Here is a 72,089-nt window from a genome sequence, read left to right as displayed (position 1 = left end):
GCAGGCCAATCCCCCAAACAGCACTCAGTTTAGGAATAGTCTCCTCCTCAGTTTCTCTGGTTCCTCTCCTCAGCAAAGGTTCTTCTTATTTCCCAAAGTGATCTAAAGTTCTTGGGTTTGGGTCCCCTCTTTTATACTCATTTTCTCATTGTTCTCTGAAGGCAGCGAGGCCTTTGCCTAGTCCAAACCAGTTCTGTGCAGTCCTGGAGCACTTTGTTGACAAGACTCCTTATTTCCTTTGACGTGTGGGCCAGGGACATCAGACGCACTACAGGAGGTGCAGCCTGCATTGTGGAAGGCAGGCACAGCCCTATTCAGGTCCCAGGTGCAACTCCTCCCACCCATCTACATGCAGATAGCTCTATTCTGCCCTGTGATGACTCACCCTGTCTCCTGGAATCCCCCAGCCCCTGTCACTCAAACTCCAGACAAGGAATACACAACCTAGCAGAGGCAGGCTTGGATAGTTAGGCAAGAAAATAGCTACTTTCTAAAAGTGGTATTTTCAAGCACATAATGTTAAAACCACCTTCACTAAAAGATGTATTTTATCATTCTGAGTTCAGGCATACTAAACTCAAATGTCTACCTGGTTCCCTGAGTCAGTTAGGATTATAAGATGTTATAATCAAACTGCCCATTTTGGCCTATGGGGAACGGGTAGCTTTGCAATAGTGAAAAACAAAAATGGCTGTACTTCACTATTAGGACATGACACACACATCAGGGCATGTCCTACCTTTTACCTACAAGGCTGCTGCTGTGGGTGGCACAACAAAAACTGCAAGCCCACCCGCAGCATTTGGTTTACAAGCCCTAAGCACACTCAGTGCACTGTACTAGGGTCTGACAAGTAAATCTAACCAGCCAATCATGGAATCACTAATCCATACATAAATTTACCATTGGGACAGCATATGCACTTTAGCACTGATTAGCAGTGGTAAAGTGCCCAGAGTCATAAAACAGCCAACAACAGGTCAGAATAAATACAGGAGGAAGGCAAAAAGTTCAGGAATGATCCTGCAAAAAGGGCCAAGTCCAACAGTTAACATTGGATTCCCTTATTACATTGAATAAGCTGTAACTTTAAATTGGGAATAGATGGACCGGTCAAGTTTGGTGTCTAAAGATTTGTAATTAAAAACCCTCTTTAATCTTTACAATCACAATTCTATAAATGCCACTTTTAAAAAGATAAAAAGCGAAACAAAAGGGGATGATGGACGGAGAGTTTGAGCAAATCAAACACTCACCCCCAGTCAACTGATCTGGGTTTAATCCATCACCATTCTTTAGCTCACTCAGCCACCCCAGTTCAGACATGGCTATATGCAAATCAGTCTGACCCTGTGGCTCATGGGAACAGTCCAGCCCGAACTGCCAAGCCATTTCTTCCCTGGACCGGAAACAAGTATCCTGGGACCGGTTTTGGATTCATAATCCTCATCAGCCAGGCTATCTTGAATCCAGTGGCCAAGTGAGCAAGGGACTCACGTCTGAGTGTACCCTGCCAACTTAGGGCAAACAAAGCGAAACAAAAGGGGATGATGGACGGAGCGTTTGAGCAAATCAAACACTCACCCCAAGTTAACTGATCTGGGTTTAATCCATTACCATTCTTTAGCTCACTCAGCCACCCCAGTTCAGACATGGCCATATGCAAATCAGTCTGACCCTCTGCCCCATGGGAACAGTCCAGCCCGAACTGCCAAGCCATGTCTTCCCTGGACCGGAAACAAGTATCCTGGGACCGGTTTCGGATTCATAATGCTCATCAGCCAGGCTATCTTGAATCCAGTGGCCAAGTGAGCAAGGGACTCACGTCTGAGCATACCCTGCCAACTTAGGGCGAACAAAGTGAAACAAAAGGGGATGATGGACGGAGCATTTGAGCAAATCAAACACTCACCCCCAGTCAACTGATCTGGGTTTAATCCATCACCATTCTTTAGCTCACTCAGCCACCCCAGTTCAGACAAGGCCATATGCAAAGCCCTAAGTTGTCAGGGTATGCTCAGACGTGAGTCCCTTGCAGTGTTTTTCACAAGCATGCTTGTGGCGCCGGTCGCCATCTTGGGGGGGGACTTCTCCATCACGTGCCACTTGCCTGAGCGTTCTAGCGCTCTGCAGGAGTTCAGGTGAGCTCCTATTTAAGGCGAGCATTTCCGCTGCTCTGCCTTTGGTAAGGTGTCTTTGGCTGCATTGTGGCTGTTGGGATCACAGCGCGCTGCGCTAGCATTATTTTAAAAATTTCCCGTTTTTGCATTTTGGTTAGAATTATTTTGTCTTACCTTGTTTTTAACTTCTATTGTGCTCTGGCCCTATACTTGCACTATAATTGTGCCCCCACCGCGTTTTGGACGGATTTCTTCACCTTCTGGTTGCCTGCTTGTGGCACCGGTCGCCATCTTGGGGGGGGACTTCTCCATCACGTGCCACTTGCCTGAGCGTTCTAGCGCTCTGCAGGAGTTCAGGTGAGCTCCTATTTAAAGCTCACCTGACTCGCGCAGCGGTGACGCGCAGCGGTAGCGCCTGACTCGCGCCGGAGTCAAGCCAGAGTCCTGCCCGTCTGCGCCCGTCCGCGTTCCGGAGGCGTTTTGGCGGCGGGTGGGGCCCTGGCTACCGAGACGGAGCTCTCGGGGCGCCTTTTCGATGCGGTACTCCTCCATGGAGCTGCGCTCCTTGCATGTCAGGGAGAGCTGCTGCCGCACTGTCTTTCCGGCCCGCCATAAGGGCAAGTTGCGTTGTCCGGGTTGTGGCTGGCATCCTACCCGGGTTTTGTCATCTACTCCGCCTATTGACATCGCTGGTGCGGAGTACGCCTGTATGCTGTTAAACACCAGGTCGGCTAGCTGCCATGCGCAACACATTTTTGAGCTCCTCGAGACTGAGAGACCACTCTGCCTTATGTTGACGGAGACTTGGTGGGGCGAAGCGTCTAATCCCGATGTGGCCATGGCCATTCCGCCCGATTATGACATCTTCAGGAAGGACAGAGCAAAGGGCAGGGGCGGCGGGGTTGCACTGATGGTAAAGAAGGGCACACCTTGTACCATCTTGCCCACTGAGGACATCCGCGGCTCTGAATCGCTGGCTTTTTCTATCGCGCTAGCGCCGCACCAATCAGTGAAGGGACTGCTAGTTTACCGCCCCCCCGGTCCGCTTGGGACGTTCTTTGCTGACCTTGATTTGGTGGTGGCGGGTCTAGCCCTGAGAGCAGAACATTGCTTAGTGGCTGGGGACTTTAACATCCGGATGGATGATCCATCGGACCCCGCCGCTATTAAGCTCTTGGAGGCTATGACGCCGCTGGGATTGACCCCACACCTACAGGGTCCGACCCACGAGAAGGGGCATACCCTAGATCAGGTTTTCTCGACTTCTCCGCTGGTAGTGAAAGAGATTCTCCCGGTCCTGTGGTCGGATCATTGGCTTGCCAAATTTGTAATCAGTGGCAAGGTTAGGGCGTTGAACCCTGTCCCACAGCAGAGGGGACGAGCCTGTAGAGCATTTAGCAGGGTGACCCCTGAGATGCTAGCCCAGGCTGCTGTGACTCACCCTTGCCCTCGGTCGGGCGTGCTGGAAAGCGACCTGGAGGCCCTGCAAAAGTGGCTGACGGAGAGGCTGAACGACCTGGCCCCTGCTCTGCCCCCCCGCCCGACATCTAAGCGGGTTTCTGCCCCTTGGTTTACCTCGGCTCTGTGGGCTACGCGGCAGCAGTGCAAGGTAGCCGAAAGGGCCTGGCGGGCACATTACGACAGCAAGGACAGGTCTGCCTACAAGGCTGCGGTTAAAGCTTACCACCGCGACATCCGCCTCGAAAAGAAAGCCTACTTCGCGGGGAGAATCGAAGCAGCTTCGAACTCCAGCAAGGAGATTTTTACGATCGTTCGCGAATTCATCTCACCCCGGACCACCGCTTTGGAAGTGGGCCCTGTAGAATCCTGGGCAGCAGATCTGGCGTGCTTCTTTACAGGCAAGATCAAACTCATCCAGGACTCCTTTCCTTCGAGTGGACCGGTTTCGCGGCCGGTGCCAGAGGAGGGTATGCCCCCCTCAGTCATGCAGGGCGCCATATTGGCTGAGTTTCCATCTCTGCCAGCCTCCGCCTCCCTTGCGCTCATGGGCAATTTAAAATCTGGGTCGCCGCTTGACCCCTGCCCAGCTAAGCTTCTGGGTAAATTGGCGGAGGTGGTTAACCCGTTGGCTCACCCTCTTCTCAACCTTTCGTTGAGCTCGGGAGAGGTGCCGCCATCTTGGAAGCAGGCAATGGTGATCCCGTTGCTTAAAAAGCCGGGACTTGATCCGAAAGCCCCTGTTAATTACAGGCCTATTTCGCTGCTGCCGGCTTTTGTAAAAATCTTGGAAAAGCACGTTCAGTCGGTGCTCACCAACTTTTTGGAGTCTCATGAGATCTTGCACGACTCCCAGTCAGGCTTCCGCTCAAACCGCAGCACCGAGACCGCGCTCCTTGAGGTTTCGGAAACCATCAAAGGGGTGCTGGATTCCGGGGGCAAAGTCATGCTGGTGTTGTTGGACCTGTCGGCGGCCTTCGACACCGTCCCCCATGAGGGCCTGCTCGCAAGACTCTTTGAGATTGGCCTGCGGGGGACGGTGCTCAAATGGTTTTCTTCCTTCCTGGCCGGCCGCCGGCAAACGATCTGGACATCATCTGACACCGCTGTAATGCCGCCTTTGGGAGTCGGGGTCCCTCAGGGCTCTATTTTGAGCCCGACCCTTTTTAATATCTATATGACCCCTTTGGCGGCGGTGGCGGAGTCTTTTGGTGCCCGGATCGTGTCGTATGCCGACGACACTCAGCTCCTCTTCTCATGTGAGAGGGGGGCTGACTTTGACGGGGAGAGTATCCAGAATTGCCTTGGGGCTGTGTTCGCATGGTTCCAACTGCACAGCCTCAAGTGCAATTCCGATAAATCGGAGGTTCTCTTCTTCGGGTGCGATTCGGAGCCCAGCTGGCAGGCCTGGTGGCCCATCGACATGTTCCCTCCGTCCGGCTCTTCTCCCTTGGCTAAAAACCTGGGGGTTAAGATGGACAAGGGGTTGACGATGAAAGCCCAGATTCTGGGGGTAACTGGCACTTGCTTTGGCTTGCTAAAAATGTTGCGGAAGTTTCTGCCTCTCTTGTCCGAGGATCACAAGAGGCTGACGGTGCAGGCCCTGATAGGCTCCAGGCTGGATTATGCCAACAGTCTGTACCTGGGCCTACCAGAGTATTTGCTGCAGAGGCTTCAAGTGGCACAGAACGCGGCGGCCAGGGCCATTTTTGGCCTAAGTAGACGCACCAGCGCCTCTGGGTTGTTGGTGAAGCTACACTGGCTACCCATCCGCAAACGGATTGCCTTTAAGGCGCTGACCCTGGCCTATAAAGCTCTCCATGCGGTGGGAGCCAAACATCTTCGAAAGAGACTCACTTTCTACCACCCTACTCGCGCGTTGAGATCAGAATCTTTACTTCTTGCGGCTGTTCCGCGTGTGAAGAGGGCTCGCCTAGGTGGCCGCTCCTTCAGTCTTCTGGCCCCACAGATGTGGAATTCTTTACCGCTCCCTTTGCGGGGGGCGACCAGTCTTCTTGAATTTAGGAAAGGCCTCAAAACCTGGCTGTTCTCTCAATAGGTTTGCCTGCAGCCCTGTTTCTTTTGTGGACTTTTAATCTGTTTTTATCTGTGTTGTGTTATTCTGAAACCAGTTTCACCTTACCTAAAGCGCCGGGATTCTCTTTTTGAGTAACCGTTGCGCTATACTAAATAAAAAAATAACATAACATAACATAACATGTATAACCAAGAGACACGGCATTAGCCATTACTTGGAACTGTAGCAATCTCACGCCAATAATTAACACCACGTAAGCTTCTTAGAGTTCGAGCACAGCACGACAGCACAGTCACAATCCGTTAGAAGAATGTAGTATGTCGGTAAATAGCACTAATGCCGGTAAACGACCGCGCTAAACATTGTGAAACAACGGAGCATCTAGGATAATACATGTTCGGTTTTAATTCACTTCACCACAATGTACGACCTAGTTTCACTTCAAGACACACATTACCCATTACACGGTTCTAAACACCATGAGCAATTCACCACGTTGTAATAATGGCTAGCAGCCTGAAATTGATTGCGTCAAAATCTGTAAACACTATGGAGCACCTAGTTCAATACCCGCCCGGTTGATATACATTTTGCCTCTGTATTCGGTTAGCATTGTTTTAACATAAACGAATTTCACAATGAATGAATAGTCGTATAGAAGGATGGTTCTAGTAATTGATAAAATTCATCCTCGTGTATTGAAATGTGTAGATTTACATTCAGACACATGTTCCCTGATGAAGGCTTATATTAGCCGAAATGCATTGGACCAATTCTTAACATGTTTTTGGACATAAATGTCTTGAAATAAGAGTGATTACCAACTCGAACAAAGAAAGGAATGAAATAAAAGACCACTGAATTAAACTAACTGAGTAGAGGATGATTTAACATAACCTTGGTTGTAACAATCAAGGATTGAAAGATTACAGCCCCTATCAGGGACACAGCAGTGACCAGGGGACGTCCCCCAAATCAGGGGCATGCATAGGATCACTCTTTCAGGATACATCAATACCTGCTTCACAATGAGGAAGGCTCCACTAAGTCAGCAAAGTCCCTTTTCATCAAAGGAAAGATGTGTAATGAAACCTACTGGCTGGGAGTTGGTAACTGATATCTCAGTTCAGAGACAATGAGGTACTAAAAACTGAAATTATTTCTGAGCCACTGTAAACTCAGCTAGAGCGTAACACTAAGGGGCACATGCATCATTGAAAATTGCATTAGCAAAGGGTGCGAATCGCAAAAGTCGCCCGTTTGCGAATATAATTTCATCATTTGGGATGCATCATAATTTTTGTACTTTTCGCAATTTAAGAAATCGCTAAATTGCGATTACTTAAATTGCGATTGCATTTAAGGAATCTCAAATTGAGATTCCTTAAATGCAATGCATCAAACAAAGGAAATTAGCAATTTCGCTAATAGGTGGGGGGTGGGGGGGGGAGGAATTACCATGAAGTTGACCTTCATGGTAATTTGCAAAAACTTTGAAAAATGCACTAAAGTGCATTTTTCAAAGTTCCATTTTACACACACACACTTGCCCTTGAGGCATGTGTGTGTGCAAGATGTACTTATAGTCAGATTTCAGGGGTGCAACAGGGTGTCCTTTTGACACCCTGGCACCCTTGAAATTGCATTCTCAATTTGCGATTCTCTAATGGAGAATCGCAAATTGAGAATGTCTTCCCACTCATTCCTACCGGCCTCTAGGCCCATAGGAATGAATGGAGAGGTATTCCCTAATTACGATTCGCAATTTGCCAGTCGCAATTAAGGAATTTTAAGAAATCGCTATTTTTTTTAGCGATTTCTTCATGCATAGCCTTTTGCAATTCCTTATTAGCGAATCCTTATTTTTCGCTAATAAGGAATCGCAAATGGCATTGTTGATGCATGTGGGCCTATGACACCAGCTCGGACTGGTGAAAAGTTTAGGAAGTGCAAAAGACAACCAATCAAAAGTTATTTTAACAATATAGATAGGAAAATCCAATGTGTATGTTGGTTTTATTTTGTTTGATTATCAAACATACTGAAAACATTATATTTATCCCAGTTATTTCCTAATAGATGAAATATGTTCTTAAGCCAAAAATGTATCAGAAAAACTTTTTCAGTTTTAAGAACGTGTGCATGCAATGAGGAGCTGTCTAGTAGGTTCCAACTGTCTGTAGAGGAAAACATTAGGGGGCCTATTATATCTAGGGGGTACTTTCCCTGTTTGCTCGATAGTGTACCTTCAAATAGGTACACCGTGTGCAAACAGAGAAAGTGTGCCCTATTATGTTGAATGCGCTACCCTAAGGGCAGTCGGGAATTCGTGCTACCCTCTGCAGCACATGCAAGTGAAATACGGAGCAGCTGCTTCCAAGCCGCTCTGTGTTTCATTGCAACCCACCCGCACTTATAAGAGGGGAGAAAGACCCCTTTGCAGGCGGGTGCAGCGAGTGACTGCATCCACTTGCAAGGGGATGTCTGGGGTCAGGACCCCCATGCCCCATCTAGAGGCCTGCCATCAGGGGTACACTGACCATTGCCAACTTGACAATCAGTTTCAGAGCAGGGTGGGCTTCCACCTTTCACCCTTTCCACCACTGCCTCATTCTAGTTGTGAAATCTGTGGTGGAGGACTCGGTTCAGCATTATTTTCAGAGCTGATTTGGGGTTCCATTCTAGCACTGGGTAAGAGCAGCAAACACTGAAGTCACTCAAGCATCTAAAGGCTGCAATGTATACCACTCCAAATCTTGTTATCCTTAAACAGCAGACAAGCACGCTTTGAGGCATGCTTAGACACCATACTTTCTTTATTTGCACAGTGCCTTGTTATTCAAGTGCAGGCATCATTGTGACCAGTATAAGCAGATCACAGCTGGAAGCATCGCCTGGAAAATTAAAGCAAATCATGTGGTCTCCTCTTCAAAGCTATACAAATTGCATGGGTTGCTCAAACTGAAACATCAGTGCACTTTCAAAGTATAAGCAACAACAAAAGCCAAGGAATCCCACGCGACCCCAGCGCAGTACATTTAATAATGAGGTTCAGCTACTCTGAATTTGGTAATTCTTGCCCACTTTTAAGTCTGAGTTCAGACTTATTTGTCTGCAGAAGCTCATGTTGTCAACACATACAAATATAGAGCTCTCTTTCCACCACTGCCTTGTTTAGTGTCTTCTGCATTTTAAGTACCCACCGGAGTGTTATGTATTTATACATTTTGTAGTGGGGATTAGAAAAGGAGGCAATTTTTAGCTTCATCAAGAATGTATGGAGACATGTTACAATGCTATATATCGGTAGAACTCTGATAATTCTCACAATAGTTTAACGCGTGGCAAAATTGAGAACAGAAGCTACACTGACAATGGGGCTCATTACGATCGTGGACGGACGCCCTGAGTAGGAGGGAACGTCTGCATGTGCTGCAGCGTTCCCTCCTGTGCAATTAGGATGTGACCGCCACCCTGGCGGTCACATCCTCTTTATTTAACATTGCGGCGGGTGCGGCTTCAAGCTGCACCCGCCGCAATGTTAAAAAGACATGCATTGCATTTACATATAGAAAGCGGCAGGCACCGTGCGGTGCCTGCCGCTTTCTGCATGTAAATGCAGGGGGTACCATATGTACCCCCCATGTGCACCCCCCCAGCCAACCTTCACCCAGGGGGCCCGCAACGGGCCCCCGAAGTGAAGATCCGTATGATTTTCCACGGCGGAGAATCCGCCGCAGAAAAGGATGTTTTAGAAGCCATCCTAATATGTCTGGCGGTGTCTGAGAGACACCGCCACCATATTAGAGCTTTTCCGCCGAGGTTGTAAGCCGACCACGGCAGAAAAGAGACAGACTGAAACCAAGACCCACCAGCCATCCTAATGTGGCGGTGGGTCTTTGGTGGGTCCACAGCGGTTTTCCCGCATCCTCCAGGCCGGCGGTGGCTTCCGCCGGCCCGGAGGATGCTCCTGCAATTCCCTGAGTCTTAGAGCCTTTTTCGCTTGTACAAGTTTAGAAAAAATTAAACATTTGTTTCCTGTTAAGTGGTTCCATCCATTTGCTCTTGCCGAAAGGTTAAGCCTGCCTACAAAGACGGGTTTCCTTCAGGAGTCTTGGAGAACTTTCCAGGTTGTCATGGGCGCCACGTGCCATACATGATCCCATTGACCCTGAGCCAGTATATGTACCTTGCCCTACCCCGAGTTCCTTGCTTGGCCGATGGTCCCTGTGGACCAAGCTTCCTCCCTACCCCTTCACATGAAGAATCGACCTGTCCTGCATAGCACTCTTCTCCTCTGCAGTTCAAGTTCCTCTGGTGATTTTCTTGTCTCCAGTTCCCTGAAGCATCCTTCGTCTCTGCCTCCTGCTCAGCTATTCTAGTTCTTCTTCGACTTTCTGAGTCAAAACCTCAAGTCCTTCTTTAGACTTAGAACAAGTTAAAGTACTAGGCTAAGTACTTGATATCAAGTTAGTGTGGACTATCCTTTTGCAGGAGTATGCAGGTCAGAGTATCGGCATCATCATGTCTTCAAGTTCCCTCTCTTTAACTTTTCTTCCATTTCTCTTAATTGTCCTTGCTCCGGATTCTTCCTGCAACCCTGAGCATTGAACTGTGTTATTTCAAATACTAGAGACTTGGCTCTGTATTCTCCTGATGAACAATAGTGTCTAGAGAATTCTCAGAGCTCTTGTGTGTTCCTTTTATAAACATCACTGTGCCTAGCATACCTTGGCAGTGTCATACTCCAAACCTCGTGTCTAGTTTTGACCTGGGGAATGTAGTGCTCCAATGTATGTTCCGAGTGTACTTGATAGTGTAATACTCCAATCCTTGTACCTAGAGTGCCTGTAACTCCAGCCCATGTGTCAAGTGTAACCTTGGGAGTGCCAGTAATTCCAATCTATGTATGCACCTACTGCCATATACCCATTTATTTAACCATGTATGGAACCACACACCAACCAATTCATACACATATCTATGTATGTTTGTGAGTGTCAGGGGGTATTATTGTATCCATGCATATGGGTGTCTGAATGTGTGTTTTCAGTTTAGGCACCCATATATCATACAATCACATCAGCCATTTCAACAAAGGGAAACTACACCGATAACAAGCCAGATGTATTGACTTTGCCAAGTCTGTTCAAGTAGTGCCTGGATATCTGAATATGGAATGCTTGATGTTGTACAGCTGTTAAAACAACTATAAATCTAACATTTACATAGAGATCATTGTATTGTATTGGGAACACTTTTATATTGTCAGCATAAATAAGTGAAAAAAGTGAATTTCATTAGGATCAGAAATAAATAGATGTATATCCTGGAATGTAAAGGCAGGGCAGTACGTGAAACCCTGAAGAGACACTGGCACATAGTCAAAAATGCCCCGGTCATAGGTTCTTGTATGAGCATACAACCACAGGTCACATATAGGAAAGCACGCTCACTTAAGGATATTCTAGTTAAAAGCTACATGGGTGTAACAAAGAAACAAACCTGGATACAACAACAAAAAGGCTTTTTTAAATGTGGGAAATGCAAGGCCTGTGGAACAAGTAAGAATGTTAAATCATATTCTCTGCCTACAGGAAAAATAGGAACCATAAAGAAATTTATGAACTGCAATACAGATTTCTGTGTGTATGCGATTTTGTGTCCATGTGCCAAAATGTACATAGGTAGTACAATTTACTACTGCACGACATTGGATGATACCATAACAAAGATGTTAATTGCTTTTCGTTCTTTGGTATTGACAGGGTCCTGGCGAGCCCCAGAGTGGGAGACTGTGAAAAGCAACTGAGAATTCTGGAATCACAGTACATCATCCTCTTAGAGACCATGAGCCCTTTCGGGTTAAACAAAGATGAGGAACTGTTCGTCCATATTGGATGAGTACTCGCCCTAATTTATTCACTTTTTTACTTTCAGTGTGATCCCCAATTTCTCTGTATATGTTGTGGCTTGGTGGAGGGCTCTCTGCCTTGACATAGCATCAGCAGGTTGGAAACTTCACATAAAGCGTAGCCTCCAGTGAACCGCCTCCCCAAAAGTGTGAAGTAACACGAATATCACTGGCATGAGGAGTTATCATTATATTACTTTATATACTAATGTTGAATGTACAAACTCATGGATTCAGATGAGGTGATCACCTAACAGCATTGTGCTCAATATAGGCCCACAATAGACAGTGGGAACTTTCCATAGGGAAAGTACAACCATATAAAGGCAAGGACATATTGATACTTGAAAACATGACTAATTTGTTGTAGCACCAGTGAAACTTGACCAACCCTTGCTCTCCCTTGTTTTCATTTTGATTTTATTTTTGCACCACTCACCCACCCACCAATCACTGTTTTGTAGTGAGGAACCCCCGTATATAACCCCCCTCACTTTTTGAGTTTTTTTTATTGGATTTAGGGTAGCTCTTTTGGTATAAAACATGGGACATCATCGTAGAATCTGAGTAGGCTTGTCCGATGTCACTAAATATCATGGACCACACTTTAATGAAAATCCTAGGAAGCTTTGAATGGCCACATGGCCTTGATTGTATTTATGATAATAATATGCACTCAAATGTATTGCGATATTTATTGATGATTTTGATAATCAATTTTACTTTTTAAACATGAGATGTACAGTAATATTTTTTGTATATGATTAATTAAAATCTTTACAAAAATATAAAACGCCATATAACGTTGTACGTGAGATGTACGTGAGATGTACATGTATGTGCAAGCAACTTATTGTTTTATATAATTTTGACATCATTCTATCTAACTAAGGCAATATGTGTTACAAAATCGTATTATGGGCCACTTGGCCGGAATTGTATATGTATCAGTAATATGCCATCATAAACACCGGTGATTATATATATTTTTATATATTTTTTAATATATGGTTTAAAATACAGCTGATCATATTAGGATGAATTGAAAATCAACTTGATGTATTAGAGTGCGCAAAGGTTTTACAAGCCTGCATACATGAATGTGTTTCACTTATATGATTTACGAAAGTCTGTTTTCTAGCTTCATAGCTGAATGGAGTCATTGTGTTCCTTCTACTATTTTTTGTAAATACACGTTAAAATGGTGGATCTGTAAAATGCAAAATTGGCTTATGAAGAAGACCATCTGGTCGAAACGCGTCGCCAATAACAAACTGCTTAACACGAACCCTGGTGTGCGAGTCTTTTTCTATGCTCAAAATCTTGCCCGTGGGATTTACGAACATTTCCAAGCCGGGTCCCTACACCCCGAACTCGCACCAACCCCGAGAGGAGTGGAGCTGGTTGAGTTACATATATATGGTTTTATGTCAGTAAAATTTCCAGCTAACTATAACTGGTGTGAAACCTATGGTTTTTTCAGTGAATTTAATAGGTTTTTTAAATGCTAATTCCTAACTATAACTGCTGTGAAACCTTTGGTTTTTTCAGTGAATTTCATAGGTTTTTTAAATGCTAATTCCTAACTATATATAGGGCCTCAAACCTATGTTTTTTTCAGTGAATTTCACAGGTTTTTAATAGCAAATTTCTATAGCTATGAAATGTAATATTTTTTATATTGAATCCTATATTGTATATTTATGTAATACTATTTTTTTATGTATATTGTGCATGTTTTTTTTGTTGTTGTTTTTTTTGCCCTGGAGCGCTCCCGGTGTGTGTACCGGTGAGCGAACCGGTAAGCGCGGTCTTGCGGCGCGCCCTGGTGCGCGTACCGGTGAGCGTCCCGTTAGCGCTATTGCCGCGAACGAAAACATCATCGTGACGTATCGCGTAGCCGCGTCCGCGTGATACGCACGGTGTAAGCGCACCCGGAAGCACTCGAGCGCATACGATCGCGCTTACGTAGCGCGTAGCGCGTATATAATATATATATATATATATATATATATATTATCCACCAATTCGTTCACCGGGAGGTGCACACTTTGCACGGTTGGTGCCGGACAGTAGGGATGAACGTCCCCCTACTTTTTAATTGACCACCAAAAGAAATGAATGTCCGCACTCGCTCAGTACATTAATTTGGGTTTATTAAACCAGAGACGCACATGTAGCCCCCTTCACCTACGCGTTTCGACCGCAGGTCTTGTTCACAGTGTGGCGGGGGCTACATGTGAGTCTCTGGTTTAATAAACCCAAATTAATGTACTGAGCGAGTGCGGACATTAATTTCTTTTGGTGGTCAATATATATATATATATATATATATATATAAATATATAAATATATATATATATATATATATATATATATATATATATATATATATATATATATATATATATATATATATATATATATATATATATATATATATATATATATATATATATAAGCAGTTATAGTTAGGACTGAGTTTCCAAAGGAAGAGCATTTTTTGTTTTGCTTATAACTTTGGTGTCGTTTGATGAATATTTATGAAATTTTCAAAACTAATTCTTTGTTCATATCAGCTCCTATGTTGAAAGTTTTTGGGGGTGATTTGTCAAGGGGGGCCGCGAAAAAACGGGGGTCCCAAAACGTGTGTTCTCCATGTTAATTTCCATAGGAAACTTTAGACAAGGCTACAGGTCGAACGGGTGAATGGAATTTCCCCAAATTTGGCAGGGAGAAGGGTCTTGGTCTAGAAGGCACGCTTTTGTTTATTTGGTGTAAATCTGTTTAGTAGTTTTTGAGAAATATCAAAATTTACAGATATTGATATTTGAGAATTCTGACATCTGATTGGCTGAGGAGTTACGATCTTGCTGCTGATTGGCTGGGAGCGGTTGCAACTAGGACGTGTTGGCTGCCATTTTGTGATCCAGTTGAAGCGAGTAAAATTTGGAAAGGAGAATAGGAGCACTGTAACCTCTGTGGGGGAGTGCGAAGGGAAGTAGTCACTCTTACCGGTCTGAAAATGCGGTGTTGCTCAGAGTGACATGGTGCTGAGATGATATGCTGCTACACTCGGGTATGAAACCGAGAGCCTAAACTGTGAGCTCATTGCTGTAAAGTGATATGGTCTGGTCTTTGTAGCATACGTGTGCAAGTAGTGTTAGTAGGCGTTTATACTATACAGGGAGTGGGAAGCGAAGTACTGACCGCTATTGTGCGTTTAAACTATACCGGAAGTGGGAGCGAAGAACTCATGCCTACCAGTGTCAAGACTTGGGGATGAAACCGAGGTAATTGCTGTAAAGGGATGGGCTCTGGGCACTGTATTATACGTGTGCAAGTAGTGTTAGTAGGTGTTTATACCATAAAGGGCTTGGGAAGCGAAGTACTGACGCTACCGTGCGTTTATACTATACCGGAAGTGGGAGCGAAGAACTCACACCTACCAGTGTGAAGAGTTGGGGATCAAACCGAGCTGATTGGTGTAAATTGATGGGCTCTGGGTGTTGTAGGGTACATCATCAGTGATGTCATCAGTGATGTCACTGACCATGTCATGAGAGATGTAATATGTGACATCATCAGCAGTGCATTGCGGGCGCACAAGTTATAGTTAGCTCAACTAACTATGACAGGCAAATTTCTCTGGTTTTATATGAGTCAAATGTTCAACTATAACGTCCTTAAAACCAATGTTTTTTTGTGTGAATTTCTAAGGTTTTTAAATGCTAATTCCTAACAATAACGTGCCTGAAACCTATGTTTTTTTCAGTGAATATATATATATAGATCTAGCACAGACACTTCTGATGTGATTCATGCCCGTGATCAAGGCCAAAAGGTGCCGAAACTAGTTGGGACAGAAAGGAATGCTGTGCTGTAAGCTCGATTAAAGGCTTGTTGTGCACTGAAGTGGGCCTCTTGTGTGGTGCTTCTTTCATGGAACTGCCGGGTTTCTCCGTACCCGGTTTGAAGAGGCCGCCCTGAAGGGTCGGGGGCTCCCCAATCGGAGGTGTTTTTCTTGGATGTTAATGAGGGAGCATGACCCACACGCTGCCGCCAGACCTACGAAGGAAAAACCAATTTGGTAAAAACGACGGCAGCGCTGGAAGGGATTTGGTTGGGGAATATTCCCTTTCCAATCGTTCAGCCCACAGCAGCAAAGAAATCGAACAAGGTGTTTATTCAGCATTGTGCTCTTGATAAGGAATCCTGCCTGATTACCACTGGGACAATATTGATTTTCACCCTCATGAATGCACAAGGGTGCTGAACAGCGTATTTTGCTGACAGACATTACAAGGTATTTGCCATCACTTACCCTAATGGAAAGGTGCATTCTGGAAGCTGTATGCTACAATCAGTCAGGTGACCTGGACCGTTATAAATTTGTAGGCACAGACACTTCTGATGTGATTCATGCCCGTGATCAAGGCCAAAAGGTGCCGAAACTAGTTGGGACAGAAAGGAATGCTGTGCTGTAAGCTCGATTAAAGGCTTGTTGTGCACTGAAGTGGGCCTCTTGTGTGGTGCTTCTTTCATGGAACTGCCGGGTTTCTCCGTACCCGGTTTGAAGAGGCCGCCCTGAAGGGTCGGGGGCTCCCCAATCGGAGGTGTTTTTCTTGGATGTTAATGAGGGAGCATGACCCACACGCTGCCGCCAGACCTACGAAGGAAAAACCAATTTGGTAAAAACGACGGCAGCGCTGGAAGGGATTTGGTTGGGGAATATTCCCTTTCCAATCGTTCAGCCCACAGCAGCAAAGAAATCGAACAAGGTGTTTATTCAGCATTGTGCTCTTGATAAGGAATCCTGCCTGATTACCACTGGGACAATATTGATTTTCACCCTCATGAATGCACAAGGGTGCTGAACAGCGTATTTTGCTGACAGACATTACAAGGTATTTGCCATCACTTACCCTAATGGAAAGGTGCATTCTGGAAGCTGTATGCTACAATCAGTCAGGTGACCTGGACCGTTATAAATTTGTAGGCACAGACACTTCTGATGTGATTCATGCCCGTGATCAAGGCCAAAAGGTGCCGAAACTAGTTGGGACAGAAAGGAATGCTGTGCTGTAAGCTCGATTAAAGGCTTGTTGTGCACTGAAGTGGGCCTCTTGTGTGGTGCTTCTTTCATGGAACTGCCGGGTTTCTCCGTACCCGGTTTGAAGAGGCCGCCCTGAAGGGTCGGGGGCTCCCCAATCGGAGGTGTTTTTCTTGGATGTTAATGAGGGAGCATGACCCACACGCTGCCGCCAGACCTACGAAGGAAAAACCAATTTGGTAAAAACGACGGCAGCGCTGGAAGGGATTTGGTTGGGGAATATTCCCTTTCCAATCGTTCAGCCCACAGCAGCAAAGAAATCGAACAAGGTGTTTATTCAGCATTGTGCTCTTGATAAGGAATCCTGCCTGATTACCACTGGGACAATATTGATTTTCACCCTCATGAATGCACAAGGGTGCTGAACAGCGTATTTTGCTGACAGACATTACAAGGTATTTGCCATCACTTACCCTAATGGAAAGGTGCATTCTGGAAGCTGTATGCTACAATCAGTCAGGTGACCTGGACCGTTATAAATTTGTAGGCACAGACACTTCTGATGTGATTCATGCCCGTGATCAAGGCCAAAAGGTGCCGAAACTAGTTGGGACAGAAAGGAATGCTGTGCTGTAAGCTCGATTAAAGGCTTGTTGTGCACTGAAGTGGGCCTCTTGTGTGGTGCTTCTTTCATGGAACTGCCGGGTTTCTCCGTACCCGGTTTGAAGAGGCCGCCCTGAAGGGTCGGGGGCTCCCCAATCGGAGGTGTTTTTCTTGGATATATATATATATATATATATATATATATATATATATATATATATGCTTACTTCCCACGGCTCTTTCGCGGCGGAACCTCCCACAGTCCGGTGGCGCGTTCACGGCTGGCAGAGCCCCGCCAGTCAATTATTTGCCATAAACTTCCAAGTTAGACGCGCACTCAGAGGTAAAGTGTACACAGTGTCGCTTTATTTGCTGTTACGCGTTTCGGAAGCCAAAACTCCCTTGCTCACACAGCAAGCCATTAGCTTTCCACCAGTTACATACACACAGCGTGATAGCCATAGAAACAGGACTGTACACATTTCATTTTGGCTGACATCTTTGAGTGTACTTGTTTTGCAATGTTCTTGTACACACAGTGTCTCTATTTACACAATCACTTATTCATAAAAGTGATTAAGTACATTTCATCATTACTTCTTATCTCACATTTCATTCGCCACAGTGGCTGATTGTGCAGTGACTGTTTCTAAACCCCTCTTCTTTCGCCTAGTGGCTTAATAAGGGTTCAATGTCTCTGGTTAAAGCTTTATCTTTAAAAACAAAGAAAAAAGTGCAAAAAACGTGAACTATAAGTGAAGAAATTTCTACTTAGTGAAGAAGTCTTCTACTCTATTTTCGTGAATCTTCTGGGTGACAGGCTCAATTCCTCGTGAAGTGCACGTGATCCCTAATATATCATCTTGATTCCGCCTGTTAGAGTAAAACAAAAATTAAAATTACAATCTTATTCTCATTAAAACATATTTCCAGCTTAGATATTCAAACCAACATTCCTTCATTGTGACAAACATGTATGGTTTTACGTTTCATAGGTATAGGATTCTTACTTTCTTTCTTCATGAATCATATAGATGAACTACCAGTTCCTCATGGTCATTGTGCCCATTCGGTTGTCTTGTTTCTAGTTCTAAAATCCATTTAGACTCTTTTTTCCTCAACTGTATCTCTCTGTTACCCCCTCTCTGATTTTGCCTCACCTGTTCGATTGCAAAGTATGTTAACAGATTACAATTCGATCTGTGATTTTGCGCAAAGTGTCTTGCGACTAGGTATTGAGGGTCCTGATTTGTGATTGCCCTAAGATGTTGCATCACCCTATTCTTAGCCATTACTGTTGTGCTGCCCACATATCTTTTTTTACACGGACATTCAAGCACGTATACCACATGTGTAGAGCTGCACGTAAGGAATTGTGTTATTTTTCTTTTGGTCTTACCATGAGGGAGATCGAAGTCTTTTCTCATAGGGCTATACTTACAGGCTTTACAGTGCCCACACGGAAAGAAACCTGCCAAATTATGTTGGTTCCTATCCCTGTAGTCTGTGATGTCTCCCTTCGTGAGTATGTCCCTCAGGCTATGGCTTTTCCTGTAGGTAATAGCTGGTCTAGTGCTTAACTCAGGGCCAATGACAGGATCACTTTTAAGGATGTTCCAATTTTTTGCAATTATTTTTCTTACTTTGTGAGACCCTCTGTTGAATGTTAGGATTACCCTGGTGGTGTCGTTTTCTTGGGCTTCCCTCTCTTTTGTTATTAAAGTGCTTTCCCTTGTCACATTTTCCATCTTTGCCAGGGCTCTATCTAGAACCCATTTGGGGTAACCCCTCTCTCTGAATCTCTGTATCATTATTCCGCTTTCTCGTTTGTACTCCTCTGTGCTAGAACAATTTCTCCTTGCTCTTAGCAGTTCCCCATAGGGAATGCTCCATTTTAAGGTGTCAGGGTGACTGCTAAGAGCATGGAGGACACTATTGCCTGCTGTCTCCTTCCTGAACAACTTTGTTCTTAAACGGTCACCTTCTGCTCTTACTTCTATGTCTAAATATTCAACCTTGTGTCTATCCTTTTGATGAGTAAGTTTTATGTTGTACTCATTGGTATTTAGAAGTTTCACAAATTCATCAGCCTCTGCATCATTCCCACTCCACACTACAAAAAGGTCATCTATGTACCTAAGCCATACTATGACTCTTTCGAATGCCTGTCTGTACTGGGGGTCCTTTTGTATCTCCTCTTCCCATTTGCCCAAGAACAAATTCGCAAAGCTCGGCGCAAAGCTCGTACCCATGCAAGTTCCAGTTGTTTGCTTGTACAGTTCACCATTAAACATAAATACATTATTTTCCAAACATATTCTTATCATTTCCTTTAGCATCCTTGTGTGCTCTAGGTACATTATGTTCCGTTTTCTCAGATAATGCATACATGCCTCTATACCATGTTCATGTTCAATGATTGTATATAATGAATTTACATCCATTGTTATTAACATGTACTCTGCTTTCCAATTTATGATATCAATCTTTTTCAGAAAGTCTTGGGTATCCTTCACATAGGAAGGTAGCTCTTTCACATGTTCCTGGAGGAAGAATTCCACATATTTTGACACATTTTCATACACACTACCTATGGATGACACTATGGGTCTCCCTGGTGGTATAAGTGGGTTCTTGTGTATTTTGGGAAGAAAGTAGATTATTGGCAATTTGGGATAATCTTTTTTCAAGAAAGTAAACTCCTCCCAAGACAGGAGACCTTCCTCCTGCCACTTGCTTAGGTTAGACCACATAGTTAGGATGTTATTTTTGTATATGCTGCCATTACTTTTACAGTAATAGTTTTCATTGTTTAGTTGTCTTGCTGCCTCTGCTATGTATGCCTCCCGATCTTGTATCACCACATTTCCTCCTTTATCTGCTGGGCGTATTATAATGGAGGAATCATTCGCTAGGGATTCAATGGCTTTCTTTTGTTTTACATTTAGGTTGAAACCTTCTCCCTTTCCCCTTGGGCAGTGCTTGTATTCTATTAGCGCCTTGGTAGTTACATCATGAAAAGTGTCTACATTATCGTGTGGGAGATTGGGGAAGAACACAGATTTGGGTTTAAAACTAGTCATGGCAGCTCTATCTGTAGTTAAGTTCAATGATTCTACGCCCACCTCCCGGGTGTATGTTCCTGTATTGTCTCCTTCATATAGTAGGTCCTGCGCTATTTGGATGGCATTAGCGTCTCCCACCTCTAATAAGGGCTGACTCGGGGGTATGGTTCCCTGTGTGTTCCAGTTACTAGTGTTATTCTTGAAAGCATGCCATTTTTTTAGTTTTAATTTTCTTATGAACCGGAAAATATCAATTCTGGTCTCACTGTAGTTGAATATTTCTGTCGGACAGAATGAAAGACCCAAACTCAAAGTTTTCTTTTCAACGTCCGTTAACTCTCTACTCGATAAATTTACTATAGTTTTGTTTACCATTTCATTGTTCTCCATTATTGGTTGCGTTTCTTGTAGCCCCCACGCCTGGTTCCCACTGGCTCGCGTTCCACTTCTTTTCCTCTTCCTTTGTTTCCTTCTTTTCCTGCGTTGTTTGCTTCGTCCGACCCTCTTCCGGCTCCTCTTGCTTTCCCCCGGGGCCTCCCTCTCGTGCCTCTTCCTCTTTGTACTGGAGGGGGTGAGAATAATCCCGACTGCCGCCCCCTCTTCAGCGCTCGGAATTCGTCTAAATACGTCGGTTTAGATGTGATTATGTCCATCTCAGCGATAGTACTTGTACTGTGTATGGAGCCCTCAGTATCTGATCCATCTGCGGTGCCTATGTCTGGTCCCGCTCCTTGGCTCTGGGGAGACTTGTTGGACGATGTAGGTTGTTGCATGTCATACAAGTGGTCATACTTTTTGCTGTATGTTAGAATGCGCCCGGAGTCAAAGTCATTGCAATCTCTATGCAGTTTTCTTTGTTTTCTCAGTTTTATATCTTCTTCATACTGGACCAGTCTGGCTTTCATTTCCTCCTTGTATTTCTTTACACTTGTTTGGTCACTTTCATTACTGAGTTCTTCCTCTAGTTCCAGTATTTCTTTGAGAATTCGCTCTCTATCCTCCCAGGCGTATTTCACCAGTATACACAACATTGTTTTGGAACTGCTTGTTGAGTTTTCAAACCACTCTTCCAGCATGCGTGGGTTGGGAGACTCATGGGAGGGTGTTATGTATATTCTCAGTCCTCTTGGGATCATGTTTTTGTCTACATAATCTTGTAGAGACACTGCCTCCCACCATTTGGATGTTTCATTCTTCTTAAGTTTTTCATATTTTCTTAGTTTCCCTATTAATGAGGTTTCCACTTGCTTCTGGGCTCCCACTTGTTGCCCTTTTCCCGGTGCTCTAGCCAGTAGTGTCTGGGCCACGCGTCTGCGTTGCGCGTTTTCGTCCATTCTTTGTTCTGTCACGAGTGTTTTTAAAGTTTGTCACAACTTCGGTTTATTGGGCTGGAAATTAACGTGATCAGACGCTAGGGTTGCTATCTCCTAGCTTCGTGATCGTGTGCTCACGTTTACAGTCTTTATAGATCTTTTTCTTAAAGCGTTTCTGTGCCACTTAGCCTCCCTCCGTAATCCGGAGTTCCGGATGCCCTTTTTAAAGTTCTGTTGAGACTTTCGCAATTGGTACTTTCTTAACTGCGCGTTGCAAGCGTTTTCTTGTCCTTTCGATCTTTGTGCCGTTTTTAGCCCTCCGGTACCCTTTCGCTCCTCCCGTGCTTTTAACACCCGTCGGCTCCCCCGTCTTCTCGGCTTTTCCTTCAAAGGGCTTCGCGTCTCCACGCTAAGTCTTTGAAGTTCCAGCTTCGAAATCTGGGCTTACCTTCGGGATGTTTAATCAGGCTTTCAAGGGCTTCTCCGCTTGCTGTCTCATACAGGCGTCGCTCACGCTTCTTTCCCGGCGACTCGATTCCCTCAATACGGGCCGGCAGTTCCACCAATTCAGCTGCTTACTTCCCACGGCTCTTTCGCGGCGGAACCTCCCACAGTCCGGTGGCGCGTTCACGGCTGGCAGAGCCCCGCCAGTCAATTATTTGCCATAAACTTCCAAGTTAGACGCGCACTCAGAGGTAAAGTGTACACAGTGTCGCTTTATTTGCTGTTACGCGTTTCGGAAGCCAAAACTCCCTTGCTCACACAGCAAGCCATTAGCTTTCCACCAGTTACATACACACAGCGTGATAGCCATAGAAACAGGACTGTACACATTTCATTTTGGCTGACATCTTTGAGTGTACTTGTTTTGCAATGTTCTTGTACACACAGTGTCTCTATTTACACAATCACTTATTCATAAAAGTGATTAAGTACATTTCATCATTACTTCTTATCTCACATTTCATTCGCTTCTGGAGCATCCACCTTTATTCTTTCATAAGACCATGGGCATGACGCGTTTCGGGGGTTTTTCCTTTCTCAAATGCCCCCCTGGTCTAGGTCGTGTCTTTCGCTTGCAGTCCCAAAGTAAAATTCAGTTTTTCGTCCCACCCTCTAAAGTAGTGTGGGCTGCCTGGTAAACACGGCATGGAATCGCCTCTGCCTTGAAAGTAACTGCATTTCCCAGCATTCAGTATTCCTTGTATGCCGGCAGCGATACCAATTCACCGGCTCAGTTTTTTGTGAAGTCAACAGCCGGTGTGCCATGTTGTCCGGCGGGAACTGTGGCTGTTGTGGGTTCAGGTGATGGCTTCCATACTCCTCTCCCCCTTCCTCGCACTTCAGACTGTCCTTGACAAAGGAAACGCCAATAAAGTAGGGGCGTGGCTCCATGCAGGTATGGACTGTTTTCACAGCATTTATCTGGTGCAGGCTTGATGCGGGGTAGTCCGAGGGTCTACCTTTTAACGACCCCCTTTGGACACTTGCGGGGGGTGCACGCCTTGCGTGTGGTTCAGCACAAGAGCCAAACGCTTGCGACACGCTAAATGTTACCACGATGTCTCCTCCATAGAAAGAAACTGAGGCAGCACACGAGGCTTCTGGAGCATCCACCTTTATTCTTTCATAAGACCATGGGCATGACGCGTTTCGGGGGTTTTTCCTTTCTCAAATGCCCCCCTGGTCTAGGTCGTGTCTTTCGCTTGCAGTCCCAAAGTAAAATTCAGTTTTTCGTCCCACCCTCTAAAGTAGTGTGGGCTGCCTGGTAAACACGGCATGGAATCGCCTCTGCCTTGAAAGTAACTGCATTTCCCAGCATTCAGTATTCCTTGTATGCCGGCAGCGATACCAATTCACCGGCTCAGTTTTTTGTGAAGTCAACAGCCGGTGTGCCATGTTGTCCGGCGGGAACTGTGGCTGTTGTGGGTTCAGGTGATGGCTTCCATACTCCTCTCCCCCTTCCTCGCACTTCAGACTGTCCTTGACAAAGGAAATGCCAATAAAGTAGGGGCGTGGCTCCATGCAGGTATGGACTGTTTTCACAGCATTTATCTGGTGCAGGCTTGATGCAGGGTAGTCCGAGGGTCTACCTTTTAACGACCCCCTTTGGACACTTGCGGGGGGTGCACGCCTTGCGTGTGGTTCAGCACAAGAGCCAAACGCTTGCGACACGCTAAATGTTACCACGATGTCTCCTCCATAGAAAGAAACTGAGGCAGCACACGAGGCTTCTGGAGCATCCACCTTTATTCTTTCATAAGACCATGGGCATGACGCGTTTCGGGGGTTTTTCCTTTCTCAAATGCCCCCCTGGTCTAGGTCGTGTCTTTCGCTTGCAGTCCCAAAGTAAAATTCAGTTTTTCGTCCCACCCTCTAAAGTAGTGTGGGCTGCCTGGTAAACATGGCATGGAATCGCCTCTGCCTTGAAAGTAACTGCATTTCCCAGCATTCAGTATTCCTTGTATGCCGGCAGCGATACCAATTCACCGGCTCAGTTTTTTGTGAAGTCAACAGCCGGTGTGCCATGTTGTCCGGCGGGAACTGTGGCTGTTGTGGGTTCAGGTGATGGCTTCCATACTCCTCTCCCCCTTCCTCGCACTTCAGACTGTCCTTGACAAAGGAAACGCCAATAAAGTAGGGGCGTGGCTCCATGCAGGTATGGACTGTTTTCACAGCATTTATCTGGTGCAGGCTTGATGCGGGGTAGTCCGAGGGTCTACCTTTTAACGACCCCCTTTGGACACTTGCGGGGGGTGCACGCCTTGCGTGTGGTTCAGCACAAGAGCCAAACGCTTGCGACACGCTAAATGTTACCACGATGTCTCCTCCATAGAAAGAAACTGAGGCAGCACACGAGGCTTCTGGAGCATCCACCTTTATTCTTTCATAAGACCATGGGCATGACGCGTTTCGGGGGTTTTTCCTTTCTCAAATGCCCCCCTGGTCTAGGTCGTGTCTTTCGCTTGCAGTCCCAAAGTAAAATTCAGTTTTTCGTCCCACCCTCTAAAGTAGTGTGGGCTGCCTGGTAAACACGGCATGGAATCGCCTCTGCCTTGAAAGTAACTGCATTTCCCAGCATTCAGTATTCCTTGTATGCCGGCAGCGATACCAATTCACCGGCTCAGTTTTTTGTGAAGTCAACAGCCGGTGTGCCATGTTGTCCGGCGGGAACTGTGGCTGTTGTGGGTTCAGGTGATGGCTTCCATACTCCTCTCCCCCTTCCTCGCACTTCAGACTGTCCTTGACAAAGGAAACGCCAATAAAGTAGGGGCGTGGCTCCATGCAGGTATGGACTGTTTTCACAGCATTTATCTGGTGCAGGCTTGATGCGGGGTAGTCCGAGGGTCTACCTTTTAACGACCCCCTTTGGACACTTGCGGGGGGTGCACGCCTTGCGTGTGGTTCAGCACAAGAGCCAAACGCTTGCGACACGCTAAATGTTACCACGATGTCTCCTCCATAGAAAGAAACTGAGGCAGCACACGAGGCTTCTGGAGCATCCACCTTTATTCTTTCATAAGACCATGGGCATGACGCGTTTCGGGGGTTTTTCCTTTCTCAAATGCCCCCCTGGTCTAGGTCGTGTCTTTCGCTTGCAGCCCCAAAGTAAAATTCAGTTTTTCGTCCCACCCTCTAAAGTAGTGTGGGCTGCCTGGTAAACACGGCATGGAATCGCCTCTGCCTTTAAAGTAACTGCATTTCCCAGCATTCAGTATTCCTTGTATGCTTTCTAGGAGTCTATGGGAGTAGCCTTGCCGTGCTTTGGACTGCATGGGCTATTACTAAATATGGATATGATTCTTATGCCTTTATAAGGATATTATTTATTATAACCACATAAGGGCATGAATCGGGAATATCAAATTAGGGTCCTAGATAGAAATACAACACCCACTCCACATATTAATGTCCATCATTACTAAAAGATGAGCAATATTAAACATACGATGCATGTGTGTTTTCCAACCCACCCCAAAATGCATAATTGCATTTGAAATGGTGTATGGTTTATACACGAAAATGTGTATTGGTACTGTTCGTTTTTTTAGCAGGGTTATCATTCAGTTAAATGCATATATTTCAGCTGAACGAATTGCGAAAATTACACATGAAATGGCTCTGTACACAGAAAAAAAGGCTGAGATCATTCCATCACATATCTTATACGATACTGTACATGTGCTAGAGGATGAGGAAAAATATTGTCTCTGATGTCTCTAAAAATAGAAGCTCTGTTCTCTAAGAATAGTTCTTCTTTAAGCAAAGTACCATGTGCCTGAAAAAATGGTAAATATTTTTGATTTGAAAGAAAAAATAATTTTGTTTTCATGGGAAAAATAGTTCCAAATGTTTTCAGTTTGCTTTGTTTAACAGAACTGAAGGCCAAATTTAGAGTTCAGGGAACGCTGTGTGCATGTTGTTTTTAAAAGTTATTCCCGTTGTTCAGGGGAGAACATCATATCAGATAGGCTTGCAAAAAATTGGTCCACAACATCAGGTGAAAGTTCGACCAAGTTCGAAAAATGCTGAAACTGTGCAGTTCTGTGCGTGATTGCTATCATTGATGTTTGGATCAGCAATGCTCACAGAAGGTTGTACCTGTTTGGTGCTGCTTTCCTCTCGTACTTCACTGCCACCTACTCGTAGTGGTGAAGTCTCAACGAATGCCGTCATCAGAATAGGTAGCCGCTGGGGACAACACGTTGCATGAGTCGTTACAGGACAAAGCAAAGTATCGCTATCCATTGGTACTGCTGATGGTAGTGTAAGACAGACGTCCAACACGCATTCTTCTCCTCATAGCAGACATCAGAGCACAGGTAAGATGCAATCCTGCCAGATGGGTCTGAATGAAAGAAACCAAGTTGTACTCAGATCTCTTAGCCGGGCCAATCCGAGGACCTTAGTGATACGGTCTCGGTATCGTATTCCTAGGATCGTTTCTTCCATCGTTGCTGGAGTCTTGTCTGTGGATTGGCTTGCCATATCGGAGCAGAAGGAACAAAAATAAAATTCCTGCTACGAGTCCCAAAATTAAAGGTAGGCCGCCAAAGACAGAATGGACAAAATTCGGGAAGATGCCCAGAACTGTTTCAAATGGTGTTAACAGTCCCGAAAAAATTGTCTTAAATACATGTGCGATCCACTGGTATCAGACATTTTTAAAATTTGGCTTAACATTTCTGCGAAATGCACGGGGCAATTTGTCGATAAAAGGGTATGTATCTCTGCCGCTGTCCTTGCAACTTGCATTTCATACGTTTCTTTGGACGAGGTCAAAGGCACAGTTGTCTGTAAAAGAATAGACTTCATTCTGCTTAAAGTATCAATTCGAATAGAAGAGATATTCACATGAGGCCATATTGCCGACTCCATGTCTGGGTTGCTGTTTGGATACAATACTTGCATACAGCAAACGACCCTGGAAGTAACAGTTACGAGATAGCATTCTCCTGGCACCATTCCACAACAGCTGTGGTCAGTTATTATAACGTAGCTACCGTTGGAGATTTGTTTGAAGAATGGTTCTATCTGTGTTGCAGGAGTGCCTTGCAGATGACATGAAAGGTTATTTGAAGACCCTTCGCAAGCTCCATGCAAGTTAATACCTTGACACAGAAGTGTACCGCTTAGTGATTTTTTACAATTATTGCCACTAAGGAATACCTCCTTTTTCCTTTCACTATAACATTTATGTGTGTAAGGTAAATCCCAGGTTGATTTGATGTAACATTTACCCAACCTTTCATACTGGCCTGCTGGTATATATTCTTGGCAATATTTAAACTGGAAAGTTGTTTTTGGAATTGTAATTGGTCCGTGTATTATCCACTCAATGACAGGTCTCTCTGACATTGTCAATGGTAATCTCTCAAGTTTTTCAATGCTCAGAATCGTATAATCTGCTCCTTTTTGTGCCAAACTGATTTTTTATCAGTAAGGTTAAAGATAGAAAATAATGACGTTATGTTGATTAGACGCCATGGCACGTAACCTGAACGTAGGTTTTGCAACATCCAGCCAAGCTGTACAATAGAACGCAATTGGGACTGAACATGTTGTAACATTAGCAAGTCTTGCTCTATTATATCAAAGGCAGATGATACAATACTGTCCAGTGAATATATTCTGGAAGACAGAGTCGTTAACCCATTGTCCACAACAGAAAGTGATTTTTCCAAATTTATACGATCAATTTCTCGTATTTTTTCTGCTGTTTCAATTTGCATTACTTTCCAAGCTTCGTTGTATGCAGCGTATATTCCGGCCGCTATGAAACGTTTTTTGACGCTGTTTGCGAGGTCCCATTATGAAATCTCGCAAGTCAGCACCTTCTTTAAGTAAAGTCAAGTGTTGCTTAATTCCAGGCAGTGTGGATTTCTGTAGCCACTCAAGGCATAATTTCCCTACACTGTATGTTGTAACTATCCCTGGATGTTGTCTCTGGGAATATCTTGGGTCTGGCCTGGCCATTTTGAACCCCTGTTTTTTGTTCAGGAATCTGTCTTGACAGTTGTTTGTGTCTGTGGGCCAGATCAACCATTTTTTCCAATCAGGATTTGTTCTGTTTTGGTGAAAAATATGGGATACATCTATTTCCACATCAGTAGTGCTATTACTATCAGGTATGGGCTTCGGAATAGACGGTTTATTTAAGTCTTTTATCTTAGCTAAACCAAGACAAGTCGTCTGTTGAATGGTATCCTTCAGGAATATTATTTGTTCTGGGATCATGCAGGCTCTAAATAATGATTCTAGACCTTGTACCTGCCAGTCTTTTGTTCCCCAGATGGCTTTTGTTTCAATGTTGTTTTTCCAAAATTCAAAACCAAATGTTGACATTTTGTCATAACATTTTTCAGAATAAATCAGTTTAGTATTTGTCAACATTGTTTTCATTCCTGTCTTATTTAACATTTTAAAATAAAACGTTTCTGGATCACTGGTATTAAACCCTGAGAAGTGTGGAAATTTCTCATAAAATATTTTCGAACTTCCTTTTGGTGGAGTTGGACAATGTTCCCATTGATTATAAGTAAAAACATTTCTAGGTTGTGCAGATTTATGCAAATAGTGATGACCATAGTGATTGTAACAGTATAATTCTTCATAATTTGATGAACCCTGTAAATATTCATGTTCTGTAAATGTGGCTGACATTACTAAATCTGACATCATATTAATAATATTTTCAAAATCCCAATCATCAGAAAAGGAACTTGGTTTCACAAAATCGCTTAAGGAAATCTTAAACTGGTGTGGATACTTCAAGAGCTCAATCGGGCCATAAATATCATAATCAGTTCTGTCCCATGCAATACCTCCAGGTATTGGGTTGGCTGTGATGTTCACTGATGATAGTTCTCTTTTCTCGATGTGAGAGGATCTGTGAGACTTTAGGACCAAGTTGATGCTCTGACTTGCTGTGTCCATTGCACTATATTTTCCATCAATGAATCTACCCAAACATAAAACCACGATGAGCCAAAGCAGGAGGAAAAGTACACCTAACACAATCCAAAATTCAATCCATGGTGAAATCAGATATGTCTCTTTTAGTTGGTGAAACAGCTCGGTCATTTTTTCTTTGAAAATGTTTGTTGCTGGCTTGTCTCCATGTTCACTTGGATCATCGGAAAAGTCATCAAAGTTGATAAAATAGCCAGATGCAGTTCTGTCAATTGGTGGGATCGCTTCCGGATTTCCATTGATCTTTGCATTTTCTTTTGTTACATTTGTACATTCTGATGCTACATCGTTGTAGATTGGTGTATCATCACAAATTGTTGCAATTTGGGTTTCAAGAGGCACAAGTTCCATGGCTTTGTTGCATAGTCCCTTTTTATTTACTGCAGGCTTATCGAATGTGATTAGTCTTTCAGTTTGAACCTCTTGGATTGCAGCAAAGTTTGGTCTTCTGCTATTTCTTGGTAATCCACTGGGCCTGCTATTTATTATCGGCCACATGTTTGTGGTTTCACCAAGTTGATGGAAACAATTCTGTTTTCCTTTTTACCAGCAAGTGGCGGTAGTACTACAGATCTTGTTCCGCTGACAGCTAAGACAAGTACTGCTTTTCTGTAAGAAGGCCCAAATTCCTTCTTCACTGCGATCTTTTCTCTGACCAGATCCCCAATCTTTGGAATCCAAACAGGTCTTGCTGGGACAGGTGGTTCTTCAGTGGTTGTTGGCTTACTCTTTATGTTACTTAGACTCTTTCTTGTTTCATTCAAGTCCTGTAAAAAGCCAAACGATCTTTGATATCAAAAGTTTTTTCTTCTATCACTGAAGTCTGATGATCCAGATCCTGGATAATCATTCTAGTACCAAACAAAAGTTCGTATGGACTGATACCTCCTAGAGAATTTCTTGGCATGTTATTAAGACTACGTTGGACACTTATTAAATGTTTGACCTACCCATCACCCGAACCTAATACCCTTGCCGTTGTAGATTGCTTTATGTCACGTTTTTTTCTTTCCACTGCCGCATTTCCCTCAGGATGGAAGGGAGAAGAGTACCGCAATACAATGCCCATGCTGGTCATGGCCTCTTTGTAAGCTTGAGAGCTAAACGCAGGACCGTGGTCAGAATGTAGCATGCCAAATGCGTATGTGCCGATAAAGACTCGCAAATCTTTTATAACAGTTCTGGCGTCAGCCGAGCGCTGGGGTCTACATTTTTAGTGAATCAAGTCTTAATAATTATGGGGACGCATTTCTCCGGCTGGATTTCTGCGTTATAGATCGCCTGATGCTTTCTAATAAAGGTGTCCTGGCAATAGTCTAGTCCGGTTCACAACTGTGATCTCTGTTGCAGTCTGGACAATCCATTGAAAATTCGTAAATTTGCAAGCTCATCCCCGGCCACCAGTATTCTGATTGTAATTCTATTAGAGATTTCAAGATCTGTTGGTGCCTCGGACCCAGTCCCATGTGTGCGTCTTCAATCAAGAAAACCCTCCGGTTCGTGTTTGGAAATACTCTATCCCCCACTCCAGGGATTTGAGCAAAAGGAACTGAGTTTGCATCGATTATGTATGTATTACTGAGTGGATAGTTGAGAGGTAATGCTGCATAATCGCCTTTTAATGACGCTTTTACCGCCAGCATGGTTTCTCCATCTATTTGTTTTTCTGAACGCTTTTTTGTGGCTACGGAAGCCGGTTGAACCGCTGCCGCTGTGGCTCTGTTATTTATTTATTATTTATTAGCCAATGAATTCCCTGCAACGTGAACGCCATCACGTCGATGACTCAGTGCGTGTATCACATGAGTCTTTTGTACTTCTTTCTGTGAAAGAACTACTTTTCCCAAAGCTTTTTATGTTTTATTGTGGCACCTGTGTCATCTTTGTAACCGTTTTTGCTCCGTGTCTGCATGTCAATGTTATATGACTTGACGCAGAAATGTGGATCGCACACTATTAGTGTGGGAAATTCGCAATCAGCATTTTCAAGCGCCATCTTTAAAGATCTTATTTCAGCTCGCTGAGCTGAACAGTTTCGGAGTGATTCAGTTTTGGTAATCATTGGTTTGAATTTACCAGAGCGCCAGCGACCTTTAACAATCGGGCACGCTGCATTTGTAGGATTTTTTCTCTACATCGTAATGGTGTGCAAATCTGTCCATATAGATCACACATGTATATTGTTCGAGAGGCAGAATTTCGATTGGCAGAGGATATTCTTGTTCATATTCTAGATCATCTAGTTTTTTCAGTTTCGGGTCAAAATAGTATTTCACGTCTTCTGTAGCAAGAGAATTTTCCCATTGTATCCATTTTGGATCTAATGCCACTGTATTCAGATTGCGTGGACTTGTTAATGCCTCAAGGGCTGATTCTGCTGTATAAATAGTTATTCTTTTGCCTTGGGCTAGGGCTCTTTCTCCTGCTACAGCAGTTTGAACCGCTGTCAGAATTTTTTCTGTAGAGCTGAATTTCATTTCAGCTTGAGTGTACAAGTGTGATTTATAAGCAATAGGTACCGTTTCTCCCTCATTGGAGGTCAGGTATGTGAATCCGCATTTTCCTGGGATGACTCGGATTACAAGGTTGCGTACGTTGTCGCGAGTTTGCAATTTTGTTTTAGTTAAAATGTCTGTTTCCAATGATCTCCAAATTTCTGTGTGTTTTTGAGTCCAATGTATTGGTTTGAAATCAGGTTTTATTAATTCATAGAGAGGTTTAACCCTCTCTGCATAATTTAGAATGTATGTTCTACCGAAATTCAGGAAGCCTAGTATTGATTGTAAATTTTTCAGCGTTTTCGGTGCTTGGAGTACTGCACACTTCTCTAAGAATTTGTCTGCCAAGCTTTTGCCTTCACTTGATAATTCATATCCTAAAAATAGGACTGTTAGATGGGCAATTCTTGACTTTTTAAAGTTGAATTTGTAACCCTCTGATGCGAACCCAAGAATTATGTTGTTCACTCTTTTTAAGTGAGTGTCCAGGTCATCGTCTGTAAGATAGATGTCGTCAACATATGATAATGCCTTATCGTCATATATTTGTAGTAACTCTGTTAACCTTGCTGAGAATAATCCTGGGCTATTCTTGAAACCCTGTGGGAGTCTGCAAAATTGTTTTTGTGACCCCATTATTGAGAAAGCGGTCAAATACCTGCTTTCAGGTGCAATGTTTTGACAGAAGAATCAATTAGAGATATCTAATGTCGTTTTATATTTTTTGCGCACAATGTTGTTCATTAGTGCTGCACTGTGTGAATTTTGTACTGCAAAAGTTTTGCAGCAGGAGTTTAAATGTCTGTAGTCCAAAACTAGACGATATGAATCGTCTGGCTTGGATTGTTCATTTGTGAGGTGCATGTTTCAATCACCCCTTGGTATTCAAGTTGATCTAAGATCTCCCTGACTTGCTTTTAAGCTCCTTGTTTAACTGGGTACTGCCTTTGTGCAGTCGGTTGATTTTTTAACTGGATTTTGTGGGGAGGAGAGTCCTCATCCCATCCTACATGCTTTTTGTATAATGCAGGGGCTTGGGCCACTGCCCATTTTCTTGCAAATGTGTATTTTTTATGAATCGGAATATGATTTGAGAAGGCAGGCATAATCATTTCTTCGCCATGAGGGCACTCCCTGACAAACTCTGGGGGCCAGTCTTTTTCAGCTAACAGGATGTCATAACTTTTAGAAAGTTTCTCCCAAAAGAGACCTTTTATTTTCCTAGTTTTATCTTCCTCTATACGTAATGTTAATTCATATAGTTTATGGGGCACACTAACTCGTGTATCTGCAGTTTCCACCTGAATGTATTCATTCGTGTCCACTGTCTCCAGAAGATTCATCAGGATCTTGCGAGCTATGGTCACTTCTGCTGCGCTGTCTAGCAATGTCTGAGCCCACTCTCCATTTATGAGTTGTGTCCTCAGAATCCTCGGCATGTTTAATTTTAATACTTGCTAACTTCTTTCTGGGAAATTGGGATTTTTTACTTTGATGAGCAGGTTCTTTGTCTTTGGACTTGACGTGCTCTTCCTTGTGTTCTGACCATCCTCTTCTTTCTGATTTCTGTGAGGAAGTCTGAAATGAGCGAGAGGTATGTGTATCAATATCTTGATATCTATTAGGTTTTCTCAATTTATCCCTATCTCTAGGATTGTATCTTCTCTCAGAGGGTTCCCTTTGGGGAGACTTGCCTCCTCAGCCAGGAGATCTTTCTCTCCTTTGAGGAGACCTACCTCTGGACTGGAATCGTTTTTCCTTGGGAGTGGATTGTTTATTACCATCCCAACTCTTTTTTGGAGTGTTTAGATTATTTTTAATAAATGTTTTTTCAGGATTTTTAGTTAGTTGGGGTTTTATTGTTTTCCCACCCAAACTATCTCTTCCTAGCTCTTCATAGGATTTTTCTATGATTCTGGCAAGTTCAAATGGTTAGTCTGTTATATCTGTCTCCTTCAATTTCTAGCGGATTGCCACACATTCTGCTTCTCCTCTTATGTTGGGCAATAATATAGCCGAGACCTGCTTAAAGTCTTTTAGTAATTTCATACCCAGAGTTAAAGCAGGTTCTGGACCGTATTCGTTTTGAATTTGTCTTAGTACATCTGGTATGACCGCCATAGACGGGACACCATGTGTTTTTGTGTAGATGGAAGCAAAGACCGTGCCCCAAGTGTCACAGTCCTCCACATGTGGTGCGACCCCCATTGGGAGGCAGATAGTCAGAATTCTGTGTTTTTCATGAGGTGCAGTATTAGGAAATACTACCTCTATTTGAGTTATTTTTTGAGCTAACTAGAATGGAATTTGTTCCCGTTTTATGGGTGTTTTACCAAGACATGATTGTATGTTCTGTGGTGTAATTTTGTTTGTATTCCCCTGATGAGGGGTTAGTCAGTTGTGGGATGTTAATTGCTGGTTGGACTGTTGCAGTCCGCATAACATATTGGACCAATTGTCTATGTATTTTAGTTAAAAGTTTTAGCTGAGCTAAAAGTTCCACGTTCGACATTTTTTCAATGTCTGGGAGTGGTGTGTAGCTGGCTAGAACCGGCCAAGTGGCTCCTGGTCTACCTAGTGGACCGTGCCTGGTGATGTGATTTTGATGTTTTAGGGCGCCATTAAACCAGAGCAGGTGCTCTTGGTAAGTTAGTGGGATTTCAACGTCCTCGAAAGGAGTGTATATTTCCGGAGGTTCCTCTATTTTGTAACACTGGAAATCTTTTGTCACAGCGTGTGCTGCTGGAAAATGTATCCATGAATAGAATACCTCTGTCTGCCGATATTCATGTGCCTCTATCACGAATATGACTGTACCACCTCTTGGTGATAGTCCATTTTCTATAAGTTTAAGAGTTATAGTTCTTCTTATATTGACCGGAATGATTATAGCATTCGGGTCATTTTCTTGGAGAGTTGAGTTGCTAATGCTTCTCTACCTCTTTCTTCATTTTCTCCCATTATACTGACAGAAAGTTTTGTTGCAGATCAAGTTTCAAGGAAACAAAGATTAGGTGCACAATATTTTGGAACACTGTATCCTTCAACGTTGACTAAACGAACTAATACATAGGATTCTCATCCTACTAAGTTCCGGCGGATGTTAACCTTTCACCCACTCCAGACGTCTATTCGAGTTTTTACGGGAGAAAGGGGTCTATGTGGAAAGCACGACTGATTTACTCTAGTGTCTTGCGTTAGATTATCGCCTTACCAAACGTTGGGTGCCATGTAGTGTAGTTCCTATTTTCCCAATAGGCTCTGCGCATTGGAATAACATAAACAGCAGTGTAGACGTAGGACTTAGGTCATCTAGGTCTCTACTGACTATGTTAGACTTATTTAGTTTTGCCAGCTAGCTCAGAGGTCACTAGAAACTTTCTCTAATGAACAGGGAGGAGTGAACTTCCCTGATTAGACAAGAAGGGATTCAGTTTCTGACAACCGCATAAACATGACAACTTTGCTCCCTCAGAATATAGAGTGTAGTGTGAAAACAATAGACAGCTATTTCACTCAGTCAATCGTGCATGCTTAGTTCCACCAGAATGCAGAGAAATAGAGAGACGGCGTTTTCAATAAAAAGATTGTTATTTATTGAGCAGTCTTCTGCTCATAATTGCCACAATTGCAATACTTATTATAAAGTAAAGTGTGTACAGTAAAAGTAGTATTATGAAATAATACTGTATAAGCATTGATATGGTTTCTTAGCCATATGATACTTTAAAATGGATAAAATATATACATACATAAAAACATTGACTAACAGACTCAACTGGTGCTTCTAAGATACGCCTACCCCAGTGTACCTGACCTAAGCCTAATACGTGGGCAGTAGTAAGTAAGTAAGTAGCAGTTTTAAGTTAAAGTTAGGTTTTTTGCCAAGTGATCGGAATCAAGAATTCTCTCTAAGGTTTTAATCAGCTCCGTACCTTGGTTATAGAATGAAGGAGGTCTTGTATCTCGCTTCTCAGGACTCAATCTCCCAGCAACCTGCGAGGGTAACTTGGGAACAGCGGAGCTGCATTTCTCGGCATGAGAAAAGGCAGCTTCTCCAGCGCGTCAAAAAGAGAGGGGCGGCTTCCTTCGGCTCTGGCAACAGCTGGGCTCTCGGACAAGTAGAACGTTGCTCTGCTTCCCACCACTGTGTGTTTGCTTAAGGCAACGTTGGTATATTTATACCTGAAAGGTGCCGGGTTTGACGTAAGGTTGGACATAAGACATCACTAAGAACTAAAAGTTCTTTCTGGACTCCAGGAGTTCTTGCGCAAATCAAAACAAAAGCAGGGGATTTTCCAGGGCTGCTGGAGGCTTGGTTTGTTTAAAGAATGCGTTTTGCTTTCTAGGAGTCTATGGGAGTAGCCTTGCCGTGCTTTGGACTGCATGGGCTATTACTAAATATGGATATGATTCTTATGCCTTTATAAGGATATTATTTATTATAACCACATAAGGGCATGAATCGGGAATATCAAATTAGGGTCCTAGATAGAAAAACAACACTCTATGACTATGGACTTTCTAGGACTCACAGAGAAGATTATTTTATTTACTGTGGAACTGACGTAGATGATAACTCTCTTCTACTACAAGCATAAAAGAAGATTTTTGCAATTTTTATAGTGAAATGGGTTGGTGCTGAGAAGGGTTACAATAGAAACTATACTTCAGTGTGATTGGCCCTGAGTGCCATTAAATGCACAAGTCTGACCCGAACACTCACAAAGGTCCTTGAAGAGCTTCCAGCTGTGGCCATGCCCATTAGCCGTGTGCAGTTAGGGGTTGGCTACAGGCTTACCCTGTGACCAGGCCCTTCCTCCAACCAATTGAAAGCAGCCAACCCCACTGTTCGCACAACCTTTCAGCATCCACAGCGTACGGTTGGTATTGCATGTTGAGGCCAAAGAGTAACAACAATAAAAAATAAAAAGAGAGCCTGTTGTCTTTCTCAAGAGGGGTGCATATCAATATATACCAAGCAGACTATCAATTGTCTCCAAATTTCTTCAATATTTTCAGTCTATTATATATCTCAGTAATTCACAAAATGGAATGTTTAATAATAGTGATTACTATAAAAATGTTTCAAAAACGTTTAATAAAAAAACATGTCTGTGAGTCTTTATTTTAACCTAGTTTTTAATATTACACTTTGTGGGCTGAAAAATGTTAAGAGAAAGACTCAGAAACATATTGTTTTATTTTTCAAAATGAAACCAATAATTGGCTGTGATTTTTCAAAAACATTTTTCAGACCAGAAAAGACAATCATAAACACAACTATAAGAGGGCCTTGAACTCTAGGTGAAGAGCATAGTGCTTGATAAAAATATGGTAAATTCTGCTTGGGTCATTGATTTAATGGCCCAAGAGACTTAATGTATTTATTTTTATGTTGCTGTGGGGCTACTACACTTCTTGCAGCCTCCAACAACTTAAAAAAAATATTGGTGGTGCCCCTGCCCCTTGTAGTGACACCACCAAAGTAAAAAAACAAAATGCAAATAGCCCTCGAAGGCCATTATGGGGCGCTTCTTTTTTGGAGCAGTGAATAATAAATAAGTGGCTACAGCTGCTCATTTTTTACTCATGTTTTTTTTAAATAAATTTTTTAGGTGTCCACCCGGGACACCCACATCTTTTATTTTATTTGGGAGCTGTGGAGGGAGCCCCAGGGCTTCCATTGCCCCAGCCAGGAACACGGGCATCCACAACTCCTGTTTTTTTAATTTAGTGGCTGAGCAGAAGCCCCAGGGCCCCCGCAGCACACCTCTGGGAGACAGCCATTTTATATTTATAGGTGGGTCTTCTGGGGCACCTACAATTTAGTGGGTCATCGGGGAGGGTGCTGGTGGGAGCTTTCACTTTTCATTTGCATCCGCCTGAGCAGGAGCCAATTTTCTTTTTACTGCTGCGCCTGGGTTGGAGCAAAGTGGTGTTTCCTGCCCAGGAGAATGTGGGCAGGGTATGCCCTCACTCTCCCGGGCAGGGAACAACAGTGTCTTGTGGGTCTTCTCCCAGGGACACTGTAAAGGATCACACCCTCAGGGATGCAGCCTCTGGGACTAAAAGTGGTTGAAGAGGCGGCCACATGCCACTCCCAATTATTTTCAGAAATCATACCCAGGGGAGGGGGTCCCAAAGGCCCATTGGTGGCTAGGGGAGGGGGTCTGTATTTCCCCTCCCCATTATTTACTAATCGTCCCTGTAGCATGGAGTACCAGGGGTCCAATGGTAGCTCGGGGAGGTGGGGTCACAATTTGTTTATTGTGAATTTGCCCGTGACCCCAATAGAAGCTCATGGGGTTCACTCACACCTCTACCCCAAATATTATAAAATAAAGGCCCCCGGGCCCTAGCCCATCCCAGGGGTCTAATATTTATCATAAACAAGAACACCAGCATTTTCCTTTTTTCATGTTGCAATCTCTTGGGACTCCTGAACGGCTCCTGCGGTATCATGGCAAAAAAAAAAATTGAGAGAAAAATTGTTGCAGGAGATGTGTCCCTCTGAGACCCCTACACAAGGGCTAATGGGGCAGGTTATCCTTACGCTGCCTCCTTATTTATAGTATTATAGTATTTTAATAAAAAAAGATGTTTATTAAAAAACTCTGGACAGGGGACTAAGTCCCCGAGTCCTCGCTGCCTCCAACATTTATCTTTATGTTGCGTCCAGCCATTCAGACTGCTCGCTACCACTGGAGCCTTACCATGAAAGCAAGTTGGTCCAGGGGAAATAAGCCCCGTAGGCTTATAAAAATGCCCATATTTATTTTAATTGGGTTTGAGGGACTGCTTCACGGATCACCCAATAACCTTATGGGAAGAATCTGAGGTGGATGAACATTTTCCCTGGAAAGTTTTATGAAGATTACATTTTTTGGGGACAGTTTGGTGAAGATTCATCAAACTTCACCAAAGTTATGAGCAAACCAACAAATGCTCTTACTATGGAAATGAAGACCTAACTATAACTACCCAGTGACAACTGCCACTGGGTAATATATAAAGTATGTGGGGTAGTAAGTAGCAGGAAGCCAGTAACGTTTCTTTCAAAATATAAAGGCTCTTTGGCCCATGTGTAAGACTAAATTCAGACAGAAATGTGCTTTGTATTAGGCAGGAGATTAGCATATAGGGGAATTTAAACCTTTCTGAGTGCTGTGCATAATAATGGCAAGTTTCTCATTTGAGGTAGCCTGTGTGTTGCCGAAGACCACCGTATTGGAAGAGCCTCATTCTTACCTGTGCAGGATCCACACCCATCCAAACTGCCATGCCTCACTAGCATATGATTTTTCTTAATTGTCCTGCAATTTGTCTGTACGATATGTTGAGTTGTACAACACCGGTTGCTCTTCTGCAGTCTTCTTCACTGGTGCAGAAGGATGTGCTTCTTTTGGATTACTAAATTATCAAGCAGGCTGCAATAGCCAAGGTTCTTGAGCGCAGGCTGCATCTATTTCCAAAATAGATCTCTCCGAAAATGTATGTACAATGCAATATGTTGAGGCAAAAGGCCCTTAAAGTCCTTTGTCCACCACTTTGGAGAAGTTGTATATTTTCTCCACATACGGAGCCCCCATGCCCCGTCCCCAAATTATGTTGGCTGGCTTACCACCCTTAGTGTGTGAACGATAAACAGTGTGGACACGCACAGCCTGTTGTCGTGGAGGGTTGATGCGTTGTTAAGTTGTCGCGTGCAGGCAAGGCTTCACTGTCCGAACCAAACAGGGTTGTAAATATATGCAAAGTATTGCAACCCCTAGGTAGGAGTTGTCCCCTGGTGCACAGCGTATTAAAACAAATCAATGTTTTAATCAAATGTTATCATCAGATTTCAATTGCGGAGTCTCTTAATCTGGTAAGTTTTTATTCTTGATCATTTAATTTCAATGATCCAATTTTTTCAATATTAAACATCTTCACAACTTTTGAAGTTTGGATAACTCATGGTTTAAACATGTCCAAAAATATATGACCATAATCCCAATGCATTTCGAGCATTGATGTTGCCCTTCGTCAGGGGTTCATGCTATGGGAAAAAATGGAAATGAAGGGCTCTTAAATGGGGAGAATCTCGAGCTGGCTCAAAAAAATCAAATTAATAATTGTTCATGCAGGTGAGATGAAGCACACGTGACGTGGCTAGGTAGGAGTAGAGGTGAATATAAACAATCATGCAACGATTAGAACAATCTGTTAAAAGAAAAACACGATGTACAGGTTGTAGTGGTATGAGCTGGAGATAAGATAAACACATTCTGATAGTCGATGTGTTGATAGGATTTAAACCTCGGCCCATGAAAGAAAAGCATGCCAGTGTAAAACAATATCAGGCGAGTGAAGAGGGACGGTCCCGGTATCTATCTGCTTTTTTTCACTTTTGGGTGAAACGTTTATTCACATAACTTATTGTGCAACTCTCTTGTGGTACCCTTGTGGTTCCTGGAACCTGCAAAAGTAGTGTGTTGGTATTACTTATGCGGTATGTGTGCTTCTCAAACATTTTTGTTAACTTCTCCACAAGCATTCTTACCTGTGGTAGGTGAACCAGTGATGAAATGGCAAGAATTGAAAAGATACATTGTGAACAACATCTCTACATTGAAAGATGAAAATGTTAGGAATTTTCTCTATCAAGGAAGAAAAAACTCTTCTGAACAAATGAGATCCAGAACGATTAAGGATTTACAATCATATGTAGGAGAAAGTTATATTGAGTGAACAATCAGATGTTTAAAAAATGCAGTGGAGGAATTGGATACCTATTTTCCACCTTTGTAGCTATAGAACATTTTTCAGAGGATGCAGAACAAGAATGAACCTGTGGAAGACTACGTTCCTAACTTAAGGAAGTTAGCTATATGTGTAATTTTGGTAACCTTCTTAATGAACTAATTAGAGATCGAATTATTATACACACTAATATATTACACACATTAAAGAGGACTTATGGGTGTATGGTCATTCCCTTTTGAAGGTTGTTATCGCTTTTGACAAAAAGAAGAGTAATGAAAAAGATGCACCTAAGCAGCTAATGTTAACTCATCGGAGGTTGAGCAAGTTTGTGAAGTGGCAAAGAGGAAATCTCAGACACAGAATAAGGAGGCTGCTGCTAGACATGCTTTTAAACCTATCAAGCAACATTCTATTAACATGGTTTCACGATCAAAAACAAAAGATTGTTTGCATTGCCGTTGAACTGAGCATTTGGCTTATGACAAAATGTGTCCTGCTATTAAACAAAAGTGTTCATACTGTGGGATCATGGGTCATTTTGCCAGGGTGCGCAATGTCATCTTCTTTCTAAGGTTAAATGAGGACAGAATGAGTTTGAATCTTCAGATGGAGATGTGAAGTTGGGTGACTCTGTACTAAGTATTGAGTGTGATCTGTTAAACACAGGTAATGTGGGTGAACTTTTGGGGTTTTCCCATAAAATTGAAGTTAAAAAGAATGCCGTGCCAGTCTCACACAAAGTAATAAATATTCCTCTTTCTGTTAGACGTGAAGTAGAAAGGGAACTGAATAAGTAAGAAGAGGATAAGATAATTGAACAGTGGGAATCATCGGAGTTGTTGGCACCTTTAGTGGTGGTGAGACGTCAGAATGGGAAAATTAGAATGTGAATTGGTCTGAGAGCCCTTGATAAGGATATTCAAATACACAAATTTTGTTTGCAGAAAATTAGAGAATTGTTGGTAAAGACCAAAGGGGTGAAATGGTTCACAATGTTAGATTTGAAATCAATGTATCACCAAGAAGTTTGTCATCCTTGTAATAGACCTTTGACAGCCTTTATTCCACCTTCGGGCTGTTATCAATTTTCCCACATGCGTTTGGTCTAGCATTGGTGGTTGCAGCGTTTCAATGCCTTATGTTAAAAAAAATTAAAGGTCTGGTGGGTGTAACATTTTTCGAAGATAACATTTTAGTCATGGGGGAGATGAGGAAGGAGCATGATTCTAGATTACAAAATGTTGTTGAAGTTACTTGAGGAGAGGGGTTTTCCAAATGTAAACTTGCTCAAAAGTCTGTCAACTACTTAGCACATTTAGTTTGTAGAAAGGAAATTTGCAAAAACCAGGACTAGCGGAAGAGATCACTAACTCACTGACAACAAAAAACAAAGATGACGTGAGATTCTTTTTAGGGGTAGTGGAATTATCTGCAAAGTGTGTGCAAAAATTTGTAGAGAGAACATATGGAACCAGACAACTATTACATCTACAAAGAAAATGTGAGTTTTCAATGAAAAGTGAATTTTGAATAGAACAGTTAATTGCAGTTGGATATTGATACCATGTACAGAAATTAGTAAAGCTATCCCTTTAAGTGGGTTTGACCCTTTGCTTAAAGTGGTGATAACTGCTGATGCCTGTAGTGGAGTTTTAAGGGCAGTACTTTCCCAAGTTGAAGATGATGTTAAGGATGTGACAATCATGTGTGCATCAAGGTTGCTCATTAAGTCTGAGGAGACGTTTTCTGTGATTGAAAAAAGAGGTTATGGCGTGCATGTGAATTATTTCAGACAGTTTATTTGGGGAGCAACATTCACATTGAGGACAGAGCACAAACCTTTGGTTACATTTCTCACAAGTACTGGTGTGACAAAAGGCATGCCACATTCCATCCGGATGTCTTTACAATTATAGCACTAAAGTTATACATTGGATCATCTTCTGTAAGTAAAAAATCATGTGGCAGAATTCTTGAGCAGACGGCAAATTAGTTTCTACTGGATATCAGGATGTTATGTAGAGTGAATGCTTCTTTGCCTAATGCATTTCCACTGAAGAATGGGAATCTGCTTATAAGGATGACACTATCTTGTGCAATGTCAAAAGCCAAGTTTTATCCTCATGGGAAAGTAAAGATAGTTTACACCAAGATTTGAGGTGCTTTGGGGAGATTGGGCTATTGATGATTCAGGTCTTGTGTTATGTGGTTATGTATCATTCCTTCAGCCACAGTAACAAAATAAAATATTGATATTAATGATGAGGGACATTTGGGCATTTTGAAAATCAAGAGGAGGATTAAAGGGAAATATTAGATACCCTGTGTAGATATGGAAGTTGAATAATATGTCAGTGATTACAGTGACTGTGCTAATGCTGATGAGTCACGAGTCACATTTGGACTGCCTTTTTGTCCTATGTAGATAGTGGAAAATCCTTGGGCAATAGTACGCCTGGACATTTTAGTTTCCAATGTGTGATTTGGGTGACAAGAGCAAATATGTTTTAATAGATATGTTTTCGAAACAGTGTGAGATCAAAATTGTAACTAAGGTAGGTGCTATTTCTGTGGTGCGGTTTGTGTATGAAATGTTTTTTAGGGAGGGGTTGCCAAGGAGAGTGGTGTCTTGGTGCTTTTGGGATGTCTGAAGTTATTGTGAAGGCTGGAAGAGGAAGTATGCATGGAAATGAAAGGAAGACAAGATATAGGCGGTCAGTGTTATGGTCCAGTATGTTGAAGGATTTTCTGTGTTAATAAATTATTGGGTACTATTTGGCCCTTCTATAGTAAAATTTTATAGTGCTATATGTTTTAATGTAGCTTACTATTAGGTCATCCAGTAACTATTTGCGGGTGATAGAAACAATGTGTATGTTAATTAACCATATAGATATAGTTTTATCTATTATAGAGTGTTTAATTTATTTATTATTGTTCACTTTTGTCGTTATTTAAAAGGAGAAGATATGTTGGGGCTGATTCACTGAACTAATCTGAGACAAAATCCTGAACTTACTACTTTTGGTATTCACAGAAGGCATATAGTAGTAGTAAAGTTAGGATTTTGTTTTAAATTTGACTTAAAACAGACTTAAGACAGACTTAAGACAAATTTAGGACAGACTTACGAAAGACTTAAGACAGACTTAAGACAAAATCCTAACTTTACTACTACTAAATGCCTTCTGTGAATACCAAAAGTAGTACATTTTGGATTTTGTCTCAGATTACTTTTGTGAATCAGGCCCGTTGTGTCTTCTTCCTCTTGTAGAATGATACCGGTTGAGGTAACGTAGTTCTGAGAACCTGGGAATTCCAGAGCCACAGTTGGAGGGAGTGAAGGGAAGGTTGTGTTGTCATGACATAAGAAGGAATAAAATAAGCCATATTTACACATAATGGAATGACCTGCCTGCGGATATTAGGACCTGCGTGCTGGAGTCTCTGTTCCATAAAAATGTAAATAGTAATATTTCTTGACTTCTTTCGATTTGTTAGCCGTATGTGCAGGAAGGGCATTAGTTCAGGACAGTCGCTGTTTTTTTTTGATGTTCTAGTGCGGGCACACTCCGTTGGGGTAACCAGGCGCTTTACAAGCTAAATATTAATAATACTGATAATCAGGGTTTGGGCTCTTATCCCACAGGCTGGCCTACTGGCTTCCTTTGGCCACGTACCCTAGATAGAAAAAAAAGCATGGTTCTAGAGAACGTCAGACATACATCTTGAGCAGCCTCCTTAGGGGCTCATGCACCAGAAAGTTCCAGCTTGAATATTTTTCCATTCAAAGCATTGCCATGCATTTATTTACCATACAATTGACCCTGACTCTTTAGTTTTCATAAAAGTCTTTCATTTACTGCTGTCTCCATGCGAATCCTTTTTTTCGGAAAAAGTAGGCTGACACTTTTAAACTCGATATCACATATTTGGGCACATTCTTAATAGAAAACATTGTGATGCTTTGCCCACTATAGACACTGTTCTCATGCCTTAGTTCTGCGCACGCATCATCTGATCCTCTGTGAGGCAGCATGTTGATGACTAATATCTGCATCCAGAAAAGGCTGTTGCTTTTAATCTCCGCACAGTGTTAACCATCATTTATTCTTTTTATACTTTACTATGATGCTTTTCCCCTTGACACATTTTTCATTATCTAAAGTGGACTGTGCGGTTTTGTTAATAATTTAGCAGGTGAGTGAGCTAACACTGATTTTTTCACTTTCTGTGGTGGTAATTAGCGTAGCATTTCATCATGTGGGCCAAACACTGATGGAGAGAGGGATCTTTTGTGATGAAAGGTCACCTGCAACACTAAAATGGGACTTTCTCTAATACAGTGGTTGTCAAAAAAACCCTAAAAAGGATTTTTTTGAACGAACAGAGCGATAATAACTTGTTTGAAAAGGTACACTAGACAGCTTACGTGAAACAGTCTCTTCTCTGTGAATCAGGTAATTGCCATCATCCAAAAATCCATCTACACTAACATTCCAGAATTTTTGGAAAAATGTGTTATTGGTACAACCCGGGTTGGCAACTACAGTCTGACCATTTTTTTTTTAGATTTGCCAAAAGTTTTTAGGTCAACCTATGGAGACATTTTTATCTTTATTTTGTAGCAGTGACAATCTTGAGTACCGAAAACTCTTACCATCAGCTCAGAAAATCACTTTAAACGTATCTCGTTAACCTGAAAAGACTATTCACATTGTTGTTTCCGTTTAGCATTAAGAAACTTCATCTGCTATAGCTGCAGTTTTGGACCCAATTTATTTGTAGCTCAAACTGATCAAATGTCACTAAAAACGTGGCAACGTGTGTCCCTGCACAGTGTATGGCCCTTCACAAAGATTGACTCTTCATCTTCCAGCTTATTATTGCTGTATTTGGATATTAAACTGATAGTAATAAGGTAAAATATTTTTCCGAGTAGTGTTAACATGTATAAAAATGACAAAATAATGAAGTAATGCTGCAACGAAAAGTGTCCTATTGGGCTGCATAATTTGTATATTCCTGCTAAATAATTTAGTCAACCCTGCTGCATAATTTGATCCTCCACTGTCGCATAATTCCAATAGACCTGGGTATAGTGTGTCTGAAAAATAAAGTAGTGCGATTACATATGCATCGCACAGTGGTCTGTAGCCCTTTCCATTAGTGTGTCGCATTCTACATTGCCCTTTCTGGTCACGAAATGGCTAATATATTCAGTGGCTGCTCTTAAATTGTGTTGCTTCGCCTCCGTCAGCAGTCTCTCCAGCAAAGTACAACCATACATTAGGAGAGAAGATGAGAGGAGTCTACTTTTTTAAGTTTAAGAAAAAGGTTTATTTAAAAAAAACTAAAAAACTGATCAAAGATATACAAACAATTGTAAAAATATAATGCTCATACAAATTGAGCCTGTAAATAAAAGACAAAGGATGCAATGAAAATGAATGGATATAATCGACATTATTGTATTTCTGTAAGGAGGAAAGCATAGTTGAATCAGGGTCTTCCATGCTTACCTACCCACACCCCCTAGTGTTGTCGCTGAGCACAATATGTGTTGAATGAGATGAAATGTTCCCTGCCTTTGTGTGTGTAATCAAATCATAATTATGAGAGACATTCGCTGATTCAAAATTCATTACTTCTGACAACCTGATAATACCCTGTCAGGCTCTAGTGTGAAACAGTATTGCCTGGAGATGCGTGCGAGATATGCTTTAATAAAGTTAATTAATAAATACTCCTGCGTGTTAAACCCAAACAATGTCACCCTGAGAGTCTGCCTGTGTATTAAACGAGCAGCCAGGCATTCTGCTTGAACAATTTATTGCAGAGTGTGAGATATGGGCTTTTGCGTGTGTTGATAAACGTGTTTTTGATTACTTATGTTAATCTGGAATAAACATTATTCTTAGCGCAGTGTGTCCCTCAGGAAAGTAAACCTTAAATCACCCTGCTTTTCCAGGCCATTACTTTATTTTGTGACTTTTTCTCAATGTGCAAAGAACTATCCACAGGGAGTGCCTTGCGTCACCTGTGATGCCATTGGAAAAGGCAAGCGCTACAAAAATGTGATCTTTCATCCTTGCCAGGTATTGGCTGTTGAATTCGCCATAGCACTGTTTCTTTATTAGTTATCCAAAATTAAAACCTCCTTTTAGTATCCAGGAAACCATTTACAGTTTTTATTTTTCATCACAATTTGCATAGCTTTAAAATCATGTATGTTTTATATTCCATTTCGTCCCCACTCTGCTAATAGCACTCACTTTTTCTGAACTTAGGTCCCTTAGTCCGTTTTTCATTCGGAAGCACTCGATGGCTGGGATTAGATTGTTGAGGTGTGGAGATCAAAGTGTGGTTCTGCGAAGCAGGTCTTAGTTTTTTTGTCTTTCTATTTTTTGGCTTATTTTTGCAGTCTGTGCTCTATTAGGTATACATCATCATGCAAATATGTTTACCTTAAAGGAATTTAGCCTGCTTTTAGAGTTGAAAAAGAAAGCGTGATCAGAAATGGCTACCTATTGTGAACAATACAAATCATAGAGTGGTCTTTGGGGCACACCCCTGATGATGATTGTCTGTTTCCTTGCCTAGCTCTCTTCCCTGCTCCTGATACAATTACTTTTCTCTCTATTCTTGTATTCGGTCCGCGGCGTTTTTATTTGTTTTTGTACGGAGTGCATCCTTCCATGTCTGATGTCAAATATTAATTTACTGTGCAGCTGAAATACTATTTCCTCTCGCTCTCTAGCTCTTTGTGCCCCACCTGCTTCCCTTTATTAAAAACCTAACCCCTCAGCCCCTGCTTGCCCTCCCATCTCTATTGCTGCTGAATCAGTGGACAGCTGAAAATGGGTGGCATTAAAAGAATTTTGAACCATTCCAAGATGGCTGATCTTGCTTGTGCTCAAATACACATACAGTGGTTATCTTTGGAAGATAGTTCGTATTCTTTAGGAAACTCCATTGAAAGGTGACTTTAGCTGGTGGCTCTTCTAATTTTTTTTTAACCATTCCAAAATAGCAGTATGTGCATATACATGCTTTAAGAAAGAACATTCTAATATGGCCACCACGAAAACACGTGCATCTATGTCAGGCATCTTTAAATGCATTTTTTAAAGCATAGGAAAATTCATGGAAAGATGGCCATCAAGGAAAAAAAAGCTTTTCAGAGGCAATAGGTTTCACTGGCTAGGCCAATAGGTTTTGCCAGTGCTAGCTTCTTCTTGATTTAATGATTGCATTCTGTGTGCAGTGTGGGTTTGGGGCTATGTCTGGCCTAGATAATCTGTCATCACAATTTTTAGTGATTACAGATTTGCTACAATTTAGCCACACCAGTAGAGTAATTTCTCTTGAATTTCAATGTATCTTTATTGTGTATCTTTATTGTTTGATTACTTAAAATCATGACAATCGAGAAAATACTTCTTATATACAAAAACATTTAAAAAGTGGGTTATTAATACAAAAGGCTTTAAAAAGTAGAGGTGGTGTTTCTAAAATTCATTGGGACATGCTGTCCTTAACGTGATTGTCCAACTTCATAGTTTGTCAAATGTAAAAATGTAGGCTAACAAGGGCAATATCATTGTTATTGAAAACAAGAGAAACAACCTAACATTGGCGTTCAAAAGATGGGATGGGGGATTAAAACAATGCAAGCAAGAGCTGGCATTGGTGATTGTCTCTGAAGGCTCGAAAGTTCATTGAAGGCTCAAGTATCATCACAGGTGTGCGGGTTGTGGCAGGGGTGGTTGCGGTCCTGCCATTCTAAATTTTTTTGCCGCTCTTGTGACAAATTTGGTGAACCGGATGTTGAACATCATATTATTTGGATTCATGGCTGCTATGACGGCTTGACGCCCGCATTCACCCGCAACTGAGTCCTTCTGTCATTAAGAAATACGGGGCAGACACGGACTACTTGCTCAATTGATTCTGAGTGGTACCCGCACCCCCTGACCTCTGCGTTTTCACTTGAACAATGCCATTCTGGTAAGGGGCTTAAGAAAGACCATTCACCTATCTTCAGTGCCATGAACCTTTTCTTCCATGAAAGTGTGTAAGTGCTTGATGAATAGGGTGCCTCTGCCCCGGGCTTGAACTCCAAAATAACTGACCAGGTATGTTTTCTTTTGGAAAATTGTGCCCTATCCGAATGAAAGGACCAAAGTTGGACACTTCTTTTGATGGATAGTTTTAATGCCTGCTGGGGCGGCTTAGTTCTTCAGCATTCTTCTACATCGATCAGTTGCAGAGAGTGTTCTAGAGGGCGCCAATTTTTTTGACCGATTTGGCCGATCAATATTTCTTGCCACAGCCTTCTTACTTCCAGTGAGTTGCGCAGTCTGTTACACAGCTTGATGAATGCGCCGGCCCCAACACCTTGGTGATGTAATAGGCCGTACTCGAGCCTAATCTGAGCTGGTGATGAAGATTTTGGCAGATGCCATACTTGCTTGAAGATTATAGTTGATGTTAAAATTGCTCCTGAGCATCATCTCTTGACCGTACATTATATAATTTGTAATCTTGGCTGAAGCGGAGTTAGGCTTGGTCCGAATAACTGTCTTCCAGGCCTCATTAGTGCTGCCTCAAGTGACAACACTTTTGCCTTAACCCCTTTTTTCTGTTTAAAAAAAGTTCCCTTAGAGTCCATATAAATCCCCAGGTATTTATAAAATGTAACTGTTTCAATACTTTTGCCATGAAAGATCCACCCGCCACTCAGCAGCTACCGCTTCCCAAAAGTGATTGTCTTTGTAATTCCACAGCATTACTTATTGGTCAAGTAGTCCCTGTAGCCCGACCCTTGTGTGGCTAAATAAAACGAGGTCATCAGCGTAGAGCAAATTACGGATCACTGAAATAATATCGAGGGACAAAATATCGACTTGCCAAAATATCGTGGACAAAATATCGACAGTCAAAATATCGAGTTTGTATCTACAAACAGGTAAGTACAAAAATATCGAGTACAAAATATCGTTAACAATAATATAGATGTAAAAAATATCGACTTTATTAAAAACAGTGTTAAATTAAATTAATATTACATTTTAATTACTAAAATATACTTAAAAATACTTAAATTAAATTATAATAATTAAATAATAAATGAAAATAATAAAAATAATTTTTTACAATCTTATTTGTTGACCCTGAACCCTAAAATATACCCCTTTACCCAAAAACCCAAAACTGACCCTGAACCCTAAAAATACCCCTTTACCCAAAAACTAAAAACTGACCCTGAACCCTAAAAATGCCCCTTTACCCAAAAACTGAAAACTGACCCTGAACCCTAAAAATGCCCCTTAACCCAAAAACTGAAAACTGACCTTGAACCCTAAAAATGCCCCTTTACCCAAAAACTGAAAACTGACCCTGAACCCTAAAAATGCCCCTTTACCCAAAAACTAAAAACTGACCCTGAACCCTAAAAATGCCCCTTTACCCAAAAACTGAAAACTGACCCTGAACCCTAAAAATGCCCCTTTACCCAAAAACTAAAAACTGACCCTGAACCCTAAAAATGCCCCAAAACTGAAAACTGACCCTGAACCCTAAAAATACTCCTTTACCCAAAATTTATCAATATTAATTAATTACCAAATAATTATTAATTAACAATAACAATAAAGTAAATATATTAGCACATTAGCTGTAATTATTTTAATAATTAATATTATTTTTTCCCAAATAATTACTTAACAATAACACAAAATTATATATATTAAAATGTACTCTAATTAATGTAATTAACTAATTACAATTAATTAATTACCAATTAATTACTAATACAAAATATGTACAAAATTATATTAATTAATTAACTAATTATTATTAATTAATTATCAATTAATTATTAATTATAAATATTTACAAACATATATTAATTAATTAATTATTATTAAATTACTTCCCACCCTATTCCCCTATAAACCCACAACCCGCTACAAAATTACATTACGCAATTATTAAAAAAACAAAATTCATTTAATAAAATATTTTATAACATTAATACACACTTTTCACACATATTATTACATAAAAATACACCATAAAATATTATATATTATTAAAAATTCGATATTTTTGCTATCTATATTTTATACAGTCGATATTACTTCACTTACCTGAAAAACGATATTTTTGTAGTCGATATTATGTCCAGTCGATATTTTGTCCAGTCTATATTTAAAACTCGATATTATGTCCAGTCGATATTTTGGAGTCGATATTTTGTCTGTGCACCGCAAATTACTAATACAGGATCCACCTAATTGTGGAGAATGGGAGTTGAGGTTATCCATTAACTGAGATAAATCTGAGATAAAAAGATTAACAAGCATTTACAATGCAATGGTTTTGCCTTTGGAAAAGTTAGAGCTATTGGCATTGTAAATGACAACATTTGTATTTATGTGTTGGTTTTGTCATTTACATTGCCATTAGCTTAATCTCTCGCAATGTGAGACCTATTGTACCCTACGGACGAGCTCAGCAGACAGCAAATACTACCACACACACACACCCAGAGCCCCCCCCACACACACACACACCCAGAGCCCCACCCACCCAGAGCCCCACACACACACACCCACCCACCCAGAGCCACACACACACACCCAGAGCCACACCCACCCACCCAGAGCCCCGCACACACACACCCACCCAGAGCCCCCCCACACACACACACGCCAGGCAAAACCTAAAAAGTATAACAAATGAAAATGCAGAAGGAATAGGCAATATACAAAATGTACAACCTCTTTTTACAAACTACTGCAGCAGAACCACAACAGTGCTAACCTGAACATTACAAAAAAAGTGCAGTCTATTCTACGGACTGAAAATCACTTTAAATGCTTCCGACTGTCTCATGTAAAGAATATAAGAAGTGTGTACACAAAATCACAAATTTAACATAAAGGTTTATCCACCCACTCCTTGACCACCGCTTCCCACAAAAATCCACTGGCCAGCAGTAGTAGAGCCTTGCTTTAATAATCCCTGCGCATAAAAGGGTGAGGCAACTCACAATCATAGCACCTTTACACGTGAATTAGAGGTACAGGACGCACCTAACTAGGAAGCACCAGAGGGTTTATGGTTATGAGTAGAGCAAGGCTCAAGAATGAGTTCAAAAAAGTTGGTGGCAAGGTGGGTTGAGTTCGGTGAGAGGCTGCAGAAAGCAGCACCGTGACGAGAAATACATGAGCCTACTCCATGTTTGAGGAAATAAGATTCTTAGTCCGTGTCGGATAAAACCTTTGAGTGGGTACTTGCAAACTCAACGGCATGGGATACGTCTGCCGCGACAGTGGATGCGAGTTTCCAACAACGGGTGTAAGTGTCAGACACCGAGTTCTGCATTTAGCCCACACTAACACTGCTGCTACCAAACTGGCGTCACAGTCATCTTTAAACATTTTCCATCCAAAGTTATGCAAAGAAGTGAGCAGTCTCCCTACATCGAGAGAGACACAACATAGACTAAACAAAGCAAAGGTGCCATGCACAACTACACAAAGGTGCACAACCTGACGTTCCCTACACAAAGCCCATATACTCACAAAGCAAAAGTGACACACATAAACTGGCCTACCCCGCATCGAGACAAAATGCAGACTACAAAAAGCAAATGCGGCATGCACGTACATACCAACATTACCCACATACGAACTACACACACCGCACAGAAAGCAAATGTGGCATGCACGTACATACCAACATTACCCACATACGAACTACACACACCACACAGAAATCAAATGCGGCATGCACGTACATACCAACATTACCGACATACGAACTACACACAGCACAGAAAGCAAATGCGACATCACATACCTCACATAATAAAAAACACCCCACACTCTGCAGATATCGCAAACTGTACACGGAGTCAATGCGTTATACTTTAACACACGCCACATACAAGGACAGCATGCCACATGAAGTTCACTCCACAAAGGCACGCTTTACATAAGTCACACTAAATCCACGCACATACTACACACACTCATTTGCAATCACTCCACGTAGCATAGATGTTAGTCAGACACGGCAAGCAGCGCACGTTTCACATACCTCACCCTAAATCTGACACTAATCAAACTAATGCACTGTGTATCATGAGGTCTTTACCTCTTCAGGCCCATGACATCTAGAAGGTCTGGTATGTGAATTGCCGGCCTGAAGCGGGTGTCTTAAGTACCTGAGAGTATGGCATAAGAGCATGAGTCCACTGCAACTTTTTAAACTAGACTACCCACAGGGTGCTGGGTGGGTGTTTGCGTGGGTTATGTTTTGTCAGGCAATGGTATATTGTTCCATGAGGGGTGCAGTGCTGTTGTGAACTCAACGAGGGTCGTCTACATGGTGCCTCTGAGCTTGTTTGGATGTGTGTGTGTACTGACTAAGGTATTCTGTTGGGGTTTCTGACTGTATATTGCCATAGTTGGTTCTGTTCTGAGCTCAGGGATACTCAACCGTACGTAAAAGCTGAACTGGATGTGTGCTCAGTGTTCTGTCTAATGAGCTCTGTTGGCTATTTTGTCACACTGGAAGGTGCCACAGTATGCACAGCGACATCCAAGTAAAAATCTCATCTATGCAGATTTGTATTCACTGGTGCAGCATTATCAAGTGGACACTGTTTTGAGTGTTGCATATTACTTTTGCTGACCCACAATTAGAGAGAATATATGAGCTGTGTTGGATCAATTTGCAAAGTACCGTCTAAGGTGCTTGCTGAATGATGCATGTTGTTTCATAATGGAAGATGTGGTGTGCACAGCAATTTCCTAGTACTTGTCTCATCTGCCCTCAGGATGAGGCCTGGTACAGCGCGACATGCTGAGAGTACTTTTCATTGTTGCATATTTTATTGTGAGCTCGCTCATATAAAGCTATTTGGAAAATCTGAGCCGTATTTGATGGGTGTGCAAAGTTAGGTACACAATAATTTTTTTGTTGGATGTTTGTTAATGCTTGAAACAGTGTTGTTGTCGGCATTGTACTACTCAGCTATGATGTATTTGGCCCAAAGTTCCCTCTAATTATTTTCCTCTGTGTGCTGCAGAGTAAGGTCTCTGTGCGCTGCAGCCAAGGCTATGTACACCAAGAACCCGACTGCACGTGTAGACCAGGGCTTTGAGTGGGATGAAAAAACGAGGGGGTCTCTCAAAGGGGCGTAACCGATGCAATTAAGGGCGTGGCTTAAAAGCAATTAAGCTAAAAATATGTGCATCGCATAGTGCGACACTCGACTTATATTTTGCTGCTTCTGTCATTTAGGTGTGATAGCCCTTATCGTGAATTGAGAAACTTCACACACTGCCCGATGGTAAAACATCACTAATTCTTCTGGGCAAAACATCTGAGCTACGTTATGCACCATTATACCGAACATTGTCAAAAGCTGAATTTATTTAAACTCAAAATCAATAGTCTCCAACTGGGGTGTTAGGCCCAGAAGGGCCACAGGGAAAAACACATGATTCGTTTAGGCATGAGCAAGAACTCACAGCAAAATAAATAGAAATAGTGAATACTAACTTCAACAGGTCGGATCCAGACTCAAGCATGTGTGTATGTTTGTAACGTGAAGCAACCTAGAAGGAAGGGCAGGACTATAGGAGCAGTGACCGAAAGGAAGAGAGTGAGAGACGGAAGGGAATGAAGGGTGGGAGAGAGGAAAGGAATGAATTGTGAGAGTGAGGAAAGGAATGAATTGTGAGAGTGAGGAAGGGAATGAAGGGTGGAGGGGAATGAAGGGCGGAGGGGAATAAAGGGTGGAGGGGAATAAAGGGTTGAGGGGAATGAAGGGTGGAGGGGAATGAAGGGTGGAGGGGAACGGAGGGTGGAGGGGAATGAAGGGTGGAAGGGAATGAAGAGTGGAAGGGAATGAAGGGTGGAAGGGAATGAAGGGTGGAAGGGGATTAAGGGTGGGAGTGAGGAAAGGAATAAAGAGTGGGAGTGAGGAAAGGAATGAATACATGACGGGAAAGTGGTGGACAAGGGTAAAAACGGAAGTACAGGAGAAAGGAAGATGCAGAAGAGAAAAAGAAAGAGTGGACAAAGATAAGGTAAACAGTGGGAGACATGATGGCAAAGGGGGAGGGACAGAGCCAACAAAAGGGAATGTAAGTAGTTTACCTCTTCACCTGTTTCTGCGACTGTGATGCTTTGGAAGTGGTCCACTGTTGGCTCTGAATGAGGCCAACACCATCTCCATGGAATGTGTCAGATGGGATGGAGGCGCTCACACAAGCAGCACCCAGTTTGTCATGCCGCAACCTGATGAGGGGAAGGGTGAACCACCCGCTTCCCCTACCCCCGCTCACCACCCTCCCCCCCCCCTCGCCCGTCCGGTGTGTGTATAATCACTCCGATCTTTAACCTGCCCCAAAGCCACACTCTTAGCAACTGAGCTCCCTCGGTTTCAGATAAACAGAAACAGATGATATTTCTACCAAGCGCTGCAGGGGCGACCGGGCTAGGTTTCTCTCTATGTTGCATTAAAAGGAATTGTTATTTAAGTAAAAATGCTCCCCGCTCAAAGTCTGATTCTGGGTTTCCATCGACAAAAGTCAAGTGCATAATTTGAACATCGGTCAGTTCCGCATCAGTAAACAAATTATTGGGAGCGGGTTCAATCACATGTCAGTAAATTGTCCCCATGTATCGTCTCACCATTGTTCCAGAATCAATCCTCTGCCACTTGTTACCGACATCATTGAAATTATTTTCTCGGTGATGGTTGCCCTCTAAACGGTGGTAGGTCTCTCCGTGGTGCAGAGCTACATTTGGTGCGGCAGGTGAACCAGGTCTCCAGGGCTACAAAGCCTTTCGAGCAAACAACAGGGGGCGCCAGGTTTTGCCGGGATGCTCATTGCAGAAGAAGCCTCGCCTCATATAAAAGTAAGGCCATCAGACAACAAGCATTGAGGGGCGTGGCTTGGACGCCGATGGCGATGGTCGCCTGAGAGCTCGGCTCCGGGACTGAGCCCGTTTTTATCCTGCAGATCGAGGGCTTTGGGGCACCCCGACCCCCACAAATCGATGGTCGGGTTGAGGCCGACTGGTGAGGCACCTGGGGGTACCCGAAAACTGATTATTCTGTCGGAAAAGCGAAGTTGCGGAGGAAGCGGAGCGGAGCCCAAGATGGCACCCGGACCCTCTCGATAGCCTTGTCGAGACCCCTGGCCCGGAAAGCCTACCAAATCTGCTTGAGCTTTCTCCACGTCTCATCTTCCTGAGAAGCGACCGTCCAGCTGGCGGTTTGGGAGTACCTGGACGCCGTGATCATCCCTGGACTGATTGTTAGATGCTTTTCTTGGCGCAGGCTGGCTGCTGACGGCTGGAGGCCTTGATCGAAACGGCTGTGCCGCTCGAAACGATCGGCTGTATCCCACCGCGAACCTGAATTCGCCGGATCCCAGGGAACTGTATGGGAGGCACTGCGACTTGGCACCCTTGGGAATTCCAGCCGCGCTGGTGGCTATAACTCGAGATCTCCCTCGATCCAACGGGCCTACACCGGGCGGCGCCGATCGCCCCCGCCTCCCCCTTGGTGGCCTCCGGGATCTCAGCGGTGGATCATCCTGGAAGATCGGAGAAGTAGTAGGACTTGGCGAGGACGATCGAAGGCCCTCTTCAACACGGCCGCACACCAAGGGAACAACAGCCGACGCCCCTACTCATTGGAGAATCTGTCGAGCTTTCTCCCGCGGGGCACGCCCGCCATGGGTAAACCAAGAGGACCTAAAGGAACCACCCCGGCCGCCTCGGACACGGAGGCGCCGGACAAGGACGATCGAGGTGACCCGGAGAGCTCTGGAGGTCCCCACATACAACAGCAATTTGACCAGGTCCTGGAGGCGATCGCAAACACGCGATCTGCCCTACAACAAGACATCGCCCAGGTTGCGACGAGTTTGGGCCTCCTCAGGGCGGACCATGGTAAGCTCTCGGACAGAGTCAAAGAGGTGGAGAGCTCGGTGAAGGTCCTGGAGCCGGCACGGAAGACGCTGGTGGCTACGATAAGAGATGCCCTGACCCGAATCGATGTCTTAGAGAGACGGGCGGAGGACGCTGAAGGGCGTAACAGACGGAACAATATTCGCTTAGTGGGCCTACCGGAAAAGATCGAAGATGGCGACATGGTGTCCTATCTAGAAGCTTGGCTCCGGAATGCGGTGGCCCCGGAAGGTCTGTCCTCCTTCTATACCCTGGAGCGTGCACACAGGGTGCCGGCGAGACCACCACAACAAGGTCGCTCCCCACGCCCGGTGGTGGCGCGGTTATTGCATTTTCGGGACAGGGATCTGCTCCTCAACGCTGCCAGGCACAATGGCCCTTATCAGGTGGAGAATAGCCAAGTGAACATTTTTCCAGACTATACTTATGAGACCCAATGAAAGCGGACCTCCTTCCTAGCGGTCAAGCGTGAACTTCGGAGCGAGGGTATTCAATACTCGCTCCTCTTCCCTGCGAAGCTCCGCATTATCCTTGACGATAAGACTCAGTTCTTTGATACCCCGGAGGACGTCTGTACTTGGCTCGAACTATATAGGGCTGGAAAAGATGGTTTCGGCTCTTCCTCCCAATCGACTGCGGAACCCGGACAGCAGCAGCGTTCCAAGAGACTTCGGAGTCGCCGCGGCAAACCGGGCAGGTCTTCAACTGTAGAGACTATGGCCGAGCGGCGTGGAGTGCTGGAAATGGTTTCTAACTTGTCTGGCCTCCAGGGCGGCCCCATCGTGGAAGAATCGGAACCGGGAGGCGAGGGAGCTCGCTCAGACACAGAGGAATCAGAGACTGATAGTGTTCCCTTGCCAGTGGTTACCCCGGACTCGGCTGAGGGCATGTGGGATGGGCAGGGTTGAACTTGGGTGAGCTGTTTCCATTTGGGCGGGGGTTTACCGTGGGGGGGTGGAGGTTGCGGAACATGCTTTGGACCACTGGTGGGATCGGGGGGCCCTGATCTAGCTGATACTTTTGATTTAGGGCTCGACCTAGTCTCGGTAGACCGAGACTCGATGGCCCATTACTGGCGCCCGGCCCGCACCTAGCCCTTAAGGCCTCCCTGCGGTGGCGACCGCAGGATAAGTCGGGGAACAGGGGGGGTTTTCCGGGGACATAGTTTGGATGGGAACTAGATGGTGCTATTTGGGTCCTGTTCTTGGGTGGGTGGGGAGGGTATTGTTTCAGACGGGTGTTGGGTTGCTGTTGGGGGGAATGGCCGCCATTAGTGTTGACTTAACTATTGCTGGTTTTCTGTTTGAGCGTTGTTGGGAGAGTCCGGGAATGACGATGTGGGACAATGGCTGAGATCGCTACTGTAAAATGCATCACTTGGAATGTGCGGGGGCTTCACACTATGTCCAGACGTCACAAGGTTCACGCTTATCTAGTGCGTAGAGGAGTACAAATTGCGCTGCTGCAGAAGACACATCTCACCAAGGCGGAAGGGGCGGCGCTGCAACGTAGATGGAGAGGGCAGGTTTACTGCACTGCATACTCAGCTTATGCGAGGGGAGCGTTAATATGGATAAGGGCTGGGGTTCCCTTTCAGGTTTCAAAATCGGTGGTGGATCCGGAGGGTCGTTACGTGGCTATCTCTGGTACATTGGGGGGGTAGGGCATTGAATATTTGTTGTGTTTATGCACCTAATGTGGACCAGCTCGCCTTCCTCGCCGGGTTGTCGGGCTCCTTGGCCCATTTCCTGTCGGGAACCCTCCTGCTAGGTGGTGATTTTAACTCGGTGGTGGATGTTGACGCGACCGCTCACACCCCCGCCCTCCCGGACTCCCCGGTCCGGCGGGTTGCTAAAGGCAGGAAGGAATGGCAGACACACTGGGTGCTGACAGATATCTGGCAAGCGCAACACCCCGACATTAGAGACTACTCTTTTTTTTCTGGCCTGCACGAATTACATGTGCGCCTTATCGGTTTTCTAGGGTCGGCGGAATTGGTGGCCGCGACGGTGCGCTCTAAATATTTGGCTAGGACCATCTCTGATCACAACCCCCTCCTAGCGGACTTCCGTTGGTTTCCTGGTACCCCTAGTGTGCCTACTTGGAAACTGCGCCCAGAGATATTAGAGGACATAGTCTTCAGGGCAGACCTGGAAGAACAAATTTCTGATTATTTTGCGACCAATGGGGGCACTGCTAGATCGAGAGCGTCAGAGTGGGATGCGTTTAAGGTAGTGATCAGGGGCTACTGTATCTCTAAAAAAGTGGGAATGCGTCGTGTCATCCTTGATGACCTGGCCCCAGCAGACCGGAAGCTCCGCGAGATGGAGCTTCGCCGCCCGGGGAAATCCGTAGCGCCATAAAGGGGATGGCGAGAAATAAGACCCCGGGCCTTGACGGGCTCCCGGTCGAGTTTTACTCCACCTACGTAGACCTATTGGCGCCCCGACTGTTGATAGTCTACAAAGAAGCGAGGCGCTTGGGACGCCTCCCCGGCTCGATGTGTGAGGCCTTAGTGGTTCCACTCCTCAAACCTGGTAGGGAGTCAGCTGACCCGGCGTCTTACCGACTGTTATCAATGTTGACGGTCGATTATAAGATTCTAAGCAGCATACTGGCATCGAGGCTGCTGGGGCACATGCGCTCCTTGGTGCACGAGGACCAGGCAGGATTCATCCCAAAACGTAACACGACCATGAATATTCGCAGGTTGTTTCGTCTGCTGGAGGAACCGCATACGGAGGCCCTGTGCCCGTTGGTCCTTTCGGTCGATCTGGAAAAGGCTTTTGATAGCCTAGAATGGGATTACTTGCGCAGAGTTCTGCTGAGCTTTGGTCTGGGGGAGGGCTTTGTCAAGTGGACCACAGTGCTTTATGCCTCGGCATCGGCCAGGGTGAGGTCAGGTTCGCTGATCTCCCAACAGTACCCAGTAGAACGAGGCACGAGGCAAGGATGCTCGTTATCCCCATTGCTCTTCGCGTTAGCGGTTGAACCGCTGGCGCTGTCAGTCTGATCCGGAACTTCATTCGGCGGATTACGGACCCTGTCTGGTCAGCATTATATTTCACTGTATGCTGATGACCTGCTGCTTTTCCTTGAGAATTCAAATTCTGCTTTAGATGGGGCTGCAGAGGCTCTGACAATCTTCGGGGAGATCTCGGGCCTTAAGGTGAATCGGGCCAAGACCTGTTTGTTCCCGATTCGTAGGGGAGAACCCAGACCCGACACCAGCAGTGAAATTAGGTGGGAACCAAGCTGCCTCAAGTATCTGGGGGTGTACGTGTACCATGACCCCGCCGACCTTCTAGACGGCAATATAGCCCGCTGGACTCGCGCATTGCGAGGCAACATGGATTTCTGGGCTACCTTGCCGCTTTCGGTGGCGGGGCGTATTGCACTGTTGAAAATGGTGGCACTCCCCCGGTTGATATACTATTTTAGAGCGCTTCCGATTTGGATCCCGCCGGCCACCTTTCGGCACTTGAGATCCATGGTGGTGGGGTTCCTCTGGGGATCGGGCCGCCGGAGAGTGGCTCTCAAGACCCTGATGAGACCAAAATCGGAAGGCGGCCTTGCGGTGCCGGACTTTGAGAAATATTATCTGGCAGCTCAATTGCAGACCTTCACCCAGGAGATAGCGAGAGAGTTTCGGGCCCGGAGGATGGGAGGGGCAGGGGAATACCCAGACATATTATTTCCTTCATTGCACTACGCCAGCGCGTAGCATTGCGAGACCTAACGCTCGAAGAAAGAACTATTAGGTTATGCTGGAACCGCGCCCACACCCGGGGGGAGCTGAAACTCCCATATGCACCGGAGATGCCGCTGGGGATGTTAACGGCCTTACCACACGGGGGAGACTGGTCGCGCCTAGGACATTGGGAAGATGCAGGATTACAATTGGTGGGAGACCTTTATGAGGACGGGGTATTATTGCCCTTCCAGGAGATCCTGGACCGTTTCGATGTCCCCCGAGGCGATTTCCTCCTGCACACGGCTCTGGTTAGAGCAATTCAAACGCACTGGAAAAGTGGGTTGGAGGAACCGCCTACGTCGCCGGTGTGCCAATACATTATGATGTCTGCGGGGACTGTCAAGGCAGTCACGTGCTTATATAACAGGATGATTACCGGGGGCTTGCCCCCACTCACCACACTGCGGAGCCGCTGGGAGGCGGACATAGGAAAGGAGATATCGGAAACTACGTGGACACAGTTAATGCGCCGTGCTTGGAAGGGAACGCGCCATGCCCGGTTTCAACTGTTCCATTTTTATATCCTTCACAGGGCCTATCTAACCCTGGCGAACATTCAGCAATACTTCGCCACGGACGCGGCGGATTGCCCCAGATGCCGAGCGCCTGAGGCAGACCTTATTCACATGCTGTAGTCCTGCCCGACGCTGTCCTCGTACTGGCTGTTGATCGAGGACACCCTTAATAGGGTTACTGGGAGAACCTTGACGGTCGACGCGGCGGTGGGGATCCTGCATTGGTTCCCGCATACCCCTAAAAATAAAATTTCGAGCAAATTTATAGATTTGGGGCTCGTTCTCGCTAAACGGGAGATAACCAGGAATTGGAAGGCAAGAGGTGGTCCAACTGGAGCTAAATGGCAGAACGAACTTTTGAAGTGGGCTTTGGGGGAGAGCACTCTGCGTTACCAACTGGCGAGGCGGCAGCAAAACGAGAGGGCGCTAGAAACAGCGTTGGAATGGGAAACAATAGTACAGGCCCTTAGAGATTACTGCGCTTCCAGCGATTCCGAGGTTGATGATGCAGCGTAACTTGAGTCCCATTAGACACTGATTTCTACCTAGTCACCTAGGGTTTCATCCCACAAGCTCTTTCTACACGTACTACCACACACTGATGGCGGAGTTGGTTGGGTGGGGGGAGGGTACGACACTGAGCGACTGTTGGGGGGGTTTCTTCTGTTAGGTTGATCTAGAAAAGCAGATGAAGCCCGCTGGATTATCCGGATCAGCTTCGACTTTATACCAGATCCCCACCTGTGTTTTTTGCAAGGAGACGCCCCCCAACCCACGGGTTGTGGGCTGAATGGCTGTGTATTCAAGTTGTTCCCTCACGGGGGATCGGATATTTCTTTCTTATTTTCCCTGCAGACTTTTTGCTGATCTGACATGTAACTTTGGCTCATTCCTGCAATAAAAATATATTAAAAAAAAAAAAAAAAATCAGACAACAAGCATTGGTGGTGGCGAAATGAAATAAAAACAAGCACCTAGGGGCACACGGACAGCGGGAGGGGGGACGGACGTCGGGAGGGGGGGGGGCGGACACAGACAGGTGGGGGGGAACAGCGAGTACTTAAAGGGAAACATGTGGGAAGGGCAGGGCCGGGCTTCAGCGTGGGCAGCTCTGGAAACAAGCATTGGCGGTGGCGAAATGAAATAAAAACAAGCACCAACGGGCACACGGACAGTGGGAGGGGGGACGGACAGTGGGAGGGGGGGGCGGACACAGATAGGGGGGGCGGGAACAGAACACGGTCAGCGGGAGGGGGGGGCGGGAACGGGCACTCACCTGGACTTCTTCCGGCGGCCGTGGTCGGCATGGAATGATGAAAACAAACACCTAAAAAAAAAAATGAAACTCCGCCCACCGCCCGATGACGATGCAAAAAGGGTGGAGAGGGAAAAAATCACGGGAACGCCCCCAAATCTGGTCCGGCCTTGACATACAGATCCAGCTTCCAATGGCTAGCCTCTATTTATGGAGCTAGGCAATGGAAGCAGAGGCGGGACTAAGCCCCACACTGTAGGGACATAAGATTTCTCCTGGGCGGAGCTAGGAGCTCCGGCCCCAGGCGAAACCTAAAAAGGAGGGGCACCAGCACACATCCTTGTTTATCACCACAAGAAGTCTGTATTATTCTTGAGCCGTGGGACCCCTCTCCCAGCTTTATAAGGATCAATGCGTTTGAATGGAGTTGGGTTACAGCCTTGAAGAGGATGGGGGTATTTCTTCAATTCTGCAGTTTGTCACATAGGCCCCTGGGCACCCGATCAAAGGCCGCTTTAAAATTGACGAAGCAGCAGTGTAGTGGCATTTTTGAGACTGCTACTTTCTCCATCAATACAGATAAGGCGAGTAGGTTATTAGTCATTTTTGATTTGGCCACAAAGCCGGTCTGATTGAAGGGTAAATGCTGGGTTTTATGTGCCCAGGACGATGGCTCTTCGAGCAATAAGCTAACATAATGTTTGGATTTGACATCTAAAAAAGCTATAATTCGACTTTTTTTGTGGATTGGTTCACCTGCTTCCTTTAAAAATAGGGTAGATTATGGCTCCTCTCCACAACTCTGGCATGTTATAGTTAAGCCAGCAATATGACAATATGAAAATAGGGGAGGCCAAATGTTCAGACCACAGCTTAGAGTCTGTTTTGAACGGGGCCTGAGGGAGACCGTTGGACCTGGGTGCCCCATCAGACCGGGCGTTACTCATGGTGCGAGCTATGTTATTTCTCAGAGTTTAAGGAGCAATCAAGGTCTTTGACAGAGGGTTATCTTGCTGATTCACAATATCGCCGATGTTGTTCGGTGGAGTGTGAGTGGCGGATTAGCTTATCATCACTCCTTTTTTCTAATAACGCCTGCACTAGTTCAAATGATGAATCGCTCTTGATTGTGATAGATGTGTGTGCATATCAGAATAGATCTCCTATTCCTCCTGATCTATGAAAAACCACAAATACTGATCCCTGACTGCCAACTTGGTACCTAAATCAGTGGCATATACCTGCATAACACATAAGGCTTCATTAAAACTGACTTACTCATTTTTTCCTAAATATTTAGTGTCCTGGAATGACGCACTATGCTTTCTTCTTATAATTCTCGAAGAGCACAGATTTCCTTATGGAAATACCTTACTGTAATATATGAGAGCCTGCAACCCCCGTATAAAATCCTGTTTCTAATTTCCCTAATAGAGGTGACTTGCGATGTCTTCAGCCACTTGTAATAAAAACAAGACATAGCTGCTCAACTGCAATAACTTATTAGAGTTGTGTTCGGACTTCATAATGCCTGCCGTCAGAGTCAGAAGCCAAGGGGAAAAACAGGTCATGAAGCATAATTAAGGCTAAAGTTTAAACAACAAAATGAAACATGGCTTTTCCTTCTTATGATCTGTTTTTGTAAATGAAAAGCAATCAGATCAAAGTAAATATTTATTGCAATATATATTTTTTTCACACTGCCGGTAACTATGAAAATGGGATAATCTCTATGCATGTTGCTAGACATTCTGAGCAAGACCCTTTTTTAAATCTGACTTACATTTCACTGATTCTAAATATCTTTTGGTAAACAATATCTTACTGCTTTTTGGTCTGTTTAATTTTCTACTAGATATTTCATGTCTGCGAACATCCTATCTCTTTCATACAAAAGAGAAAAATGCTACGTGGGAAGAGTGCTGTTGGGACAATATTATAAGGTATAAAGAACCCCCTCCATACATTAAAAGGATATTGCAGGTTGTCTTGGAGTTTCTTTACCTTATGAAGAAATTCCTCAGTGACTTGCAATGTCCTTATATTGTCCAGCAGGAGTTAATATATCCCATAAATCTCAGATTACAGCAAACAGACATGAGAGATACTCATCATTCCATGTGAAAATGGAAAGGTCATGATCCAATCCTCAAATACTAACCTCTTATTCTTCACATAATTGGTTGTTACTCTGAAAGGGATCCCTGACATAATATCGAGGGACATAATATCGACTACCTAAAATCTCGCCGACAAAATATCGACAGACAGAATATCGACTTTGTATCTACAAACAGGTAAGTTCAAAAATATTGAGTAAAAAATATCGTTTACTAAAATATAGTTTGTAAAAATATCGACTTTAGTAAAAACAATGTTAAATTAAATTAATATAAAAAATTATTTACTAAATTATACTTAAAATACTTAAATTAACTTATAATATTTAAATAATTAATTAAAGTAATAAAAGAAAATGTTACAATCATATTTGTTAGAACATATATATAGTAACACAATATAATTAAAATATATCCAATATTATTACTGTAGGATAGCGGAAGTGTAAAATTACTATTCCCACTTCAGAGAGTGCAACAGTAGGGAAAGTGTTGGATAGCGTAGGGGTAAAAATTACTTTTCCCACTCCAGAGAGTGCAACAGTAGGGAAAGGGTTGGATAGCGTAGGGGTAAAAATTACTATTACCACTCCAGAGAGTGCAACAGTAGGGAAAGCGTTGGATAGGGTAGGGGTAAAAATTACTATTCCCACTCCAGAGAGTGCAACAGTAGAAAAAGTGTTGGATAGCGTAGGGGTAAACATTCCTATTCCCACTCCAGAGAGTGCAACAGTAGGGAAAGCGTTGGATAGCGTAGGGGTAAAAATTACTATTCCCACTCCAGAGAGTGCAACAGTAGGGAAAGCGTTGGATAGAGTAGGGATAACAATTACTATTCGCACTCCAAAGAGTGCAACAGTAGGGAAAGTGCTGGATAGCATAGGGGTTAAAATTACTATTCCCACTCCATAAAGTGCAACAGTAGATAAGGCGTTGGATAGCGTAGAGGTAAAAATTACTATTCCTACTCCAGAGAGTGCAACAGTAGGGAATGGGTTGGATAGCGTAGGGGTAAAAATTACTATTCCCACTCCAGACAGTGCAACAGTAGGGAAAGCGTTGGATAGCGTAGGGATAAAAATTATTATTGCCACTCCAGAGAGTGCAACAGTAGGGAAAGAGTTGGATAGCGTAGGGGTAAAAATTACTATTCCCACTCCAGACAGTGCAACAGTAGGGAAAGCGTTGGATAGCGTAGGGGTAGAAATTACTATTCCCACTCCAGAGAGTGCAACAGTAGGGAAAGTGTTGGATAGTGAAGGGGTAAAAACTACTATTCCCACTCCAGACAGTGCAACAGTAGGGAAAGCGTTGGATAGCGTAGGGGTAAAAATTACTATTCCCACTCCACAGAGTGCAACAGTAGGGAAAGCGTTGGATAGCTTAGGGGTAAAAATTACTATTCCCACTCCAGAGAGTGCAACAGTAGGGAAAGCGTTGGATAGCATAGGGGTAAAAATGACTATTCCCACTCCAAAGAGTACAACAGTAGGGAAAGGGTTGGATAGCGTAGGGGTAAAAATTACTATTCCCACTCCTTAGAGTGCAACAGTAGGGAAAGCGTTAGATAGCGTAGGGGTAAAAATTACTAGTCCAACTCCAAAGAGTGCAACAGTAGGGAAGGTAGATACTTCATATAATAATTAAAAATATATATATATATTAATATCTATAAAAGAATTCCTTAAAAGTAATTACCAATTTAATATAATATAAAAATTAATTATTTCCAAATACTAATTTAAATTAATCATTACAATTAGTTATCTAGTAATACTAATTAATTACAAATTAACAATTAATTATTTGTAATTAAAAACTTACTTAACAATTAAAATCTAATAAATACCCAAAAACAATTAACATATGTAATTAGTTATAATCAAATTACTTCCCACCCTATTCCCCTATAAACCCACAACCCACTACATAAAATAAATTAGTTAAATTAACATAATTATCAATAATAAATTAAATAAAATTAATTGTCAATTAAAATGTAATTAATTACAAATTAAAAATTAATTAACAATTATTTATAAACAAATACCAATAAATAAATGTACATATTTAATTAATTATAATTAAATTACTTCCCACCCTACTCCCCTATAAACCCACAACCCGCAACAAAAATAAAATTAATAAATTAACACAATTATCAATTAATCAATTAAATAAAATGAATTGGCAATTAAAACGTCATTAAATACAAAATAAAAATTAATTAACAATTAATTATAAACAAATATCAATAAATAAATTTACATATTTGATTAATTATAATTAAATTACTTCCCATCCTATTCCCCTATAAACCCACAACCCGCTACAAAAATTACATTAATTAAATTAACATAATTATCAATTAATCAAATAAATAAAAGTAATTGGCAATTAAAATGTAATTAATTGCAAAATAAAAATTAATTAACAATAATTATAAACAAATACCAATAAATAAATTTACATATTTAATTAATTATAATTAAATTATTTCCCACCCTATTCCCCTATAAACCCACAACCCGCTATAGAAGTAAATTACGCAAAATTTAAATAACATTAAATTCATTAATTAAATTACATTATAACATAAATAAACACTTTTAACACATAAAATACACTATAACAAATTCGATATTATTACATTTTCGATATTTTTATTAACCCATATTATGTACTTCGATATTTTTACTATCTATATTTTAAATTTCGATATTACATTACTTACCTTCAAAACGATATTTTTGATGTCTATATTCTGTCCAGCCTATATTTTGTACTCGATATTATGTCCATTCGATATTTTGTAGTTGATATTTTGTCTGTTTACCCTCTGAAAGACCTAAAATCTTCCATAGCTAGGGGTGATAATGAAGATACAACTGTAGCCATTCTTTTGAGATGTGGAATGAAACCAGACAGGATAATCTCAGTATAAATTGATGCCTCTGTCAAGGACCAAAGCAACAGCCCTCCCAGTAGCTACTACCTGCCTCCTTCTGTCAACCAAATTACAGGTCTAGTGTGTGCAATTACACCAAAAACAACAGAACACAAACAAATTCAGAGAAGTTTTGACGTCTCGTTGATATGGTTCATATGAGAGGATGGATTATATGCTTCATACTTCATTACAGCGAAATATAACAGACCACAGCAAAAGTCTCTTATCCAGCTTTCCAAAATGATCTGTTTGACATCAAACTGCAGCTAAATCACTTACATGCCATGATACAAATTCTGCAAACAACGCCCACAAGCTCTCTCCCAAGAACATTACCCTTCTTTTGACTGATCTCTCAACTTACACCTAATTTAACACACCCATGAAGTGCTCAATATACACGAATCCCAATGCTTCAAAACATTCTACCATGCACATTATCTTTAAACATCCAATGCATGCAAACACTTTGGGCTCGATTCCGATCCGGTAAAAAAATCCACCCTACGATTCGTATTCGTAGCCCTTTCCGTACGAATCGTACCCGTCCGTCCGAGTCGCGTAGTACGATCCGCATTCCGTGAATCCGTCCGAATCGTCGTGATCCGTACGTATTGCAAGGCTGAGACTGTGAACCGTACGACTCGTACACACGCCGTACGACCCGACGAGTACGATCCGGACCGGGGAATCAGGACGTGATTCGTACGGTCCACGTCAGGTAAGGGCGATTCGTACGGAAAAGTGCACAATTACATACACCCCGTACAGCACGTACCCCCCCATGATTGCAGGGGTACGGCACGTACCCCTGCGATCATGGGGTGTATGAGCCGTACCCCATGTACGATTGGTGTACGAGCCGTACCCCCATCGTACATGGGGTACGGCTCGTACACCGATCGTACACCGATCGTACAATGGGGGTACGGCTCGTACACCGATCGTACATGGGGTACGGCTCATACACCCCATGATCGCAGGGGTACGTGCCGTACCCCTGCTATCATGGGGGGTACGCACCGTACCCGGGGGGGCCGTTCCATACCTGTTTCGGCACGAACTCTGCTTTTACGGCTGTTTTCAGCTCCCGTAGAAAAAGGGTCGTACGGTGCGTACCCGACACGTATCGTACTTGCTGGGTCGTAAAAACCAGCCGCGAACCGTACAGATGTCGCGTACAGCAGGTTCCGAGGGAGAATCGTACGGAGATTAGAGTCGTACGGTGTCTTGTACGACTCGTACGGAGTACGGCTCCTGGTACGAATCGTACTTCGTCGTACGTACAGGGGACGTTGCAGGGTACGATTCGTACGGGAAAAACGCTCCGAACGGCTATTCGGAGCGGTTTATCCCGAATCGGAATCGACCCCTTTGTGATCATGATCCCACTATCCCACAACACATGTGATTTCTGCAATTTCTCCAGCTAGACATCCTAAACACAATTAAAGATCAGTCTGCCCAAGCAACCATAGACTAATCACTTTCAACCCAGTGATCCATCTTCTACACATCACATCAGAGCTGCACTCTTGAACCAGACTTCTATATGTCTGAGACCTCTAATGAAAAGTACATATCTGTCATGATCCAAGACTGTGTCCATAACATTATTGCAGTCGCTGGAATCAGGTTCATCTTACCATACATTACAATATCTCACCTCTACGATAAGAAATTCTCTGCCTCAACAGAATTGAAAAAAGAATTTACATGCAATAGGTCTAGCATTTGCGAGAGTTTGAGCTGCTGGCATTGTAAATGACAATGCCTTTTAGTTATATATTTTGAAAACCTGCAAGTGATGCCTAAATATGCACTTTGTCTTTGTTGTCGTTGCTTACGAGGAGCAAGGCTGGCGGTAACTGCACCTCTTTTACTGCCTGCGTTGCTTCTCGTAAGAAAGGACAATAAGTACAAAGTGCGTATTTACGCACCACTTGCAGGTTTTCAAAACACATAAATTAAAGGCAGTGTCTTTAACAAAGCCAGCACATCCATAGCACCCCACCACATCCATCGCACTACATCTCCGGAAAGTCATCAACACCTCCTTCGAGACAGAAACCTTCCCGCTGGAAGCACGCCGAGATCAACGCCTTACTCAAGAAACCCAAGGCGGACCCCAGGGACCTCAAGAACTTCCAGCCCATCTCCCTGCTCCTGTTCCCTGCAAAGGCCATTGAGAAGAACGACAACGAACAACTGACTGCCCTCATCGCCGCCACCGATGACATCAAGTCCCTGCTGGACAATGGAGAAACGGTGGCCCTCATCCTCCTGGACCTGTCAGCCTCCTTCGACATGGCCTGCCACCACACACTACGAACACGCCGCCACAACTCCGGGATCCAAGAGAAGGCCCTGAATTGGACCACCTCCTTCCTCTCGGGCAGAACACAGAGCATCCGCCTTCCCCCCGTCCGCTCTGAAGCCACCGAGATCATCTGCGGCGTACCCCAGGGCTTATCCCTCAGCCCAACTCTGTTTAACATCTACATGGGACCGCTCGCCCACGTCGCCCGTCGGCACGACCTCAACATCATCTCCTACTCCGATGACCACCAGCTGATCCTCTTCCTCATCAACGACCCCCACACCGCCAAAACCAACCTTCACAAAGGAATGAAGGCCATCGCTGAATGGATGAGGAACAGCCGACTGAAGCTGAACTTGGACAAGATGGAGGTCCTCATCCTCGGATCCACCCCTTCGGCCTGGGACAACTCCTTGTGGCCGACCACACTGGGAACCGCTCCAACACCCACCGACCAAGCACGCAACCTAGGGGTCAACCTCGACTCCACCCTCTCCATGACTAAACAGGTCAATGCCGTCTCCTCCTCCTGCTTCAACACCTTCCGCATGCTCCGCAGGATCTATAAGTGGATCCCCACTGAAACGAGAAGAACGGTCACCCAGGCCCTCGTCAGCAGCAGGGTGGACTACGGAAATGCCCTCTCCTGAGATGGCTCCAATGCATCCAGAACACCTCTGCACGCCTGATCCTCGACATCCCTCGCTGCAGTCACATCACACCCCACCTGAGAGACCTGCACTGGCTCCCGGTCAACAAGAGGATAACCTTTAAGCTCCTCACCTACGCACACAAGACACTCCACAACACCGGACCAACGTACCTCAACAGACAACTCAGCTTCTACACCCCCACCAGCCAGCTCTGCTCTGCCGACCTCACCCTCGCCACAGTACCCCGCTTCCGAAGAGCGACCTCCGGTGGCAGATCATTCTCTCACCTCACCACCAAGACCTGGAACACCCTCCCCATCCACCTACGGCAGACCCAAGACCTGCTGACCTTCCGAAAACTTCTCAAGACCTGGCTTTTCAAGCAGTAGCAGCATTCCCCACCCCAGCGCCTTGAGACCCTCTCGGGTGAGTAGTGCGATTTACAAATTATATGATTGATGGATTGATTGTTATTTAACAACCCAAAAGCTCAAAATCTCGCTAATGTGAGACCGATTGCATTGCAAATGCTTGTTATACCTGGAACAAACCCTCCCCTTGCAACTGGTAAAGGGTATTTTGGACGAAATTCAAAGCACCTTGAATAACTTTAATCAAATTAATCATTAGTCCTCCTCTGATGTCAGACATTACTCGCATGTCCATTTTGACTCCACTCGGATGTACAATGTGGTAGGGAGGGATATATTTAAGTTACACATTTCACATTTTTTATTATCACCCAAACTGACTGCATTTAAGGATTAGAGGCAGGGGCCCTAGTTATTCTGTAGGCGTTTTCACTAAGCCACACCAACCTTGAGATGAAGATGGGTATACATGTCTAACATGGAAAAAGAAAGGGCAGAGATAAATTGCATGTATTAGGATTCATAGGCATGACAATAGCTGCAATGTGGTCTAAAAGTGAAAGTTATGGTTTACCCTGCCTGGGTATCCTTGGTAGGCTGAGTAGGGAGGCCCCTGGGCTGTGAAGACGCAGCAGTAGTGCTAGGCGGTGTAGCCATTGGGGCAACTGCAGGTGCTGCGGTAACTCCCGGAACCGGATGTGGGAAAGAAACAGCAACTCCTGATGGGGGAATCGATGGTGGTGGTTGGGCAGGTAGCTGTGGCTTAGCTGAAAACAATACAAACGGATATATATTAAAACTGAGTAACGTAAAATAAATCCAAAAAATACTTATAGGTGCATCTTAAATTCAAAACATGGGTAAACTAACGCCAATCTAACAGTTTAGTTATTGTGTTAGACAAATTAAAGAACATTTATACTCCTGGAAACATTACAACACAGCATGCAGGCAAGTGCAGCAAGAGGTGAATGTGTGCAACAGTTTAATGTGTGAAATGCTAATAAATAAAAACAGAGTCAAAATCAGAGTACCTATGTGAATTTCAGCTCACACAAGAAATATAATGTTGTAGTGGGTGAAGTAGGAAGGTTGTTGAGGAAGGCATTTATTTGCACAGTACTCAAATTAGAAAAGTATCCCAAAACATATTATTTAGAAGCAACTCGGTTGTGCGACTACAGTAACGTTGTGTCACTTTGTATATCATTGTGAAAACTACTGCAACATGCAACATCAGGAGATGAAGAAGGCACGCTTACGTAAGTACATTGTACTTTACTGGTGCCCCTCATCCTTGAAAGGATGAATGGTATCGGCTGCGGGAATGAGAGAGGGGGCTGAAAAGAAGAGTGGTGCTGGAATGAACCAATGGTAAGCAGGAGGTGGGAGTAGAGTTGTTTTATTGTTGACAGCAACTCTTGCAAGCAGCGCATGCACTGTGACAGGCTCGGTCTAAAAAATTGTGGGAATTTGCCTTTATCTTCAAGTGGCCACTTCAATGGCAACTTATTTTATATTTCTGTCATCTTTCTTCTTTTCAGTGGATACAATTATAACTTCCTAAGCATGTCCTAATGAAATACAAGGGTTAATGTACCACTTCCATACCATATCATTAAACTGTCTCCAATGTCTTTATGTATCTGGAAATGTGGTCCTATTACTGTGGCAGGATATACTTTAAAAGAGATCTTACCAGGGATGTGCTCTAGAAAAGTACAATTTTCCCTTTGCTGTTGTTTAAATTATTCCCTACGCTCCTCAAACTCCCAGTGGCTCTCACCATTGGATTGTCACTGTAAGGTCATGAAAGTGTTTTTAAACTCTAACGGTGAAAGAACAGTGTATACCACGACATAA

This window comes from Lissotriton vulgaris, chromosome 5, assembly GCF_964263255.1.
Source record: "Lissotriton vulgaris chromosome 5, aLisVul1.2, whole genome shotgun sequence".
Classification (NCBI taxonomy): Eukaryota; Metazoa; Chordata; class Amphibia; order Caudata; family Salamandridae; genus Lissotriton; species Lissotriton vulgaris.
The sequence above is the reverse complement of the archived record's forward strand: the minus strand, read 5'-3'. Positions refer to the sequence as shown.